Consider the following 71,312-nt stretch of genomic DNA (forward strand, 5'->3'; position numbering starts at 1 on the left):
GGTGTTGGGCGTGGATGTCACAGTCTGTGAGGAGGAGTCAAAGGAGAAAATGTGCTTTTCTCAATGCCAGCAGGAGATGAGCCTGGGAGGAAGCTGGTCCTGTGTATTTGCTAATGGAGAGAACTGGATCAGGTAGCACAAGCTGTTGAAACTAACTGTAGAAAAGTGTTTTCTAGGAGAACTTCCAAGTGCCATTGAAAACATCTTCCTGCTAAAGGACAGAAGGGAAGAGGAGGATCATCATAATATGTATGAGTATTCTATTTTACCTACTATATTACAGAATCTATACCAGATAAAACAAAGTTAGTGTATAAACCAGGGCCTCAGAAAGCCAAGTAACGAGCTCTGTTAACAGCTCTGGAGCTGCAGCAGTACTGAATGAATCCCTAGCTGCCTTCCAGCACTGGGAATATCCAAGAATACCTGCAGAAGGATGCAGTTATGACACCTGGTGTGTGTTCTCACGTGAATGTTGTGCCCACGCTGCTTTAGGAAAAAATGGCACGTGACTGATTTCCCAGTGGTGCTGGCAGTTCCCTCCTGGCTCTGGCAGATCATCACATGCAGCTGCTCAGAGCATTTTCTAGAGGTGAAATCTCCACGAAATATCAGCATCTAGAAATGAAATAATAAATTAGTTAAATTTATAAATGAATAAAATCTGGAAGTTAAATAGCTAATCATTGCAGGGCAGGGTTCTCTTTCTTCCTTTTTTAAAGGGGACTTTAATCCTGGTGTAAAAGTTAAATTTTCAGAAAGGAAACTATTGTCTTTTCATTAGCTGTAGTCCTGAGCCTTTGTCTAAGGAGCCTTCTCGTTCTAGACTCAGTTGAGTTAATTTCTTTCCAGAACTTGGGATGGCTTCAACTTGGCAGAAAACTCCAGGAATTCTACAACTGGAGAAAGTGGAGGTAGGTAGAGATGCTGTCTAAAATGGGAATTTCTGCATAAACAGCTTGCTCATGAAAACCAAACCTAGGAGGAATGCAATCCTTATAGTAGCCCACATTTTCTTCACTAGGCAGATTTCCACTTTTCCTTCTGCATGATCATGAACTTCCCTTAAGTCTTGAAACATATCCCAGGGACCCTCCCACTGGATCACAGCAAGGAATGAAAGGATGGGGGATTCCCCAGTGGGCTCTGTTGGGACCAGGAGCAATAAATGCTTGGTGTTGCCTGTTAAGCCTGGAATACTAAAGGAAGTGAATTTTTTTAAATGCATATTCATGTGTCATGGGAAAGCTTAGCTGAGCAAAGAGTTAATACTTTGGGGTTTAAACTCTTTGTGATGCTGGTAAAACCTATTATCAAATGAAATATTGACAGCAACCATCCTCAGGGCTTGAGATTTGACACTTTGCAGTGAGGAGACATCAGATCTTCAGTAGTTAGAGGCTCAATTTGGTCCTGTTGTATCTCTGGGTGTAAAGAAAAGCCACACAATGCCATGAAGGTAGAAGAGCAGGCCTGCATGGTGGCTTTGGCAGGAGGAGGACATGGGGCATAATGCTCAGACTGTAAACGTTTCAGGACTTGAATTTCACAAGAGAGTGTAAATTGGGATTCAGGACTTCTGATAAACTGTTAAATCCAGAAATGGAATATCAAAGAGCTCCTGACACAGCCCAAAGTAGCCATAGTAAAGAACTGAACGGTTTAGAAGGGATGGGGATTAACAGAGTTGTCCAGACTGGTGTGGCATTTATAAAAAAATGAGGGAGTTTGGCAGAGCAGTGATCACATGGGGAACAGGAAAGGAAAGCATGAATGGCACCTGGGACGTTTTTGCTGATATAACATATCCTGGGTGATAGAGCAGGATTAGGAGGAGGTGGCATGGCAGAAAATCTGTTGAGTTTCCCTTTGCTGTAGGACTGAAGAGCCATTCCAGCAGGGGTAAGTGTTTTGGCATTTCCCAGTGAATTCATGCTTTTTAAGAGAGTCTGCTGTCTGAGCAGGTATAAAAATGAAGGAGTGGAGAATTTCAGATGTCCTGAGGATTGTAAGGAAGTAACACCAGTGATTGAAACACTTACTATTTAGCTGTAAAGATTTACACCCCTGAAGAGCCACTGTTGCTTTGGCTGCTCGTGTGCCTCCCTGCACAGTGTCTGGGATCGCTCCTTTTGCCCAGGGAGGGCTCCAGCTCATCCCAGGAATGATCTGCCTTCCAGCACTGCAGTCCATACCCAAAAATTGTGCTAAAACCTTTGTGCTGAAGCCTTTTGGCTGAGTCACAGCAGAAGGACGGTGGTGCAGCTTTGCAAAGACACAGAGACACCAATTTTCTTTCTGCCACCGAGCGCGCTGAAGGGAAGTAATTAAACATAATTAAATATATCCACCCTGCAGTGTGTGGTGGTGCCAGCTGTGGCTGTGTGTTTTGCTTCCCAGGTCCAAGGACAGACCCGTGGCCACTGGTCTACTCCTCACTTCCACCTCTCTGTGGTGGCACTGGGGCCCTCCTACACGCAGCAGCAGAGGCGGCTGGAGCTGCGGGCTCTGCTGGTCGCCTACAACCTGGCCATGGTGGCATTATCCAGCTACATGTTCTTCGAGGTGAGGAGGCAGGATTGGCTCCTAGGTAAGCACCTGGGAAGGGTTTGAATTCCAGAGCCTCCAGATTCCAGGTTTGGAACAGCTTTTGCTGATGGACTCTGCTGAAGGGAGTGGGAGCTGGCTTGGACATGTCCCGTGTTTTGCCACAAGAGGAGCACTATTGCCCTGCTGTACTTTATTTCCTCCCATCTCTCAATCCTCCTGCCATTCATGAAATTAACACGGGATTTCATTCATCCTGAATGAATGAATTGCAAGCTGAGATCTCCCCATTAGGCACAGTGTGTGTGGAGGATGTGGAATGGCCTCATTTTCTTCGAGTCTGGCTGGTGATAGATCCATCTCTGAGGATGAGAACCACTGATCTAGTGGAAGGTGTCCCTCCCCAAGGCAGGGGGGTGGGACTAGATGATCCTTAAAGTCCCTTCCAACCCCTTAACATTCTATGATTTTCCAAAGCTGGCAGTTCTCTCCAGGAGTGCCAAGCACTCTCTGTCTTCCTGCTGCTGAGAGTGTAAAGAATGGCTTTTTCTGCTTGTTTTTATGCATAAGCCTTTCCACAAGCCTGCCCCCCTAGTTTATGTAGGCCACTGAAAACTCTTAGAGGGAACATGGCCAAATAGGTTTCAAAAACATTCTGGTGTCAACAAATATGCCATTTTAGTTTGTATCACAAGCATTACGTTAACATGGATTGCTTTTGGTTTGTTTGTTTGTTTGTTTGTTTTTGAACAAATGCTGCTCCATCTGAGGACAGGTGTGAAAATTGCTTTTCTGTGCTTGGTTGTTCAGTTATACTGGTTACTTGGTCCAGTTTTTGGCTTTCCAATGAACAGGCAAATGCAACCAGCCAAAACAGAACAGCCTCAGATGTTTGCAAAGGAGAACAGTGTCTTCTCAGAGAGACTTAGAAGCCAAGAATTCACTATTCCTGCTGAAGTAGTTTTAAGCCCTCCAGTGTTTACACAAAGAGTTACAAATCTTCCCAGGCCAAATTTGCCTTTTGAGATTCCAACCAGGATGTGAAGTACTTTGTTTTAAGTTTTTATTTTTTTTTCATGGATTTTCTGTCAGTGACTATTAAACTGAGACCCTGCTACCTCAGCATTAATGTGCCCATCTTTTTTGGAACAGATGGCATTGAACAGAAAATTGATTTCTATTTGCTTTTTGTTTGTTTCAGGTTCTGGTCATTCAGTCTTGGCCAGCTACAGGTACCTGTGCCAGGCAGTGGATTACAGGCGGAGTGAGCTGGGAATGAGGGTACAGTTCTGGAAAAAGCTTGCCTTAGGCCCTGCCCTCCCGTGCCTATGCAGATTCTTTTGCTCATAAATAGCAATTTGCATGGCTAAGAAGGCTTTGACTCCAGTTTGTTGTTGCCTGTAAATCTGTTCCACTAAAGTGTCTGCTTCAACAGTTGTTGCATTTTGCTTTAGTTCTCTAAAATTAGTCATCTCAGTCAACGCAGCCATCTAAGTTTGCTCTCTGATCACTGCAGAGAAGGTGATTTTACCAGCTGAAGTATCAATATTGCAAACTACCTCTGAAATAGATGTGATTCTTTGCATGCATTGTAAGGATTCTGATCGATTCCAACAAGAAAACCAATTTTTATATCCTCTGCTTTGCATGACAGAAATCTTCCTCAACACTTCTTTTAGCAGAGGAGTTTAGCTAAAACTATTCCTTGCTTATCACAGGGGGTTGAGTCCCACCAGCTTCAGCTTTCCAAAAATTCTGCATGAGTTTTTTCTGTTTGAATTTGGAGTTACAGTGTCTTGCTTTGAGCAGATGCAAGCATCATATTATCTTTTCAGTTTTTCAGACACTTGCCGTCTGGAAGGAAAAAACCAAAACAAAACAGAAAAACGAAAAGAACCCCTTAATTTCCCCCCCTTGCTGCAGACCCCGGGTGGGCAGGGATACAGCGTATGGTTGGAAATGTGCTGGTTTGGGGTAAAACCAGCGCCGTGCCCTGCGCTGCCCAGCAGATGGCAAGAGTGTGTTGGTGGTTCTCCTCCAAAGCCATCGAGCTGCTGGATGCGGTAAGGAGGGCGCAGCTCCTCAGCGGCACGGGGGCTGGAAACAGATATTTCCTTGTCAGAAAGGGGCAGCGTGCCGGAACTGATGTCCTGGGCTGATCCTGTATTGATTCGCTGCTTGTGTCCATGCCGGTGGCTACGCACACTCCGTCCCCAGCACCCTTCCTGAGGCTGGGTACAGTGCTAGGGGAGAGGCTTTAACCTGCCTGCTACCAGGTGGGCTCCCAAAATTGTAGCTGCTGGTGCCACACGGGTTCTGCCATTGCCTGGCTGGCTGATTAACAGTGGTCAGTGGGGCAGGAAAGGAGCTGCGAGGGGACAAGTCCTGGCATCTCTGCTGCCACAGTTATCCCGGAACTGTGCACTAAAGGTTTGTGTCCCGTGGGGAATTGAAAGCCCACCTCTTTAGAGCTTGTGTTCAGGTCTCCTCCTGCACTATAAATGAGCTAAATGACTGGACAAGGTCTCTGCTTGGCCAGCAGGAGAAAGCTGTGTCCTAGCCTAAAACTTCACCCTTTGAGGTGTAAGTTGACAACACACTGGAATGTGAATAAACATGTGGATCCTTCCTAGGCTGTTGCCAGTGGTTTGGCCAATCCCCTGTCTGTTTGCATCAGCAACAAAATCAGCTTTTTGCCAGTCCTGAGTGCCTGAAAAGCAGATTCACTTTTTGTTGTGTGTGTGTGAAATACACTGACCTGACGTATTCATCTGGCAAAACCATTCTCTTTGCTAATGCAAATTCCAGGAGGGTTTGGCCATTCAACAGGGGCTTTTCTGTGGGTGACTGTCTGGTAGCAGTAAACATAAAACCTATATGCTGAAAAGGACCAGACCCAAGCAGCTGCAAATTGTATGGAAGCTCAGTCAGAGTCTCAGATGTGTCCTCTTTGGACTTTGGGACCTCAATCCAGACATAAAAATATTTGGGGCTTTGCGGAAGAAATTCTGTCTTCCAGTTCCTCCTGTAAGTTCTGTTGCATCTGTTGAGTTTCACCAGTTTTTATCAACAGCAGAGGAAATGGGTTTGGGAGATTTGCACTCATCATTAGCTATTTTTATAACTTTTTACTGTGAAATTTTTGTATAAACACATCAACTCAAGGTTCTCCTCTGCCTGGCTTCTTTCAGGTTTTAATTCTGCGCAAGAAACAAGAGCAGGTGACTTTTCTGCACGTGTACCATCATGGCTCTATGCTCTTCAGCTGGTGGTCAGGGGTCAAATACGTACCTGGAGGACAAGGTATGCTTCTAAGAAATGCTGCTGAAAGAAAACCTTGTGTTTCAGGGCTTTTTTGGGCTGTGGAGGTAGCATTAACAGTGCAGATGGGCTGAGTGGCAGGTAGGAAGCTCACCTGCTTCCAGAGGTGTGAAAAACATGTGCATTTCAGCTGATCCATCTGCTCAGCTCTTGGGGCTGTTTAGGCTGCCATGTTCACTGCCTCACCCAGAATGAGAGTGCTCCAACAGAATGGGTCCAAACAGAAAAAAAATAACATCCCAGAGGAGGTCTGTGTATATCTCCTCCCAGAGCAGTGCTCCCTCACTCCCCAGGCAGAGGCCCTGGGGCAGCAGCCCAGGTCCTGGCTCCCTGTTTCCTGCTCTGGCTGTGCCCCTGTCTGGGCTGTATCCAGACCACTGCCCCCTTTTGCTCAACTGGAAGAGAAACATCTGAGTACTAAGCCACACTAGGTAGGCCCTATACAAGATGCTGGAGCATTCTTTTTTGGAAGTCATTTTGGCTACACGAGCCTGACACCAGAATGGTATGAAATGCTTAGGTCAGAAGATCAAAAAGTTTCTCCTCTGCCTTTGAAGCTCTTCTCTGTCTCTGAACACTTGGTATGGGACGGGTATATTGTGGATGCCCAACCCTGGCAGTGTTCAAGGCCAGATTGGATGGGGCTTTGGGCAATTCCAGCAGGACATAGGCCCTGGGGGCTGGAGCTAATGGCCTTTAAGATCCCTTCCAACCCAAACCCATATGCTGAAGGAAGGGAGAAGCTGACGTGCTTCCACGGCAGAGCCCAGATGGAATGTTCATGCACAGGGGTGGATGGGATGTGTTTTGGAAGCATCATCACAGTGGCTGTGAGCCCTTCACAGGGTTAGCCTGGAATGGGTCATGTGTCTTGTTCACCCTCACCCCTTCACTCCTCAGCCTTCTTTACTGGGATGCTGAACTCCTTTGTCCACATCTTCATGAACGACCACTGCGCCCTGGCCAGCCTTGGACTGTGGAAGCGCCAGCACACGTGGTGGAAGCATTACCTGACCATCCTGCAGCTGGTAATTAGCTCCAAGTGTTCATCCCTGCCCTCCCATGGGTCAGGTGTGATGGCCCCTGCTGTCTGTCCCCTCACTGGCTCAGTCTCTGCTTGCTGCCCACAGACAGCAGCACATCCCTAGGTGCCCTCATGTGCCACTGTCAGAGGTGAAGCCGCTGGTGACCTGCTCCAAATGTTGCTTTCACAAGACTTATCAAGAGGCCTTCAGTGACCATACCAAACCAATTATCCACAGCTTTGTTGTGGGAAGGGGAGAGAAAACTTAGCAATTGGATTCCTCCTTTCTGTGTTGTCTATGGAACACTGAAAACAGAGCTTGATGTTGAGAGGTGGGGGCAGTGATTCAGGGAAACTTTGGATTCTGAGTAGGGCAGCAGACCAGGGAGCCTTCCTTCAGTTCCTTCTGAAAGGAAGAATGTCTCTAACTGTAGGCAAACAGGTGAGTTGAAGAGAAATTTGTGAGTTTTACTCTTTCTCTAGAAAATCCCTTTGGATTTTCTTTCCCTCATCTCTGACGAAGTTACAGATCCTGAAAACCCTGTGATTTTTCAAAGATACAGCATAATGCAATGATCCAGACAAGGACAATGGGTGTAGGAGAGTTTTTTTCCACTCAAAGAGAGGCTTTGCAAACCAAAAGTATGCAGTTACAAGGGAAGAGGATATGTGTAAAGTAGTGGTGCAGTGAAGGCTGCTCCAGAATTCTCCCTTAGCCTGTGTGGCAAAGCAGAACAAGAAAGCATTGCATTGAATAAAAGGGTATTTGTAATGCAAATTATAGCACAGGAAAAAAAATTATTTAACAGCTTTTTGGTAGGTAGAACTCATTGCTTCGGTGATTTAGTAAAATACAAAAAAAAAAGGACTAATGTTTAATGTTTAAATGAATAAAGGTCGTATCTGTAGTTCCTTTCTGCAAGCTAAAATACAAATCAAATTAATTCTGGATATAATAACCTGATTACCACTGAGGAAGAGGAATCTCCCACCTTCAGTTTCCATATTCCAACATCTCAGTTACTGCACTGTGGCAGAGAAATGGGCGAAGGGCAGGAGAAGCTGGATTTGTTCAACCTCCAGGTTCGATGGGCATCTTTCCTGGTGGGAAAACACTGCTGGGCTTGAAAAGCAGGTTCTCAGGGATGTCAGGAGAGGCAAGCAGGTGATCCTCTGGATTGAGAACACTGCTAGGATGTTGTGAGAGTTGTGATGGTCTCAGTGGCCAGCTGAGGTGTATCTCATGTAGGTTCCCTAATCTGGCTGCTTCTTTTTTCCACCTCTTCCAGTGCCAGTTTGTGGCCATTGCTGCTCATTCTTCCTACAACCTCTTCACAGAGTGCCTGTACCCTGATGGCTTCAACACCACAGTTTTCCTCTACATCCTGGCTCTCTTCATACACTTCTACTATTGGACCTTTGTTAGGGGAAAGCAGGAAAAGCTGACTTAAAGGAAATCAAAGAGGACAGTGAGCACAGTCTGATGAACATGCACATTATCTGCTGCTTGTGGTGTGGTTTCAGGAAGAAAATGTATTTGGGGAGTGTGTGTGAGGATCATGTCTTGCCTTCAAATATGCCAGGTTAGGGAGAAGAAAGGAATGATGTAAACTCAGGGATTAAGGAACTGAGGAGCACAATTAAGTTGAGGCCAAGCTAAGCCAAATCATCACCAGCATAGGAGGCTTTGGGACATTTCCAAGATAAGGTCTTTTTCCCTTCCATCTTTAACTCAGTGTCCAAGGTCTAGCCACAACTCCTTGCCTAGTTTCTTAGGCTATTCAGGGTTTCTTTGCATCCATAATACTATCTCAGCTTGGTGTTGCAGATCAGGCAGGGTCGTGTGCCTCCAGCCTGGAAATCAATGTCCAGGTAGCAGCAGCAGCAGCCAGGAATCCACAGGGACTGCAGGATGCACTCACCTGTACACTGCATCCCACCCTGACCTGCTAAGGAAGCTCCTACTAGGACTGGGGTGGTCCTGATGGATTAACTTCATATCAGTATAAGCAGGAAGGAAATTGGGCTTTATGTTGTCTGGCTGGACAGGTGTCTTCACTGTTCTGAAGCTAAAGAAGGCATTATTATTTCATCCTAATAAGAAACTAGTGCAGTGAGAGTTACCATGTCCCATTTTCTGGAATGCTTGTTTGCCCTTGGTTGCTCTCATAACAATAGAGGATTTTAATGCATGAAGATACTTGGTATTGCTCCTTATAGATGCCACAATTGAACTAAAAAGAATAGATTAATGTTCCCTATTAATAACTTTTTTCCTCCAATTTGTTTTTATTTTTAATACTGCTATTTTAAAATTTTGCTTCTCGTCAAACATAAAGAATTTAACAACACCATAAGCAACTACCTCCACTTCCTAATCATATAAAAATCAATACAAAATTTATAAAATCAATTCATTGGCTAGTGCAAAGCTGCATAGCTCCATTGACTTTAACACATCACTAGTTGGCTTCTTTTATTGCTCCTAAATCAACTACAACAAGAACTTGGCACTTATATTCACCTGCAGATTGTTAAATACTGTTAAAGTTTTGATGTTGTAGTGCTTTGAAAATCCTAATTAAACTACAAAGTGATAATTATTGATTGAATTCTGCTCAGTTGATTAAAACACTACATCTGAATGTATTAGAGAGTAGTGGTATTTTGTGAAACACAAAGGTGTTGAAGGAGAATTAGTGACATGGTGCATTGCCAAACCAAATCCACCTCAAATGTAAAGAAGTCCAACTCCACTGGGAATGCCCAGAGGACTAGAGCTGGCCTGAACCTAGCAGATGGATGTACCCCAAAAAACCCTGTGTGCCCCACACCAATCTGGAGTTGAGCGGCTACAAAAAATAAATTCAACTTGTTCCTCACTGCTCTGTGTTCGTATCCCAGACCTTTTCCTCAGCCTCTCCACACACATATGGAAGATAAAACAATATTCTGCCATTCCTCGCCCTCCTCCTCTTCACACACATCCACAAAGGACTTGTTTACACTGTCACAAGGGCACATCATAAATGTCCTTCCTTCGATTCGAGCAGTCTCTCTTCTGATTGTCACTGGTGAGTATGAGAATCACTGCATCTGTGCTAGTTGGTTTTCTTCCTGTCAAGTATTTTCTGTGCTAATTAATAAATAAATAGTAACCCTTTTGCATATTGGAATTCTACATTTGTCAGAATTTTAACTAGCAAATCCCTGGATGAGTCCTTCATTCCTCCCTTAGTTTGGAAAGACAGAAAAACAGGATCTGCTGTGTGTCTAACATACTGTGTTCATGTGGAGGGTTTCCCCTGGGGCCTCTCCAGAGATGAAGACTCAGTGCATGTAAAGCTGTTTCATTACTCCTGTCCACTTAATGATTCATTTAGGGCCCTCTCCTGCTTAAACCATCAGTACATTTGGCCCTCTAGTTTCATGGTAGAGAATTTCCTGCAGCTGGCTAAATTATCTGTGCTCACAAAGCAATCTAATGCTCTTTTTCCTATACATGAGTAGGTTTCAACCTCAGTTTCTCCTCACTTTAATGTTTTCAGAATGTAGTTACTGAGTTCACTCATAATTTTATACCAGACTAAGCATCATGTATTTTGATTTTCCTTGATTCATGACTGCTTAAAAATTAGAAATGAGCACGAAATCTGAATGAGATTACTCAATGCTTTTCCACTCTTAAAATAGATGAATTTGTAAACACGCCATTTAGCTTTTTTTAAGGCAGCCTATGCAGCTTAATTCATGTCTGTGTGTGACAGAGCAATGGATTCTGGAGTGTCACTGGCCACACAGGTGGTAACAAAACCTGAAGGTACAAATCTGTCACCTGACAGCTTGAAGTGACTGATCACCTAAATCAGACACCGCTGTCACCATTTGTTCTATACACGAAACCTTTGATTTATTCTTGTCCCTCACAGCCTGAGTGAGTGGCCTGATCCTGAATGAGTAAGAGCTTTTTGTTGGTGAGACTTCAGTGGCATAGGATGAAGTATTTTCAGTTGGCTGATAAAGAGGGATTAAGTTTGCCCAGAAACACCACGCTTTCCACACAGGAACAACACTGGCATGGAGCACAGCTGTTACAGAAGCATTGATGCAAGCACAATTCACTTGTGAGGGTATTCACACTGGCAGTGAGGATAAAACTGCAGGGGTATAGCTCAGTGGCTCTGTAGGTTGCTCCTTCAGATTCCACGTGCTTATCTTCATTCTCCTGTTTTAAAATTGGGTTATCCCAGTTGGAACTGTCCACCTGGCCCACCCTATTGTGACAAAACCCTGAGAGCACAGGTACATGCTCCTGGAATTTAACAGAGAATAAAGGCACCGAATGGTATTTCCCCTCTAGAGATCAAGTCCCTGGAGTTAAAGATTACACCACAGCAAAGCACTGGAAGTGAGAATGGGGGGAAATTATAAATTGCAAGGTTGGATGGCTCATGCTGCCTGGTAGAGTCCAAAGCTTTGAGGATGACTTGAAAATATCCTGTGGCAGCTGGATTTGTGAAAAACCTCTGGGCAAATGCTGATTCCACCAATATCGGTGACAAAGGCTGCAGATTCCTCTGGAAGGAGGCTGCCACAGCTGTGTGGAAAACAACACGCTCGGCTCCACAGCCCTGTTTGCTGGGAGCAGGCTGGAGTGTTATTCAATCTTAACAGATGACCTTTAAGGGCACGGTGGTGTGTAAGTCCCCCCTTATAACATGTGGGTCATTAGACGTTCTCCGAGCAGTTTACATGAACAAGATGTAAAGCACAGTGTAAAGTAGGCTGTTGAAATGAATAAGCTTGATATCTGGTAGTGCTCAGCATCTTTCCTGCTGTTCCAGTCAATGTAAATTATGGATGTTCTGATCAAATTACTTTTGAATTAACCAGACCATTTACTCAGTGCTTACTTTCTCTCTGAAGATAAATGAGAGGGATTCTCATTTTAATCAAAACAAAATACAGAAAAGAAAATCAATTACTATTTAATGTTTTTTCCATCCCTGTGTGATGGAAAGTTTCCAGAGGAACTTGGGCTTAAAATTGCAAAGCAATATAAAATGCAGGGACATGGTTGGGTTTTAGCTATTGGATTTTTTTATATACTATCAGAAAATATGACTCTGTGTGTGTGTGTTTTTTTTTTTTAAAGGCAAAAGAATTACTCTAAACAATTAAACGAGCAAAAGTAGAATACAGTAGATTGCTTTACTCAAAAAATAAAAATCTGTTGATACAGATGTAAACTACCTATAAGCCAAACATTTAAAAAGATCAGCCAGCCCTTTATATAGAACAGTGTGAATGTGCTGAATTCATTAATGAATAGCTTCGTGGATTAGGGCTTGATAGATGGAGTGCTCACATCCAGATGTTTACTGTGATTTGTCAATGGCCTTGTACTTAATCCTCTTGGACAGGAAATACGAGTCTTTCCTCTGGGGTCTCCCCTGGGGACTGTGGCAGTCTCTCTCTCTGGCCTGAATCATCTCAACATGGGATCAGGCTGCTGAGGAATTAACCAAGTGGCTGAGGGATAGATTTGCCTTTAACCCCTTCGGTTTCCTCTCAGCTTCAGATTATTTCCTCATCATCTGCCACAACCTCGCTATTATTTAGTCAACACATGGAGAAGGAAAAAAAGGAGTCACCCGTGTCACCCTGGGGTTCCTGTACCCACAAAATGTGCTGAGGGAGACACATGGAGTCCCACCAGCACTGAGGAGGTGGGCTATGAGCAGCCTCAAGAGCTTGGTGTGCCTCTCTTCACCTCTCAGCACTGCGTTTTTATTTTTGGGATGCTGCAAGTCCCTGTCAGTGACAGGGATGGCCCCGGAGGGGAGTATTTGTGAGAAGACTGGATGTCCCCAGGGTGTCCTTGGTCAAGGTACCAGAGGGTGTAGTGTGTGCATGAGTGTGTTTGGGTGTGGGTAGGTGAATGCAGCCCCTGCAGACCATCCCCACGGCTCATTTCTCAACATGTGGGACCTCTCCATGGGATGGGTCTTTCATTTCGCTGTGGGACACTGAAGGACAGCTCCCAGCAGCCACACCTGGCTATGGAATGGCACACTGGGAGCTGGAGGGGCAGTGGGAGCAGCAGTGAAGGCTAGGTTTTGTTGTGGATGTGCTGGAGTGTAAGGGACTGATTTCCTGTGCTCAGGGTAGAAAATACTTCTGGCTAAATCACAAGTATGGGGACAAATGAATTCTTTGGTTAAAACATTAGTACTGCATCTCAGCACTATTCTTCCCTAGTCTGCATGTCATCCTTTCTCTCCAGTACCTTGGCTTTCTGCTGCTCTTCAAGAGAGTGTTCAGAGTCTTTACACTGAGCTGAAAAAACTGTCCTTCAAAATTCCCTGCTTGGAGTAGATGTTCCTTCCCCTTTCACATCATCCTCCCACTTTCTCTTGTCCCTTTTCTCAGCTCTTCTTTTGTATGCACGTATACAGACACCGTAATAGATTGTCAGACCTTTTCAAGCTGCAAAGAAAGTAGTTACAAGTTATTCAAATGCTGTACAAGCAGCTGCATTTTTCTGATCTATCAATTAATAATGTACATTTTCTTCATGGGGTTTTCTGCGAGGCTTTCATCCAGGTGAATTTGGGCAAGTCTTTCTTTTTCTTTATATTTTAGCATAATCCCATCTGTCTTCAAAATCAGGGTGTGAACACCACAACTTGATACTTAGAAAAGGCTAGAAACTTGAACTTAAATTCAGCATGGTTCCTCCCAGGCATTCCCTGTTACTGATGAAGGAATGGCAGAACGGGTACAGCCATCTGAGAGGCAGCAAGTTACTGCTCCTCTGTGCATTGTATTCTGCTCTGTGTGGTGCCCACCACCACAGATGTCTGAGGATGTTTTCTCCTGCAACAAATGCTTATTCTTGAGGCAAGGTTTCGAGGGAGAATGCCTTGAATTACAGGAGCTGACAGAGTTGGAAAACCAGAACAGTTTTCGAGCGTGCAATCCCTTCTCTGATTGTAATCCCTCATGTGCATTGGGAGCAGATCAGCCACTCCTTGTTGGGGTGCACAGGTGTGTGTGTGTGGTGTGTCTGTATTTATTGTGGGTTTTGCTAGTCCCAAAGGGTGTTATCCTACATTTTGCAGGTTTAATATGTTATTCCATTAAATAACTGTAAATCAAAGGGCTGTTATTTTCAAAGAAGAACTTATTTTCCAGATAATTTTGCTTCCACAAATTACTTGTGTGAGTAAAGTGGTCCTTTAGTTCACTGGCATGGTGGCAAAACAGGTTGGCACTTCTGTGCTCAGTTCTCGGAGATAAAAGGCAAGCCACCACTTACAGAAACGGCTTAATACAATTATGGTTTTCTATTTTGGCACTGCTTTTAATATCTTTGGGCATATTTCATACACAGAGGTAATGTTTTAAATTTAGGGAAACCCACTAGTCACAGTGAATGTAGATAAAGTGTTTGATGGAGCTATGAGTAGTAACATAAGGATTTAGGAAAAAATGTCACTGCAGCGATGCCAACTGGAAGGCAAAATGGTCACACTCAATTTTGTTAGAAAACCAGAAACTCCACGAGACTGGAGTGGTATATATAACTACAGGTTCTAATCCTACAGGATTTATATACATATTTAGTGTCTTCCTCTGCACACCTTGAATAGAATGGATGAGTTCATGGCTTGACTATAGGAAGTAAGATCTTAGCATCGATTGTATTACTGAACTGTAATTGAAGTAATTGTGTAAAGCTGCTTGCTTCTCTCTAATAAAACGTGCATGTACTGAAATGTTTCAGCCTTGGGTGTGGGTTTAAGAATGCATCAACGGGAAAGTGTTTGCAAATGCTAACATGAAAGTAGCATGGCAGAAATGTCGTTTGCTGGCTTGGGAAGCACCTTTGGAGCTAATTCAGCGAGAAACTCGAGGGAGCAGGAGTGGGGAGAGCAAACGCAACGGAAAAAAAAAAAACACAAAAAACCAAAACCAAAAACCAAACCAATCCATCCCTTCCTTTGTTCTTATTCCGCTGGGGAATGGGGAGGGGAAGACACACGCCAAGAGGCACCAGGAATCCCCGGGGCTTTCAGTTCTGATTTTCATTAGAGGTGAGCGGGGGTTTGCAGCCAGAGCGCTCGCTGCGCGCAATCCCTTTAGCGAGCAAATCCACGCGCGGGGGCCGCTCCGTAATCCCCCGGCGCGGCGGGGGCGCGGGCTGCGGAGCGGAGAGCGCTGTGCCCCGCGCCCCCCGGGCCGGAGGGCGGCCCCAGCCCCCTGCCCGGGCACAGGTACCGCCGGCGCCCGGCTTCCCGCACCTCCGGAGCGGTGCCCCCACCGCGCATCCCCCGCCGCGGCACCTGTGGGCATCCCCACGCCCGGGCCCGGCTGCCAGAGCGCGTCCGCGCCCCGACGCGCATCCCCCCGGCGGGGCGGGGCGGGGCGGGGCGCGGGGGGATGCGGCATCCCGGCTCTCCGGGGGATGCTGCCGCTGCCTGCGCGGGGGCGCGGAGCAGGAGGGATCCTCTTTTACGTCAAGCGACCATAATATAATGATCGCTCGTTCATATCCGGGTCCCCGGGCGGCTCCCCCGGGCCGCGCTCGGCCGCGCTCGGCGGCGCAGTGAGGGGAGGCGGGTCGGGCAGGGCAGGGCAGGGCAGGGCAGGGCAGGGCAGCGCGGCCGCCCGGAGGTGGCCGGCGGCGGCAGCGGGGCGGCGAGCGCAGCATGCCCGCCGCCTCAGACGCGCCTGCCTCCCGCCGCCGCCGCCGCCGCCGCTGCTGCTGCTGCCCATGGAGATCGCGCTGGTGACTCTGGAGAACGGCGGCACCACGGCCATCGCGGGCGGCGACGATGCCGCGGCCGCCGGCGGCCGGGCACGCTGGCGGGGCAACTTGCTGCACCTCGGCGGCTCGCCGCAGCTGAGCGACGGCAAGGAGAGCGCCCCGCCGGCCCCGCCGCCGCCGCCGCCGCCCGCGGGGGACGAGGAGCGGGAGCGGCCCCCGCCGGGTCCCCGCGGAGGAGGGAGCGGCGGCGCGGGCGGCCCCGAGGAGCGGCCGGCGGAACCCCGCGCAGCCCCCGCGCCGCCGCCGCGGCCGCCGCCCCGCGCCCCGCGCCCCGCCGCGGACATGGGGCCGCCGGAGGAAGGGGGACACCGCCGGGGCATGGCCATGGCGGCGGCGGGCGACGAGGAGGAGGAGGCGGCGGCGGCGGCCAACCCGGGCGCCATGCACCACCAGCGGGTGCTGATCAACATCTCGGGGCTGCGCTTCGAGACGCAGCTGGGCACCCTCAACCAGTTCCCCGACACGCTGCTGGGCGACCCCGACAAGCGCATTCGCTACTTCGACCCGCTCCGCAACGAGTACTTCTTCGACCGCAACCGGCCCAGCTTCGACGGCATCCTCTACTTCTACCAGTCCGGGGGCAAGCTCCGCCGGCCCGTCAATGTCTCCATCGACGTCTTCGCCGACGAGATCCGCTTCTACCAGCTGGGTGAGGAGGCAATGGAGCGCTTCCGGGAGGACGAGGGCTTCATCAAAGAGGAGGAGAAGCCTCTGCCCCGCAATGAGTTCCAGCGCCAGGTCTGGCTCATCTTTGAGTACCCCGAGAGCTCCAGCTCAGCCCGGGCCATCGCCATCGTCTCCGTGCTGGTCATCCTCATCTCCATCATCACCTTCTGCCTGGAGACCCTGCCCGAGTTCAGGGACGAGAGGGAGCTGCCCGTACCCCTGCCCCCACAAGGTGGAGGTTTGAATGGCACGCCCGGGGACTCCCCACCCATGCAGCCACCCAGTAGCCTGGCTGACCCCTTCTTCATCATCGAGACCACCTGTGTGATCTGGTTCACCTTCGAGCTCCTGGTGCGCTTCTTCGCCTGCCCCAGCAAGCCCGAGTTCTCCCGCAACATCATGAACATCATCGACATCGTGGCCATCATCCCCTACTTCATCACCCTGGGCACCGAGCTGGCTCAGCACCAGCAGCCCGGGGCCGGCAGTAGCAATGGGGGTGGGGGCCAGCAGCAAGCCATGTCCCTGGCCATCCTCAGAGTCATCCGCCTAGTCAGAGTCTTCAGGATCTTCAAGCTCTCCAGACACTCCAAGGGGCTGCAGATCTTGGGACAGACTTTGAAAGCCAGCATGAGGGAGCTGGGCCTCCTCATCTTCTTCCTCTTCATCGGGGTAATCCTCTTCTCCAGCGCTGTCTACTTTGCTGAGGCCGATGACCCCGAGTCTCATTTCTCCAGCATCCCTGATGCTTTCTGGTGGGCGGTGGTAACCATGACTACTGTGGGCTATGGGGACATGAGACCTGTCACCGTGGGGGGCAAGATTGTGGGCTCCTTGTGTGCCATCGCTGGTGTGCTCACCATTGCCCTCCCTGTCCCTGTCATCGTGTCCAACTTCAATTACTTCTACCACCGAGAGACTGACCACGAAGAGCAGGCTATCCTCAAAGATGAACACAGTAGTGCTCAGGGCAGCACTGCGGGGGGAGAAGTGAAGAGAAGACCCAGTAACAACTCTCTGAACAAATCTGTTGTGCACTTGGAAAACAGTGAGGAGTTCAACAGTGGCACCAGCTCCTTAGAGAAAGCCAATATCAAAGCAAAAAGTAACGTAGATCTCAGAAAATCCCTCTATGCTCTCTGTCTGGACACCAATAGGGAAACAGACCTGTGAGGAGAGGAGAGAGTTAGAGTTCAGAGGCGCAGAAGGATTCTCTGGTGTCAGAACCTTGATACTATAATTATTCTTTTAGTACCAATTAGTTTTTTAAGTCAGGCTGTATTTTATAAATTGATCACTGTCCTGAGCAGTCCTCCAGGAATACATGTTTTTATGTTCTTTTTCCATGACACAAAGGGTCACCTATTTTTAAAATAGACTAAGAATAAGCTACGCTCCATGATGCAGGAGCTGGTAAATTATGACAGTGAAAAATCTAATTTGTAGAAACTTATTTTAGCAAATGGTCATTGGTTTTAAATGGGTAATTTGTAACCAATTCAGTTGCTCCAAATTTAGTATAAAGAATTGGGGGGATGTGTGTGTGGAGAGTGAGTGGATTGGGGATGGGAGGGGGGAGGTTGAGGGGTTTTGTACTGTAGTTTCAAATTGAAATTATTCAAATATATTTTGTATCTGTATGACTGTATTTATGGTTGAAAGGAGATTTCTTATTCCTGTGAAATATGATATCATTAAAGCACTAGGAACATTAGCAGATCAGCACTTTCTGAGTTTTCCATTTGTGATCAGTACAGGTCCGGTTATCTTGTATGTGAAGTGAATTTGGTGCTTTGAACCCTAGAGCAGAAAACTTCTGTTGTCATTGATATGTTAGTTTCTTGTGAGCCTTAAATTATTAAATCTTGTAGATATACTTCTTTATAAATAATTTTATTAATTACCTTCCTGTTTCAGAATTTCTAAGTAATTCAGTCATGTGCTTACTGGCCCCACTCAAAAAAGTATGTGCAGCTTTTTTTCTTTTTTTTTTTTTTTTTTTTTTTTTTTTTGGTAGTTTTACGATTTTATACCTTTGTTATGTATCTGAGACCGAAAGGAAAAAATACACTGTCTGCTGTTACTGGTTTAAATCCAGTGCACAACAGATCAAAAGTGATCTGAACAGATTTTCAAGTGCACAACAGATCGAAAGCATGAGGGAGTGGACAGGCACAACAAGAAAGTAGAATATTGAGTGCAATATCTGCAAAACTGTTTTCAGTGTACACTCCAGGTTCCTTGGGCATGTGTATCAGTCACCTCTATGTATCCACACACCATTTGTGTACACAGCTCACTGGTTTTAGTTACCACAGACTGGGAGTGGATGGCACTTCAGGAGTCGAACGTGGCATGCCGTGCTGCTTAAGTAACCATTGCGTGGCTTTTCTCTTGGACACGGATGGAAAGCGCCATCTTTGCATCAAAACACACCCCTGGTTTCTTTTATTTCCAAACAAAACCTTCTCAGCGCTGTGGATTTTACAGTTGAGGGTGTTGTTGAGAGACGAGTGACACATTGTCTTCATCAAGATCACAGCGTACTCTGAAGACCAACACAAAGTTGCTCCTTTAGCTCAAAGAGCTGTGTTACCATTTCTCTTGCAAAGGACATGCCTGTTTCCCCCTCCAACTTCTGTTTCATTGCTGAAGGATGTTCCATGCCTTTCCCACATCCTGTGGCACAGCAAGAGTAGCAGAAAAGAGAAGGCTTGATTGCCAACATTGCTCAAGGTTTGTTTCTAACAAATTTTCTAACAAATTTCCTAATATAACTAAGTGCTCAGTTGGGATTATAATTTATTCCAGTACCTCATCTATGTCCTGAGATAAATTGAGATGAGCTTTGCCGAGCAGTGCTCTGACATTCTCTGCCCCACACACAAATGCTGCTTCCCTGTCCCTGACTGTGCTCTTTAATGATAATGCCCAAATGCATGGTGATTTTTTCCTTCCTAGTCAGTAAAGTAAGTGCCAAGCAAGTCATACTTTTCATGAACAGAGTTCTTAGCCTAAAACCCAGGCCTGAGGGGAAGGAGTTTGAATCTCGTAATAGAGAACAGCATCTTCCATATTAATTTTAGGATTTTAGCTGCTGGTTTCTTGGTTTGTTTGCTTGTTTATTTAAATGGGGAGTGAGGCTGTAATATGCTGAGGAGCTGTCTGAAACAAGACAGACAGGAAAAGCGCCCAGTGCAGCTGCACTCCAGACTCAGGGAGATCTCCAGTGAGCTTTGGTGGGAGTTGTTGCATCAGGGGGAAGTGCAGAATCAGCTCTTTGGTGAGGCTGAATCTCAGATGAAACAAAGAAGTGGTGTAACTCCGCTGCATGTACTGAGATCTAGGTCATTGATGGACTTGGAGTAAGGCTTTTTGGTCAGACAAGTGGTTTGATTTGCTCTCAGTGATCACATCCATCTGACTCAGCTGAATAAGCACCAAACAATCGCAGTGAGTCTTTCAGGATAAAGTTTTGGGGTGGTCTTTCTCTAACCACTACCCCCACCTTCCTGACCACCAGAGTTTGGTCTTCCAATTGTGTGTTACATCGACTGGGCTGTCGGCTCCTCAGAGCAGGGGCACTGTGTCCACACAGCCACTTGTTTAGAACCCTGTGTAAGGATTTTAGGGGTCTGGATTACAGCTCTGCAGTTGTTGCAGGAAGCTGATGTAGACAAAAGCAGATCAGGGCTATGGGGAGTGGGTGAAGTTGATCTTGGTGACACAAAGGGAAGGCCTGGTCTTCCTTCCGCCTTTTCAGTTTTCTTCTTCCCACCATGTGTCCTTTTGTTGCTTGCACTGAACTGGTTCTCTCCTTGTAGAAGTACAAGTGCAGGTGCTGCCTTCTTTTCCTGGAGCTGCCTGAGCTCACTCACCTGACAGGAAATTAAATGCAGCAACAACAAGGCAGATCTTTTGTGTCAAATTAGTGAGTTGGAAAGCAAGTGAGTGCCAGAGCTGGTGCAAGGAAGGGATGGAGAAGGTCAGTGGTGTGGGGAAGTGAGGAAGCAAGGAGTGAAATCCTCACTCCTCAGTGGCAGTGGACTGTGACATTATCTTGAACTGTGACATTATCATGAACTGTGACATTATCATGACTGCTTGTTGAACCCTACCTCATGTTTGCAGAGGTACCTCACAGGACTGAGTCCTGCAAGGTGCTGAGGGCCTTTAACTTCCCACAGGAGCCAGGCTGCAAAATTCAGCTCTGGATTCCAGTGTATAGAATCATGGAATGGTGTTGGATGGAAGGGACCTTAAAGAGCATCTCATTCCAACCCTCTGCCATGGGCAGGGACACCTTCCACTATCCCAGGTTCCAGGAAGCCACAGCTTCTCTGGGCAACCTGTGCCAGGACCTCACCACCCTCACAGGAAAAAATCTTTTCTAATGTCTAATATGTCCCTGCTACAACTGAGAGTAGGGTTTGTCCCAACCAAAACCAAGCCTAGTGAGAGCAAAATACCCTGACTGCTGCACAGGGTTCCATGCAAGCTTGTCAAGTAATTCTTCAACCTCTAGTTTGAATATGCTGTTTTTCCATAACAGAACAACAGAACTTTGAAATTAGAAAATAGAAAGAAAACAAATTATTCTCAAAATATGGTTAAAAATACTTGTTGGGCTTGGGCTTCTAAACAGTTGTTAAGCACAGTTCAGGCAAATTTGGCTTTGACACCTTTAAAAAAAATGCATAGCTTCTACTGGTTTATAGGGCAGTAAAGGATTTGCTTTCTAATGAGAAGTACTGCTGCCAAACACTGAGTAATGTGACCAGAAACATGGTCAGAGCCCAGTTCAGCAGAGCATTTACCATGGACATGTGCTTCAAGCAACACAGTTTACAGCAGGTGTTGTAGATGCACTGATCTTTATGATTCTGAGATTTGAGATCATGAATTGGACTTGGGTGTTCCGTGTGGGTCCCTTCCAGCTCGGGGTATTCTTTGATTCTCTGATGGTTATTTAAAGATGAGTTATAAACTGGGCTGAAACCTTGGAGCCATTGGTTCCCCTTGGATTTTGGGGCTAATATGTGGGTATGTGGTACAGTCACATAATGTGCTGATGCAAATTTGTGCTGCAAAAGAGTGTAAGAGAGAATTGAATCCCTCCAAGAAAGCTCCTGGAAATGTGAGACAGGAAGAGAGTTTTCTCTTCCAGGCCCAGCACAAGAAGGAAATATGTCCTGACCACTATTGATTTTATGTTAGCTGACCTGGAATGAACAGCAAGCGGAATCAAACCTCTTTGCCCTATCAAAAGCATCAAGATATCAGAGCTTAATGAATAGCAACTCATTGCAGACATAAAAAACGCCAAGCAAACCCAGCCAAACAACAAACCAACACTTCTTTGTAAACTCTTCTGGCTAGGAGCTGCAGCGGGGAAGCTCCCTCACCCCACATATGCTGTAGTTATTAATGGCTTGTGCTCTCACGTGGGGACACTGTGCACTAAAATGCATTCCTGGGGGTGCTGAGGTGAATGTTCATTTGGGTCACCAGTGATGTAAGTTTAGTTTGCTTGGCCTGGCCCCAAGGGGAGTCCACATTTCCCTTTTACTTTTCCATCATCCTAAAAAAACGATAAAACAGCAAGAAGCAGTTATATAACACCATTCATCTCCTGGAGCTCTGTGAACCATTGTTCCATGCTCTGTGTACAGGCAGGGTAAAGAAAAGGCTGTGGAAGGGAAGACCAAGCCTTTCAAAGGGGGAGAGGGCTTGGACACAAATAGGAGTGGGCTTGGCTGGACTAGGAGGTCTAAAACGTGGATCTGAGGGAAGAGAGAGTTTCCCTCTGTGGTCTCTTGCATGGGTGTGAGTGGCTCTGCAGGCAAGGACTGGGTGCCAGCAGCTGTGCACTGTGACCCATCTGGTGGGGTCACTGAACACAGAGGGGACTTAATGCTGCTCTGAGTGGTACAAACAAATCCCTCTTTTGTGTGCTCTTTTCATTTGGGCTCTGTAAGGAGAACGTGGCACTTCTGCTGGCTGTTCCCTGGCCTCTCCAGCTGCAGACACTGCTGGTCTGGTGGAGGTGGTGCTGGTGGGGCCGTCGAGCTGCAGTGCACTCACTGAGCCATTCTCCGGGCACTGCCCTTCACCTCCCATCAGGGAACAGAGCACATGTCAGAGCACTCTCCGTGGGAGATACATGTGTGCACAAAAGGTCTGGCTCTTCTCAAACCTGTCACAGAATCACTGAGGTTGGAAAAGACCTCCAAGGTCAGCAAGTCCAACCTGTGACTGATCCCTACCTTGTCCACTGAACCAGAGCACTGAGTGCCACGTCCAGTTGCTTCTTGAACACCTTCGGGGGTGGTGACTCCACCACCTCCCTGGGCAGCCCTTTCCAATGCCTGACAACCTTTTCTGTGATGGAATTCTCCTTCCTGATCAGTGCCAGTGAAGATGGTGGTGAGGTCAAATGAGGAGAGCGTTCAGTGGCATGTGACAGTGCCACTGAGCCGTGGTGAGGGACGAGCTGCCTCACTGACATCTGATCCAGACATTTAGCAAGATGCCGTGAACAGGAGTGAAATTTGGCAGGGGCCTCCAGGCTGGTTGCTGCCATATTTAGGGAATAATGGAAGGAGGGCTTTAAGCACCTCATCAAGGCTTTGGCCTTGCCACTTGGCCAGCGATGGGGTCGGAATGTTGTGTGGCAGGCAGCGTGTGGGGGAATAACAAGGTTGGTCCCATGCAGGACAGAGGGGCAGCAAGGAAACTGGGAGATGAAGCTCTAACAGCATCTGCCTGCCTTTGGTGCAGCTTCAGCCATGTCACTGTGTGACCACCAGCCTCACTCCATAGCTACAAATGTCCAAAAAATGAAACAGAAAAGGTCTTTATAATAATATAGCCTGTGACCAATTAAAATCATTGTTCCCAAATCATTCTGCCAACACTTATGCTATATAAAGCAGCACTAAATATTTTTTAGATTGTGCCATTTAGTCTTTTTGTAGTTTCTGAAATGTTTGGGTTTTGGTTGGTTTGGTTGTAGTTTGTTGGTGTTTTTTTTTTCTTTCTGTATGCATTAACTGGTCCCCAATTCTCCTTGTCAGCTTGTCAAAGTTCTGTTTCTCTGGCCTAAATTTGGGACCTCAGAGTGCTGATAATCTTCAGTGGACCTGGGTCATCCCATCTGACATCAGCATGTCAGCTCATAGGAGGAGTAAACACGGAAATTCTCCAGTAACTCTGTGGGCCCATTGACCAGAACATACCTAATATTTGTATGGTGAAATATTGTGAAAAATGTGGGTATAGTACCCATTGAAATAATATGAAATAAGAAGTTTTATGTTAATTGGAATGGGAAAAAAATAAGGCTGATAATGATATGACTAAAGAACTAATTGGAATTAGAAGTTGTGAAGAGAAATACCAACTTGTTTAAAGAAAAAGAAGGCTTCAAACTGACAGAGAGCAGGTTTAGATTGGATATTAGGCAGAAATTCTTCCCTGTGAGGGTGCTGAGGCCCTGGCACAGGTTGCCCAGAGAAGCTGTGGATGCCTCAGAAATTACCTGATCTAATAGTAAAATGAATACCCTTCCTAGATGGCAGCAAAGTGTTTTCATTAGAGCCTGGGCTTCCTAGCACACAGTCTTTGTGGTTACTGCAGAATTTATAATTTTCCAGAGAGAATTTAAAATTTACCAAAAGTCATCTGCAAGTTGTCTCCTGTATTAGTAATTCACAGTCATCAGGGGGATGTTACCAAATAAATCAGTGTAGGTTTTAACACTTGATTGACAGGAAGAAGAGAAAAAAGAAATATATATCTTATTTCTGTGCTTCAACTATGGTGTGCCATGGAGATTGTCATTTGCAATTTTGTGGAAAACAGGTGTGTTAAAATTGACATTGGAAAGAATGTTGCTGGAGAAGCCACCTTGGGTGGAAACAGGCAGTAATTTCCCTCTCAAGACAATGGTAATTCTGACCTTCTCTAGTTTTCTGACAAAGCCAGTTTGGAGATAAATGGTGAAATATATGGTCTCTTCTCTCAAATCCCATCTCCAACCCTGGCCAGGAGTGGTGGTTTCCTCATTCCTGTGGGCAAGGAGTGCAATGAAACCTTGCATGATCTGCTCATGATGATACAGTTGCATGATAAATACTCACGTCAGGGTTGATGTTTCTGGGAAGATGCTGGAGGAAAAGGTGTGATTTAAATTGACTGCATTGGTCTGAGGCTCTGGCGTGTACAAGGAGCAGGTAGAATTTCTTCCTTTGCATGATTTCACTCTAGTGATGGTGTCCTAGAACATAGTATTTCCCCCAAAAACTATCACAGATCCATACCAGGGCTTGCTTTGCTCTCCTCAGTTCGTAGAGATTAGTTACATTATACCTTATTTAATTCTCTCAAGCAAGTTCAACACATTTAAAACCTCTTCCTCTCCCTCTTCCCTGCTTAATTGTAGGTAGAAATGCCTGTGATTGGGGAGGTGAGAAATTATTTGAATTATTTAAGCAACATAGCCTTATAATTTTTTTCTCTGTCTTGTTTAAAATGATTTGAATATCTAATGGGGTGTGATTGAATGTGATTCATTTAACATGAATTTGCAGAGCAAATTGTATGAGTTTCTCAGTTCAGCAAACACTGTAATTTTCAAGGTAGTGCTGCACAAGGAGGTTGTTTAAAGGAAGGTTATTGTGCAAATACGTGGTGTTTTATTATGCAAGAGAATGATGCAAAGAAGCAGGGAGTCTGGAGGGTGACAAAGCTTGTTCTGGGAAGGAATGCCCTCTAGCTTAAGCTTAGCCACTGTGCTTTGAAGGAGACAGTGTCCCTTGAGCCAAATAGGGAGCAAAGCGAAGAGCAGGAGTCCACAGCTGAGATATCGGGGCATTTGGCTGAGAAAGGGATGGTGGCTCCCACAGTTGTTTGTGGATTCCAGCCACTGGGCAAAATACCTGCACAGTATCTCACAGGATCATGTTTTAAAAGTCTGCTCCGTGCATGGAAAGGATCCAGGTACCTGCCTTTAGGAGAATGTGCTAAAGTGTGGCTCTAAGGCAGGCATTGGCATCTTCCTGCGGGCCTGATGGAGTAAGGTCCAGTAACCAACAAAATTTTGGTCAGGTTCCTGTTTCTCACTTGTCTCCCAGAGTGTCTCCATCTCAGTGATACATACTGACAATGGAGCAGAGGCTGAGAAGTGCAGAATTCTGGAGCACGAGAAATCTCTCTGGAAGGCCTGGAAACGCTGGGCATTTCGAAATGAATTTGCACTGCTCCTTGCTAGTGGAAAATGGGGTAGCTCTGTTCTTAAAAAGGATATTCCACTGAGGGGGAGATACAAATTCTCATAGACATCCTGACTGCATCTATATTAGAAAATGAAATGTGCCCAGGACCATTCCCTGGCACTGAGGCCAGCTGGCAGGAGACAGGCTGTGCTCCTGCTGCCAGAGGCTCCCTCTGAAACAAGGTGTTCGGCACTCAGCCTACTGAGCTCCCTTCCTGGCCTCTGCTCATTCCCCCATCGTGCCTAGGAAGTACTTTGGGAGAGAGTACTTGAGTACAGACTTACCAGCGTGGCCAGGAGCCTTTGATTGTGATTAACTTCCTGGGAACAGTTCCCTCAAACTCTTGAGGTGGCAAGTGTAGATACAGCCCTGTTCTGATGCCTCTTGCCCTCAGGCAATTTTTGGGGTATCTTAAAAGCTTTACTCATTTCCCCCTGTTGGCGCATTCTTAAACAATAATCAGCCTCTATTCACTGAGCACAGTTATTCCTGCCAAAATCTGTTCTCATCTAATTCTGCTTCCACCTGCACTCATCTATATGCAACTCTACTAAAAATCACCACACTCTTCCAGCTGCACACAGAGGAGCACAAGTGGATCTGACAGTGAGAGGGGGATACTGTTGCTTTGGGTTTTGGCTGATTTTCCTGTTTGTCTGGCCCTAGTGTAGGCTGTGCCTTGCATTTCAGTCACTGCATCTTCTAACTCTGCTTAGAATTCCAGTTGAGGCCCTGGTGGCTGAGCACATCCCCTGGTCTTGCTATCCAGCAGGATGCACCATGAAATAACTTGAAATTGAAAGAAAAAAACTATGAAAAAATAAGGAAGGGGTGGGGACACACTGCATTCTAGTGCTGAAGAAACCACGGACCACCCAGCACAGGCAGGAAGTGGACCAGGACTAGAATTCTTCTGTGGCTTCAAGGTGAGCCTACATGCCAGGGGTCCCCAGGGACTGGAACACGAGCTAAATTCAGTCAGAGGGAGAAGAAAGGGTGCAAGTCTAGATGTAAACTTCCATTTAAAATCTCTCCTGTAATCCATGGGTCTTGACAGCTCTAACTACAGTAGTTTAAGATGTTGATGCTGTCAACCACTCCAGGAGGGGGGTGAGAATTAAGTCCCTCTGAAGGGACCACTAAGGACAGGTGAACCTATTGGTGGGATTTTTCCTTCAGCAGATGAGTGGGCACGTGGTTTAGTGTGGGTGTCATACAGAAAAGACCACCAGAACTGTGGAGTTTGGAATGCTGAGGTGCACCACCTGGGAAAAAGTGATGGAAATTTTTGTGTCAGGGTATCACTCCTTGAGGTCTGTTTCAATAAGTAAGGCTGAAAACTCTGCTTATTGTATTTATGACTTAATATTTAGAGGCAGGACACATAGTGAAAATGCACATGTAGAAAACATGAAGATTTGCAAGAAAGCAAAAGTGTAATTCAGGTGCCAAACACATCTTGGAGGTGAACAGATGCAATCATCATCAGAGCCAGTAAGGGGAGGAGGGCTTTCTAATTATTTCCCCGAGGGAGAGCAGTTGTAAAGTCATTTTTGCAGCATTCATGGAAATGTATATTTAAAATATTTCAGGAGCACGCCCTGCACTCTGTTCACTCTGTAGCTGCAGATTAGTCCTACTGAAGTCAACTGGATTCCATTCCAAGAATCCTGCTCAGATAGACTTGAGCTCTGCAGCCATATCCTTTGTTTTGCTTGACTCCTGGCAGCCCAAATTAAATGGAGATCTCTCTTAACAGTGAGGGAATGCTGACAGTATGTGCTGTGGGCATGGTGTGGAAACAACATCACTTCTTGCCTGGACTCAGCGTGGCCAAATGTCAGCACAGCACGTCTCGGCTGCACTCTTCTCTCAGGCAAGGCAGGTGATGCTGGGGAGGGGTGTGAAGGGCCCGAATTTGGAAGAGAAAATAATCAGAGGCTGATGACTGGAAAAAAATGCTCAAGCCAAAATGCTTTCTCCCCAGGGAAGCTCTCCCACAGTCAGATGCAGTGTTGTTTAGCTGTCTGGATTTCATTCCAGGACTGCACATAGCTCTTAAGGTCCTGCCTGGGACTTTTTTTTGTCTGCTGTTGGGTAGCAAACCCAAACAAACAGGAAATCAGGCCTGAACAGGAATCTCACGTATCATCCATGTCTCATCCCTGTAAAACCCATGCTCATTCCTTCGACTGATTTTCTAATTGAATTGTCATGGGTGTAAAATCACATTGTAAAATTTCCTCCTCTCGTTTGCAGAGAGCCCAGAGGCAGGAGCCAGTGTAACATACTTTGAATTTGTTTTCCTTTTTAGAAGGGGCTTGCATTTTGGACTTTTTTTTCCCCAGGCTAATGTACATCTGATGTCAGGCTCCCCAGATGAGAATGGTTAGACTGGTGTTGACATTTTTAGAAATATGTGCGAATGGAAAAATATCCTGGGAGTGCTGCCCATGGCTGATTTTGTAAAGTTTTACTCTCTGTTGTATAGGAAGCATGAGCCAGGTACCTGTACTGAGAAGAAGCCTTACTCATAAAGTGTCTTACTCAGGTGTGTGCCAGACATGCCTTCTCAATTTAGGGAGAGGGCAGGAGTGAATTTCAGCAGGCTGTCACTCAGCCAGGCAATATTCAATTCCCCTTTCTGATCAGATGACAAACAGCCATTTAGCATCTTTTCCAAAGGGAGGAACAGCGACAGGAAAAGTTCCTGGCAAAAAGTGGATTTTCCAAGGTTTAACTGTGAAGGTAGCAAAGTGGTGCAGACAAATCTGCCTGCCCTGTGGCTGTTCCTTCCAGTTTGGTGCTGACATGACTGGGACAAGACATAGCCTAGATCTGAGCCTGTTTGCAGTGAACCAAACCTGCAGCTTTCTAATTCCCGGCGAGGTGGTGGAATTTGGAGGATGTGTGCAGCTGATTCGTGGTGCTGTGAATGTCAGCAATTTTTATAGGATCTGTGGGGAGCTCGTGTTTGCTGCCTCGTCAGAGCAAATGCCTTGTTAGCAGATCGCAGGCTCACACTGAGCGAGCAGCGGGTGGCACAGGGGTTCAGCCGGCGCAGGACGTGCTCTGAGGGTGCAGCATGGCAACAGACCGGCTCTGTCTCTAGCCAGGGCTGCAGGCAACCCCCGCTGAGTTGCTGGCTCTGGATCTCGGTAGGAGCCTGGAGCTGGTGCTTTTCACTGAGGCCAGGCAGCGCTCAGGCAGTGGCAGGGTCCTGCAGCTCCAGCAGAGCTCCGTGCTGAGCCTGCCCTGCTGCCCGGGAGCCTCTTGGCATGGGGAAGATCAAAATGTGCTGAGCTGCCCCTGGCTCGGTGCTCCACAGAGCCAGCACAGCTCTCCTCCAGCTTTGGTGGGCACAACAGCCATCCCTGGACAGTGGCAGGGCACTTTTGTGCACACCATCCTCCTCCCATCCCTCTCTCTCTTCTGCAGGCTCAGCGGGCTCTGCCTCATCATCATCTCCCTCCCAACTTCTGTACTCCAGGCCGAGTGGATGTGGCTGTGCCCAGTGCTCCCTATTGAACAGGGCCAGTCCTCCTCAACGTATTTATCAACCACCTGGATGCAGGAGTTGGATGCACCTTCAGCAGGGTTGTTGGTGATGCCAGTACGTGCCCTGGAGCACAAGTTCTGGAGTCAGCAGGGCTCACAGGGTTGGCTCATGTTGGGGATGATTCCCCACACAGGGACACCGTGGCCTTAGCAGAAAGTTTAGGTACAGCTATTTCCACACGTGGTTGGCTCTGTGGAGCACCACAGAAACAGGTTTATATCAGCTCTGCAGGCAGCAGTGGACTGAGCTGGGTTCAGTCTGGAGAAGGGTTTGGTGGTTTTTTAGTCACTCTTTTGTTCATCAGTAATTTTTGAACTTGTTAGCCATTTCCAACCGAATTTGGCCAAAGGACACTGGCCTTGAAGAAGGTAACTTATTTTTACAGCTTTTGGAAAGGTAGCTGGCTGCTTGGGGGAAAGAAAGACTGGAATTAAAACTGCTTCTCTTAGGCAAAAGCTGTGGCATGAGCTGTCCTAAGCTGTTGCTCTATCAACACAGGAGAGACCGTGGTATGTTCCAGACTTCTCTGAAGTGCTGCAGATGCTGATTAGATGGGATTTACAGGATAACAGCAAGAAGCAGAGTTGTGCTTAGAAATAAGGCAAACAGTGCCTTGTATCTTGAGGCAGATTTCCTTCCTTCCTTCCTTCCTTCCTTCCTTCCTTCCTTCCTTCCTTCCTTCCTTCCTTCCTTCCTTCCTTCCTTCCTTCCTTCCTTCCTTCCTTCCTTCCTTCCTTCCTTCCTTCCTTCCTTCCTTCCTTCCTTCCTTCCTGCCTTCCTTCCTGCCTTCCTTCCTGCCTTCCTTCCTGCCTTCCTTCCTGCCTTCCTTCCTGCCTTCCTTCCTGCCTTCCTGCCTTCCTGCCTTCCTGCCTTCCTGCCTGCCTGCCTTCCTGCCTTCCTGCCTTCCTGCCTTCCTGCCTTCCTGCCTTCCTGCCTGCCTTCCTTCCTGCCTTCCTGCCTTCCTGCCTTCCTTCCTGCCTTCCTGCCTTCCTGCCTTCCTGCCTTCCTGCCTTCCTGCCTTCCTTCCTGCCTTCCTTCCTGCCTTCCTTCCTGCCTTCCTGCCTTCCTGCCTTCCTGCCTTCCTTCCTGCCTTCCTGCCTTCCTGCCTTCCTGCCTTCCTTCCTGCCTTCCTTCCTGCCTTCCTTCCTGCCTTCCTGCCTTCCTGCCTTCCTGCCTTCCTGCCTTCCTGCCTTCCTTCCTGCCTTCCTGCCTTCCTGCCTTCCTGCCTTCCTGCCTTCCTGCCTTCCTTCCTGCCTTCCTTCCTTCCTGCCTTCCTGCCTTCCTGCCTTCCTTCCTGCCTTCCTGCCTTCCTGCCTTCCTGCCTTCCTGCCTGCCTGCCTTCCTGCCTGCCTTCCTGCCTTCCTGCCTTCCTTCCTGCCTGCCTTCCTGCCTTCCTGCCTGCCTTCCTGCCTTCCTGCCTGCCTTCCTGCCTGCCTTCCTGCCTGCCTTCCTGCCTTCCTGCCTGCCTTCCTGCCTTCCTGCCTTCCTGCCTTCCTGCCTTCCTGCCTTCCTTCCTGCCTTCCTTCCTGCCTGCCTTCCTGCCTTCCTGCCTGCCTTCCTGCCTTCCTGCCTGCCTTCCTGCCTGCCTTCCTGCCTGCCTTCCTGCCTTCCTGCCTGCCTTCCTGCCTTCCTGCCTTCCTGCCTTCCTTCCTGCCTTCCTTCCTTCCTTCCTTCCTTCCTTCCTTCCTTCCTGCCTTCCTTCCTTTTTTCCTTCCTTCCTGCCTTCCTTCCTTCCTGCCTGCCTGCCTTCCTGCCTTCCTTCCTTCCTGCCTTCCTTCCTGCCTTCCTTCCTTCCTTCCTTCCTTCCTTCTTTTCCTTCCTTCCTTCCTGCCTTCCTTCCTTCCTGCCTGCCTGCCTTCCTGCCTTCCTTCCTGCCTTCCTGCCTTCCTTCCTGCCTTCCTTCCTTCCTTCCTGCCTTCCTGCCTTGCTTCCTGCCTTCCTTCCTGCCTGCCTGCCTTCCTGCCTTCCTGCCTTCCTGCCTTCCTTCCTGCCTTCCTTCCTGCCTGCCTTCCTGCCTTCGTCCCTCCCTCCCTCATTGAGGAGAGAAAACCTTGAGTTTAAAGCTCCTATCCTTTTCTGCTGCACTGCACTGGTGATGTTGGAGAGGCAGGAGGATGAGAGGGAAGGCTTTAGAAGGGAAGAGTTTACAAGAAGAATGGATCTTTACTATTGGACTTTAAATAGACTGGGTTTAAGTCCTCCTTTAGGAAACCTGCGCAGGATCAGTACTGTCTGCAGCTCTTTTACTTCCTGGAGCTGAGAAATACCTAATTTTATTTGCTTTTCAAGGCATGAGACACTGCAAAAGAGTTGGTTGATTCTTCCCTACCCAATTTCCATACACATTATGCCCACTGGTGGCTTTTGCTGTAGGACTTCTGGACTGAATTGAGAATGGACAGGAAGGAAAACAAAGCATTATCACTATGCCATGTTAAGACTGGAACTGAAAAGCAGGAGTGAGCTCTAGATAACTTTCCCAGATCCCACAGTGCTGGGCTGCAGAAGAGTAGGGCCCATGTTCTGATGGGGAGGCCAATACCTTAACCTTAAGGACCATGTGGCCACACTTTATGCCCACATATTTCATAGACATAAGCTAACATGAAACTTCAAAGTTGTTTACCATCATGTTTATCACTCTGGTTGCCAGACTTTACCCTTCTGGTCTAGCCAATGCCATCAGTTTTGTTTACATTCTTAGACTGTGCTCATCACTGGTTCTCTGGATGAGGCCCTTTCAATGATGCCATCTAAAATGTGGCTCATAGCCCACGTGGATTGGCTCTCTGTGAGCTGCAAGGCAGCTGGAGGTTTGAAAAAGAAAATATAGGTACATATCTATTAGCAATGTGTGATTTCTGAGAAGAAAGTACATTTCAGATCTGCCCTTTGTCCTCAAAACTTTGGCCCTGTCAAGAAAGAAGTGTTACTTCCTGGTCCATTATGGTGGGAGAGTTTGCTGTGCTTGAGGAAAAAGTTCCACTTGCTGTAACTATCAACCTGGGGCTCTGAGCTGATGGTTTTTTATACCTTGGGCCTTGTTTCTTCAGGGTTCAAATCTAGGGCCAGTCCTGCTCAATTATTTATCAACAAGCTGGATGCAGGAGTCGAACACGCCATGAGAAATTTGCTGGTGACACCAAACTGGGAGGTGCTGTTGACTCTCTTCAGGGCCAAGAGGCCTTGGTAGGTTGGAGCATTGGGCTGTGAGCCATGGGGTGAAATTTAACAACAACAAATGCTGGATTCTGCACCTGGAACAGAGGAATGCTGGGCACAATATACACTGGGAGAGGAGTGCTCAGAGAGTTGGGCCTTTCCAACTGAAAATACTTTATTTTTCTGTTCTATTTTCTAAAGTTACGCATCACCCTGGAGAGAGGGCAGTCCTGCTTGATTGGTTCACACAGAGGCAGATCTGGGTGAGGATCAGAAGGCATTTGATGTGCTGCCATTGTTAAGAAAGGCTGCAGAATTTTGTCATCGATGCAGTGATGGATTTTTGTTGAAATGTGTTCAAAACCAGTGATGAAATGCTTGCCAGACCAGCCACTTAAAACACTTCTAACTTTATACCATGCAGAGCACACAGTATCTCTACTAAACCAGTGGTGAGCAGGAAGAACCTCCTGTTTGAAATCTGATTTTTACATTAACCTTATGATGCTGTGAAGTCTGACTTATGGTTGTTGAACACTCAGCCTGTGCTGCTCTCTCTAAAAGCAACCTTATTTTGAAAGGTAAGAAATGCTGCAGAAGAGGGGCAGAGGCCCAGACATCCTCACCTTGAAGCCTGTCATGGCTTCCAGGGTCTAGAACAATCTTCAGTGAAAGTCTTGTAGGTGCTTTATTTTCCCTTTATGTTCTTTTACCACGGTAAAATAAATGTAGCAGCCTGCTGCAAAACAAATGGGACGTAATCTGCCATTTTTTCTCTTGACCATTTTGAAATAGTCTGTTCAAATGGCCAAAGAACAGTGTGCAGGCAGTTTGTGAAATCATTTTGCATGAAGGGATTTCAAAAAGCTTCCCCAAAAGCTACCTACAAGTTATTAACTCACATTTGGGGACCATCTGCCCAGTGGCTTTTCAAAATAATGCTATAAGCACACAGGCTAAAAGCAAGAAATATCTTACAAAAGCATATTTTCCAGAAAGGGAAAAAAAAAAAGAAAAGAGAAAAAAGAAAAGGAAAATTCCCCAATAATTGAGCCTTACCTTTTGTTGTACCCTAGGTGATAAATCAAAAGGTATTTGGGAACAGAAGTGTATCTGGGGCATTGCCACAACACATGTATGTTCTGAGAATCATCTTGCAGTTTCTGTTGCAGAATTTTGGCCTATTTTGCTCCTGCTACATTTGTTTGGGGAAAAGGCAGTGCATGTAACAGGGACAGTACTGTGGCTCTTCAGATTTTACAGTCAAGAATTTACAGCAAGTTTTCTTCTGTAGAGAATGCCCAGAGATTGGAAAGAGGTTTTTTCCTAAAGCTTCATGGCTTCACCTATGTGGGAACACTTGGGAAGTGTAATCGGAATGGATATTAGAAAAAATTAGTTCTTGATTACGATGACTCAAAATGTTGCACACTCCTTTGTGGATAATCACATTTGGAATAAAGGTAGGCCTGACTTATGTGTAACTGAGTCTACTTGGGAATACTAAAACAAATTTCATCTTTATTATTTGAAAGGAGAATGGCTGTGCAGGGACTACCCAGGACAAACATGGCTTTTTCCTAGGTAGACAATCCCCATTGTTAAAAGTCATCTCAGAAGTCAGGGGGGACGCTGAAGTTACTGCAAACAGAGATGCCATCTCCATAATTTGCTGTACACAAAGGGAACACTTCAACAAGGTGCTGAGCAGCATCTTTTTGATGTGCTGCATTCCTTTTATCCTGTGTGGGTGTTGAGGGCCATCAGTATCACCCATGGTGAAGTACAGGTGGCATGGAGGGTGACCTGTGCTGCTCAGTACCAGTTATGTCATAGCTGCTACCAAATTTCGTAGGCATTGAATGAGTAACTTAATCCTATAAGGGATACAAAACCTGTACCATTCTTAGCTGCAGTGCACTGACCCCTGGGATCAATCCAGGGTGGGGATGATAAAGAGCCTTTTTAGGCTGAGGGAATTGGGATTGTTGTGCCTGGAGAAAAGAAGGCTTTGGGGTGACCTCAGTGTGGCCTTGCAGTGCCTGAAGGGAGCCCACAGGAAAGATGGAGAGAGACTCTTGACAAGGGCCTGGAGTGACAGGACAAGGGGCAATGGCTTCACACTGACAGAGAGCAGGTTTAGATTGGATATGAGGAAGAAATTGTTCCCTGAGAGGGTGCTGAGGCCCTGGCACAGATTGTCCAGAGCAGCTGTGGCTGCCCCATCCCTGGCAGCGTTCCAGGCCAGGTTGGATGGGGCTCAGAGCAAGCTGGGATAGTGGAAGGTGTCCCTGCCCATGGCAGGGGGTTGGGACTGGATGATCTTGAAGGTCCCTTCCAACCCAAACCATTCCATGATTCTAAGACTGGAATTTGGACCAGAGAGATGCCCACTCCACCCTTACCTGATTCAAATTATATTTGGACTCTGAAGACCTGTTGTGCTGTAGAATTGAATGGATATTTTGCAACTGGCTTCAGCAGACAGAGAGAGCATGAAATAGCACTGCTGCTGTTTTTGGTAAACTTTCCCACTGCTAGTTGGATGGAGTAAGGGTCGGTCCCAGCTGTGTTTTGAACTAGTGGCAAGAATCACTTTGGAAAAGGAGCAGGATGAGGCAATTATTCCTCACTGTCAGCTTGGAGCCTAAATTACAAATCAGTCTGTTTCTGTGGTCTCTTATATAAGGCTGGGTGTCACTGTCAGTCCATAATGCTTAAGCTGGAAAAAAATGGAGCTGGAGAAGGCAGGAACAATTCAAGGCAAATGGGACTTTTGGACTCCCCCTAAGAAAACTTAACTGAGGGGTTGCAAGTGCTGAACTGATGTGTAAAGACCTTGTGTAGAATCACAGCGGGCCAAATTAGTACTTACTATTTGAAAAAGATGGAATAGCAATCTATTCCATGATTTTATCTTCTGTAGTTTAGAATCTGGATATTCCCTTCAGTGTCCTGGCCCTTTGGAATCCAGTTAAGTTTTTGGCTTCTCTGATTACCTGTGTCACTCAGTTCCATAGCCTAATTACATCTTGTGTTTAAAAATAATTCCTTTCCCCTGCTTTTAAATTTTCTGCTGTGGATCATTCACACATCTCCTGTAAGGCTTCCTATTCAGTTTTAAACATCCTAAAATGGGATGATCCACAGATTACTGTAAAGATGATATTTTCACTTTCACTCTCTTTTTCTCATGCACCCTGTCACCATTACAGCTTTGATTACACCCTGTGTAGTGAACACAAGCCTTCACTTTGCAGGTAGTGAAACTTCACTGCTGGTCTCTCACAGGTAGAATTTAGAGCACTGACCCAAAGTGGTGGCAGCCAGGTCTCTTGAATTTTCACTGTTGGTTAAGTGTCAGGCTGATTCAGATTTAATCTGGGCTGGCTTCTTGTTAACCAGCATCACTACAAATACCCAGAACATGTTTTTTCAGAAGACAAATGTTTAGATCTCTGTGATACATGTGAGGATTTTTTCTTACACGTTATGCAGCTACAAGTTTTATTGGCCATTTTGCTGTGTGTTCACCCAGCTTTTTCCTCTTTCTCTGAAGGATCTCAACATTCTTTTTGTCCCAGCTACTCTAAATGAATTAAGCATTTGCAGGCTACTTTGTCTCATTTCTATTTTTCCAAAGAAAATGTAGATACTCAGTTGAACACAACTGCCAGGGAGCCTTGCCTGGTCTTCTCCCATGATTGCACCAAGTGTGTCACTCACTGAGAGGGGACATTCAGCCTTTCTTGAAGCAGGTGCAGGCTTCACAGGAAGAAATCCCTTTGGGTACCTGAAGGGATAAAGGTGCAGAGGAATTTTTTACAAATGGAGTGACAGGACAAGGGGTAATGGCTTCACACTGACACAGAGCAGGTTTAGATTGGATATTAGGAAGAAATTCTTCCCTCTGAGGGTGGTGAGGCCCTGGCACAGTTGCCCAGAGGAGTTGTGGCTGCCCCCATGCCCTCTCCTGAAACATCTTTTGCTCCTTTTCAGTTTGTGAATGGCCTAGTTCTTCATATAATCACCAGAGTCATTAGCAAGACTGCCTCACCAAGCTGCCCTGTTAGCTCTGACAGCCTCCATGAGTCACAGCAACACCTCCCACAAGCTCGAGCAACACCTGTGGAAGTCACACACTGTCAGACTCAACACTGCCTTGTGCCAGCCTCAATTTGCCTTTGTCATAGGCAAACCTGACCTGATGCTGCATTTTATAAAGGGAGTTGCTGTTGTTTCAGTAAAGCCTGTGTTTTTCTGATGGGAAGTTGCTCCTGGGCTACATTCCCAGTTCACAGAGAAAAAGTCTGTGCCCACAGAGCCTGTGTAGGAGCAGGAACAGAGGAAAGGCAGTGCCACAGAAAGATTGCTCTCATACTGCTAAACGTATCGAGGCTGATCGAATTAAGCTGGAGATGAAAGAGTTAATCCAGGCCTTGCCATGGCAGCCCAAAGGGTGCACTTTGGGTAATTGCCAGTGTCTGGCTTAAAAACAGTTAAGTCACAGTCCTGATGCAGTGGAAGACACTTGGTGTGGTGCCACTGACTTCGCGGGGGTCAGAACTGAGCTCAGGGCTCAGTTTAGACATTTTGGACAGCACGGTTCAAGTAGAGGATACTGATCTCTGCCAAGAACTTAAAACTGAATCCAGCCCCCACAGAATCGGGTGGTCCCTTAGGAAAGTTGGTTAGACTTGTCAGTATTGGCACTGGATTTCTGATGTATGTTTGCTGAATTACTCTTTTGATAAAACCCCTTATTAAGCAAGTCTGCTCTCCACCTGGTGCTGATCTGACTGAAAATACAGCGAGATTGGCAACTCATTAATTCATGGACAGGATAAGTATAAAATTTGCATAAATCAGTTAATACTAGAAAGTACAAGAGTTGTAGTTTCTTAAAAAAGCAAACTGTGAACCTTTCCTCTTAGGACAGAAACTCTTTGTGAGATGGAGAAATATCTCACACGTTTCTTGTGCTGAAAGATCAAGTAGTGATGTTTGGGTTTTTCAGATTCCTTTCCCATTAATTCTTGTTCCAAATATAGAACTTTATTTGTCTTGAAACTGGTGACACTTCACGTTCAAGGCAAAATTCCTGCTCTTTAATGATGTGGTTTTATTTTTAAGGCTTTAATCTTACATCAATGATTTTAAGTGCTTTTCAGTGATGCTCTGAGCAAGGAACTACCATCCTTCTTTGCTGTTTTCAGTGCCAGATGACATTTTTATCCAATGGTAGGCATCCATTTGCCATGAAGACTGAGTTCCAGGGAATGCAGTGTACAGACATGAGGCAATTTGGATCATTGCTCTCTGGAAATTACAGTGGTTATATACATTTCAGTATTTAGTTTGCCTTCTGGATTGCATCTCTGTCTTCTGAGTCACTAGAAGAAAATCACACTAGGTGTTGGGGTTTTTTTTCTGGAATATTTAAAATCTTGAGTAAAATGAACCACCCTGCTCCAGCTTGTAGGAAGGCCTCCTCTTCAGCCTCTCCTGGAAGTTACTGTCTGTGAGAGGTGGCAAAGAGCTCATCTCCCATATGATTGAGGAAACCTTTGCCAGAGAACTCTGGATTGAATCAGGAACATCTCCATGAAAAATATATCTTCCAAGCACCTAACATCCTCCAGAAAAAAAAACAGTTCATGGACAAAGTCCCTCGCTTTGCTCTATCCAATGTTCCAGTTGACTACAAAAGTGTCCCTGCATCTTCCTTTCCTTGTGTTTGGAGGAGGGGAGTGGGAGGAAGTGCAGAGATCAACTCCATGTGAAAGGAAAGCTGCTCTTTGCAAGTCATTTCCTGACTGTTCTGAGTGATTGCTTTCACTGAGTCCTTAGGGCTGGAAGGGGCCTCTGGAGATCATCCATTCCAACCCCCCTGCCCAGGCATGGTCACCTGGAGCAGGTGGCACAGGAACACCCACCTGGATGGTGGGTTTGGAATGTTTCCAGGTAGGTTTAGAATGTCTCCAGAGGGAGACTCCATGCCCTCCCTGGGCAGCTGTTCCAGTGCTCTGCCACGCTCAGTGGAAAGAAGTTCTTTGTCATGTTGAGGGGAAACTTCTTGTGTTTAGTTTACGACCATTGCTCCTCGTTCTGTCGCTGGGCACCACTGGAGAGGGCCTGGCACCACCCTCTTGGCGCCCTCTTTGAGATATTTTTATGTCCTTTCCTGACCTTTTGTGCACCTCAGGTGATAAGACAGAGTTGAAAGGTAAGACATGGAAAGGGTTCCTCTTGATTCTTAGAGTCCACTTAGAACAGCTGCAGGCAAAGACAGGTTCAGAACAGGAGATTGCAGCTCAGGACAAACCTTACTCTAAAGGACTGCTGACAGGTGTTTGACAGCAAAAACTTGTTTAACTCAGTAGTACCAAGAGCCTCTCTGTTAAACAGAAAGCTCACAGCAGGACACTGCTGCATTAACAAGATTTTCTCTGGCTGCTCCAATTCCCTTTAGGTTTTTTTATTTTTCTTTTTTTTTCAGTAATCGTCTTTCAAACTGCAGCAGCATTTGTTGTCCTGAGGTGCTGACTCCAGTGGAATAGATTTTAGTGGAAGCTTCTCCTGCAGTGTGCACAGGCTTCGTTTCAGGTCAGCAATCACATCCTCCTCAGCCTCTCCTGGGGCTCTTGCATTGATCATCCTCCAGCTGCAGGAATTGTCTGAGAGGAAGCGCATGACTGTTGAGTTGAAATCACATTTCTAGACTGAGGGTGGACTGAGGGAAGCTTCTGCCCTTTGGATTCAGGGGAGACCTGACATTTGGATGTGGTGTGGATGTGCAAGCCATCAGCCTTCCTGCTCCATCATGCACATCTGCCCCCCTCCAGGCAGCCAGTTATGTTGGGAAGGCAAAAGAGGAGAGGGCAGAGCATGTGACGGGTGGCTTGAGCTGGTGCTTGGGTTCTGAGCGACAAAGTCTCTGCTGGATGAGGTTGTTTCACCAACAAAGGGCTCATTGACTGCTCTGAGTCATCAGCAGCAGTCCATGTGAAGGACTTGAGTTGATGTGACCCGAGTAGGAAGTTTGACCCAGGACAAATCTGGAGAACAAAACATCCACAAAAATAAAACATGCTTTATGTTTTCCAGTGTTACCTGGAGAGCCAGATGGGAGCAAAAAGAAAAAGCAGGAGGCCAGAGGATCTAAAAGGTTGTGAGAAAGGGCTATTTGACATCCTTTGCTATGTTTGCCTGTAAAAGCTGGAATAACACAAATGATCCTTCTGCTAAACTGACTCCAGAAACAAGCTGACTCCTACCTGCCTTCTCAGCAAAAAAGGGGATTACTATGGCTAGATACACTCTGAGGTTCTGGAGAGCTCATTGCTTCACTACCTACATGAGGGGAATCTTGCTACTGAGTGGAATTGTCATACCTGAGTTAGGATATTTTTCCCCCTTCCCGAGATAAACACCTTTTTTTGGCAAGATGTAAATATTATGTGGACAAAGCTTCTCTGACACCTTTCAGTGAAGTTCATTTTTGAAAGTGGCAGGGCAAAAAAGAAGGAAACATCTTCTAAAATGAGATTTAGAGGTCATTTTCTGGTACAATATATTTTTTTGAAGGGTGATATGGTGTCCAATTGCTGCCTAAAGTACTCCCTCTAGCCCAGGGAATATTTGCTTGTTCATATAAAGAGTGAATCTTCTGTGCTTTTGGCTTCTGACTGGTTAGAAAATGCCCTCAGGAAGATGGAGATGGAAGTTCAGATACAGGGAAGGGAGAGGATTATGATTCTTGAGCAGGGGCTCTTACCACTCAACGGGAAGGTAAGAGAAAATATTTATGCTTCCTCTGATCAGCCTCATTTCTGGGAGGAGGTAGAATTTAAGTTCCTAACTAGCAAACTCCATGCTCCTTCTGGATGTAAAGAGAAGGCAGAGTTCAGGCACTTGGGGAACTGAATCCACTGGGAAGTGTGAGTGGAGGGTTCTACAGCAGCAGACTGTACTGGGGTTCATTATGTTCTGCCTTTGGGATCATGGTAGCTATATGTGCAATTAGTAAGGATTTAAACATCTAATTCCTCCTGTGACCTTCCCATCCCACTTCAGGGAACTGTGGTTTGGCCTCAGGAAGTATTGATCCTGGATGGTCTGCCTAGTGTGGCATCAAGGACCATATTCCTGAGGTGATAACCAAGAAATGTGTAGGGAACAGCTCTTTTTCTCATCTTGAATTACATTCACCTGTCTCTCACAAGCCCTTTATCACCTCACAGGTTGAGCCCTGTATTTTTACTAAATATTTTTATATTTTATATAGATTTATTTTACTAAATAAATTTTTACTAAAGGCTGGTGCAGTGCCAGCTTTCCATGAGATTGTCTGGAACTTGGACTTGTATCCAGTGGCTTCACTAAGGCTGTCAAAACAAGGAAGAACTGCAACCCTCACAAGTGCTGAAGACAGTTTGCTAAAGGGATTCAACAGCCAGTGCAGGTGCATGATAAATCAGTAAATTCTGCTGCCTCTCTGTGTTTTCCAGAGCGACCTAGAGCTCAAGCAGGAGCGGTGTTCTCCAGATGGCTCTCCACGTCTTCCCTAACACACCAGTGAGCCAGGAGACCGAGGCAGAAATTCCAGTGTGGGGAGGGTGTGAGTCATGAGATGGTGAGTGAAGGAAACAGCAGGATAAAAATAACAGAGCCCAGTATGATGCAGAATATTAATCTCTTACCCTGTGTTATCCTCGCTTGTATTACAGGCACTACTCTGCTCTAGCGTAGATGCTCTGCTGCTCAAAAAGATTATGGCTCAGGATGCCAGATTGCAGGGACTCCTAATACTTGTGCCTTTAAGTTGGCTGAAAATTCTTAATCAAGAAGTTCCTGCTGTAGAAAATATGTAATCAAAGAGTGTCAAAATGCTACATTCGTATTTTTCAGGTTTACATAAAAACGTCGATTTCAGTTAATTTGACTTCAACTAAAAAATTCATTTATGCAAAATTTAAATGAGTAAAGTCCCTTTCATTTTCCAACCTTCTTTTTTTTCTCCTCTCTCCTTCTTCCTTCCTTCCAAAGGAGAAAAGAAAGGAGAAGACTATGAAAATACTATGAAAAACCCACATAAAATTCAACTTTGATTCTAGCTAACATAAATCAGTAGGAAAAAAAAAGGAAAAGTGAAATTGGCAAAATAAAATTAAAAATAAAAAAAGCCAAGTATTTTATTTTGAGAAAATGGATCTCTCTTTTTCTACTCAAATCGGCCATCAGATTTTCTGAGCTTTGTTCTGAGATCACTCACAACAAAATCAGGAGCCCTTTTAGGGAGCATTTCCAGCTCAGCCAGTGTGAGGTTTCTAACCCAGTCCCCTTGACATCTCCTCTAATCACTGGGCAGTGATCTTCAAAGAGCTCTTGGGAGCTTAGGAAGCCTCTTGCTCTGTTATTTTTCAATTCAGTCAGGAATCTGGGCACCATAAAGACAGAAGGAGCTTTTCCTTTAACTTCAAAGAGTGCCAGCTCTGGCACTGAGGCTTCACTGCAGATTAACACATGGGGAGCTCTTCTGACAGAAACTGCCCTTGTTATTTTGGGGTGGGGAGAACTGTTTATTTCATTTCACACAGATTCAGTTCAAAACCTTTCCAAAGGATTTCACTTTGCTGCTTTTTTGTCGTTGGTTTGTTTTTTTCTTTTCCATGTAAGTCACCTTTGGGCTTAAGTTCACTTTCAAGACTGTGGAAAACTGTCAAAACTGGGGAACAGCCCTCTGAGGCAGGCAGGCAGGGAGGTGGCTGTGTGGTCCCCACTCTGCAGCACTCACAGTGTGAATGACTAATATTTGTAGGGCTCTCTCTCCTCTTTGCCCTTTCAGGGCTGCTTTATGAAGTGGAGCATTAGCACACACACTGAAAGAAGGCCCCATTCAATTGTGATGGATTTAAGCGGTGTGTGTGTAAAATCATGTGGTTCAGGTGTGCAGTTATGGTCAGAGTACTCCTTGCTCCCTTTCAGACCCCATTCAAACCAACTTCTTTGATCCCACTAAGCAGAAAAATCCCTCTTTTTCTGCTTCTTTCTTTTCTATTTTGTCTTACAGAGGCTGCCTGGGAAGCTACTTGGGAATAACTTTTCTGGTTTTAAATACTCTTCTTAAGCAATCTCCAGTTATTTTTTACTTCTATATTCCCATCTATTTAACTTATTCCCGTATACCAAGGCTTTTTATTTTCCAATGCATAAAGAAAGAAAGACTTATTTTGGAAGTTCTACAAAAATGGGAGTCATTGTAATCATGATTTGATGTCCTTGGAATGCACTTTATTTACTATTTGTTTTTATTAGGACATTGTTTGAACGTAACTTTAAGCCCAGTAAGGTTCCAGGACTAATCTTCTGGGAGAGGATATTTATGGTCCATATTTTCAGAGAGGGAGATTGAAAGTAGAAAAGGGCTTAAGTATTTAGGCCTTGCTTCAGCTCTGAAGTCAGGGGAAATCTGCAAGTAGTCTCTTGACCAGTCGAAGTAGTCGGTGGCATGTGCAGATGCCCAGCTCCAAGGGGCACTTGCATTCCATGTGTGCTCATTCCAAGCAGAAACGTGGGCCTCAGATTGTGTGCATTACTGCAGGGGAATTGACCTATTTTTCTGAAGAGGAAAAATCTACCATAAAAATCTAATTTGAAAGGATTGTGGGAGTGGAAACAGGGCTGGTTTTTTCTCTAGGATATTTGGTTATGCAAACAAATTGATGAAGGAGAAACTTCCAGCAGGAAAACTGCTAAATGGTGCTCAGTGCCACTCAATTAATTGTAACACTCTTGAAAGGAAAGTGAAATAACAGCGGAACTTTCAGAGAATCAGAGAATCATAGAATGGCCCGGGTTGGAAGGGACCTTAAAGATCCTCTAGTTCCAACCCCCTGCCTTGGGAAAGGACACCTTCCACTTTGTTCTAAGCTATACTTTTGTAACAAGTGTGGAGCCTAATGATTTTTGCTCGTTACTTACTGCAGCTTTTTGCATGACAGTCTCCCAATTGCTTTCCTCCTGCAGACACTGACCATTAGGAAGACACTGCTGCAGAGTCTGAAACCAAACCAGCCTATTCCTTGTTCTCAAGTCATCTTGGGTTGGAAGCTGCCGAAACTCTTCCTTCTGGATAAATAACTGTGATGTCCCCATCATCCCCAGAATTGGATTTCTTCACTGAGATTGCTGAAACACTGGTCTGCTCCAAGATTTCTCTCATAAAGGAATTGTTCACCTCCACAACAGGAGTGAGAAAAGTTTAAATGCTTTGGGCTCACTCCCAGGCACAGGACTTATTATTTGAGCTTTTGTTTGGAAATAAATTGAGTTCTTGTCATAGATTTGGCATCTTCTCCCGTGGTTCTTACATATCAAACTTTCTCATCATTCTGGAAGAAGATTCAAGTGTTTGTTCTCTTTCTTTTACTGGCACTCTTCTTTGTTTATTTATTTTGTATTCTTGAGATGTGCTGCATCTCTGGAGTTTGTATTTCTACCTTTAGCGTAAAAACGCTGTACATACAAGTCTAGAATGAATCTGAAGATTAGTCTAATTTTTCATGTGACTTTGACTTGAACATTTTTCTGTTTATGTTTATATTGCTATTTCAAATATGTGCATTGCCTGTATTCTTTATGCCTTTTCCCCATCTATAACTCAATAAAATAATGTCCCCATTCTGCAGAACCGTATCACAAGTGTGTGACAGTGACAACAGTTTCTGAATAATAATGAATGATAATTTTAAATGTGTTAATCTATATTTATATCTATTTCTGTATCTATATCTGTCTGTCACAGCCTGAAATTCTTCTGATGTGGGATTTAAGATGGTGAAAAAATTACCAGCGAGTGGTAAGCTCGGCTCGGGGATAATTCTTCATAAACCTGTTTGGACTTGAAAGGTAGATTTTCCTGCTCCATAAAGGTTTATGTTCTTTATTTCAGTTCTCATCCATGGCTAAATTTAGAACTGATATTACATGAATCAGTGGAGTGTCACCCATTTCACCAGAGAAGTTTGTGTGAGGACAGTACTTCCCTGTGCTACTCTTGGAACTGGATGCTGTAGGACCTGGCCCTGCCTTGTTGGAGTGCTTAAGGCAGATTCTCAGCTGGCATGAACCAGCCTAATTTCCTTGACATTAGTGGAGCTCTTCTGTTTTTTGCTCACTGAACACCTCAGAGTTTATCTGCATTTAAATGAAACTTGTTTCTGTGAAGCACAAACTTTTTAAAGGAATTTGTTGGGTTGTTTTTAACCCTCTCTACTAAGGAACAGAGTACCATGACCTGGGAGATCTGTGGGCTGATGCAAGCCTTAGGCCTTTAACTGAAGGGCTTCATCCTTGTCACATGGATCTTCCAGTTCCTTCCAAGTGCCTTGATTTTCTTTTGCTGGATAGATCCAGTGAGGTGCTCAGCTCTGTGCTGAGGCATAGTCCTGACTGATGTGAACAGATGCACAAGTGGATTCAGGACTGAGGCTTTAATGAGGAGGTTTCTGAGTCTCTGGAAACAGGCTTTGATCTTAGAGTGAACTTATCAAAATTCTGAGCGCTCTGAGCATTCGTGGACATTAAAGTCCCTCAGAGCAAGGACATGAAACCATTCAGTGTCTCTCTTGCTTTGGGGAGATTCAGCTTTTTTTTTGGCATATTTGTTAAAAGGCATTCACTGCCAGGAGAAACTTGAGGCCATTGTACAATGCTGGCTTTTTACTGCTGTAATATTCCTTTGGGTCTCAAAGGTTTAGTGAAGTCAGTGGGAAATTTTCTATCACTTTCAGTGTGTTGGGAACATGTCCTTGCTGCAAGTAAGACCCCATCAAAAAGCTATTTACAAAGCAAAGAGGGAAGGACATTTCTCGTCCTTGTCTATTTAATGCTGTATGCCAAGCCTCTGTTCAGGATTTTAAATCGTGCAAATTGCAAAGTGTCCCATCCAAATAGAATGAAGGCTGAACTCACTCAAGCTGTGGGATATTTACCACAGGGAATGGGCAGTAGGACCTCCAAGGGGAAGCCTGAGGATTGTGAGTGGTGACAGTGGTGATGGGGACAGGTGACTTGTCTGACTTACCTACACCTCCATCACTGAACTGAGTGGAGCTTTATTTTCCCATGTACCCCAAAATGACAGCTCCTGATTCCTCTTACATCTTGGAGGCATAGTATACACAACTAGACATCTCCAATCAGAAACAAGATATGTTCCTGTAAACAAACATCTGGGGCTGGTTTATAATTAGGGTTTCTATTTATAGGACATCTTCTTTCACTTAGGTGCACTACTGCTGCTGTTTTGCCAAAAGCATGCTCATTAATTTCTTTCCAGCTTCTCCTTGTCATTATTAGAGGATAGGAAGCAAGTTCATGGTTTAATAAGCTTGAGTTTCAGACTAGGCTAATCAAATCATTTTGATCATTTTATTAGTTTTTAATTTGCAATAAGAGATTCAATTCAGATGAAAATATCTTCAACCTGAAAAGGGGAGTTTGCTTAGAAGTTGACTGTCCTTAACCAGCTGCCAGCTCTGTGCTTGGGCTTTGTGCCTGTAGTTACAGGAAAGAAGGTCCAAGGTAGTCAGGAAACACAACAGAAGCCTCCTAATGATGAAAAAGGTGATGGACTGAAATCCACCGAGGTGAACGTGGTGCAAAGACCTGTCTAGGACAGGACTCTTAATCCCAGGATCCAGTCCCATAGCCTTGTGAGCGTGTTTGCAGCAGAGGAACCTTGCAGCGCATGTGCCTGCCATCAGCCTGAATCGGCTGCCAACACTCTGCTGAGCACTGAGTTCATTCATTTTTATTGCTGGGTTTTCAGGAGGCAAGATGAGCAAAATCAACATCAATCTCCAACAGATGGGACTAGAGGAGGGCAGCTGCAGGCATACGGTGCACTACATACGGCAGGCGAGCGCACGTGGAATCCTCTGCCCCCGGAGCTCCGGCATTTCCGCTACACAGGCAGCAGGAAAATACAATTATCTGAATTAACTGCCCGCAAATCCCCGTGCCTTGTTCTGCCCAGTCGGGAATTCAGGCAGGACTCGGGGAACACTGAGCACAGAGGTGCAATTCCTCACGTGGCAGCGGTGAAAAAGCACATTCCTGCCTACGTGAGATGAACAAGGGCATTCCTGCGAGCCTCCTGCCTTTTCTTTTTTGTTCTTGGTAGCTCATTCTATTTTGTTTTTACCTTTCAGGCTGGCAAATGAGATTACAGCACAGGCATGCAGAAAATAAAATGCAGCAGAAACATGTGTAAACAAGATTACTAGGGCAAAAGAGTGCCTCTCAGCACATTAGCTGCACTGGGGGATGTGAGGCTGGGGCAGGGCTGGGAGCATTTTTTGCCTGGGTACAGCAGATGCAGGCAGAAGATATTAATGATGTGCTCTGAGAGAGCTGCTCATTGAGTGCAGACAAACTGCGGGTGGGAAAGAAGCACAAAGAGTTTGATTTGTTTGGGGTATTTTTATTATCCTTCCCCCCCCCAAAAATATTGCCTTGGAATCATGTTGGATTTTCACAACTTTCAAGGATCTCAGCTGTCATTTTGCTGTCTCTCATGTGCGGACCCACACACACTTGGCTCTGTGGGACACAAGGATGGGACAGGGGAGCTGCTGTAGGATGAGAAATCTGATAATGACCAAAAACGTTTTGTTGGTGATAGGGAGGGGATACTTTTGGTTGGGTTCTTTGCTGTTGGTTTAAGATGCTTGAGGGTTGTTGATACAAGCCCTGTCTGCCCAGTCTGTCTGAAGAGCTGTGATCTCTTACCTTTGAGAGCTCTGCATGAGGAAGGGGCCACAGGAGAAATAAAATTAGCTTGTGTTTTTAAAAAAACAACATAACCACATCACGACAAATCCTCCACCTTTCTGCTTGGTGGCAGAATCTCTGCTCCCTCCCACACAGCCCCAGCTGGAGAGCCTTTACTTGCAGCAAAACTGCTCTGGTGGTGACAGTCCCTTTCCATTCACTGCTCCCTTTTCCTTCCCTCCTAGGTAGCAGCAGCTGCCACCACAGCCCCTCTTTTCTGCCTCTGAGGGGCTCCCCACTTATGTAATTTGCAGAAGGAAAAGGAAGAAAATACTGAATTGATGATAGACAGGGCCAGGGTGATCTTTCTAGCCACAGAGATTAACAGGTCTGGTGCTGCAGTGAGCATGCTGCCTCACTTTCAGGTGGAGTAAAGCCTTTCACCCAGGCCCTCAACCTGCCTCACCCACAAAGCCAAGGCAGAGGAGCTCTGTGCTCATGTGCTTCTGGGTTTAAAAGTGCCTTTCAGGCCAGAGTTGAACCTGCTGTTTTGAGCCAGGCTAAGTTAATGTGTTGGGGGGAATGTGGCTGCGTGGGAGCTTTTTTGCACCTCACTGGCCAAAATCTGGTCTCTTTGGCAGTGCCAAGATCAGTGGTGCTGCTGAGGGGTCCTCTAGGGAGAGTGTCCCCTTATTCCCCTCTTTGTCGACCAGGGGAAGGAGGGAACAAGTATCTTGAGCAACCTGGTGTGGTTGAAGGTGTCCCTTCCCTGGCCAGGAGGTTGGAACGTGATGGTCTTTAAGGTCCCTTCCAGCCCAAAGTATTCTGTGATTCTGTGACCTTATTGAACCATGCTGAGTCCTGGCTGAGTCAAGGGCCCTTGATTTCTGTCCTTAAAGAGTAAAGCTCAAAGCAGCTTTTGGGAAGAAGAGGGGGTAGGCGGCAGGAATTAATTTTCCTCTGCTCACTCTGAGGTCTGCCCCCATCGGTGAGATGGATGGCAGTGTGGAAGCTGGGAACAGATGTGTGCTCCAGCAGCTAATGAAGTGTGAGTGATTGCTTCCCTTCTTGCTTAGGAAGCACAGCAGAGTGCTCCTTTCTCTGCCACAGGCCGTCCTCCAGGACATCGGAACAGGGCTTCTAACGCTCCAGTAGGGAGAAGCGTCAAAGAGTGGGGAATGAGCGGAGCAGCCTTTGGGGACTGAAGGGGTGGCTGCAGCCTCAGTGCAATTTATATGTTGGCTAAGGACTGTAAATGGATAAATGATAAATGGAGCACAGCTATCACCCCTCAGCTGCGTGGAGGTTGCCAACCTCTGTGGAGGATAACCAATCATTTGGATTCATTTAAACAGGACAACTCACTGCAACAGTGTGGAGCCAACGTATCCGTGTAAGCACCTCAGCGGAGAGTCAAAAACAAGACTGAGGGAAAAAAATATCCCATCTGTCAGTGCAGAATTCTCACAAAACCACCTGGTTGCTAGAATTCCTTACCCTGATGTTCCATGGGTTTCACAGAATCATGGAATGGCTTGGGTTGGAGGGGACCTTAAAGCCCATCCAGTCCCACCCCCTGCCATGGGCAGGGACACCTTCCACTATCCCAGGTTGCTCAGAGCCCCATCCAACCTGGCCTTGGACACTGCCAGGGATGGGGCAGTCTCAGCTTTCGCTGGACAAGTTTATTTCAACTTTTTCTCTCACAGACAGCAGAGCTCAGGCTGACAGACAAAGAGGATGTAAGAGCAAACCCTTTCCTACCTGGTTACAGAAACTATTGCCTTTTCTCAGTGTTACACTATGAGAATTATGCACTAGAGAACAAAATTCTCCATTTAGAGCCTTCCCAATGCCATTTTCAATCCTCTGTCCAGCATCCCTGGGCCCCGCTGGCACTGCCTGGTCGTGCAGGTGGAGAATTCCTACGCTCAGCACCACACCCAGGGGAGTTTCTGGGTTGCTTTGGCTTTGCTTGATTTTTCCATTCTTTTGTGCTTCATTAGTGTAAAAAAAACCAGGCTGCTCCCAGCATGTATTTGTTAGGCACACATAGAGGGAAGAGTAAAGATCTTTAAATGCTGAGGGACATATTTTTCTCAGTAGATTTTCCAGCCTGTTTTGCCAAACTGGAACTCCCTGCTCAGCTTCATTTGGAAATTGCCACAAATAAAGCCCATACTGAAAACCTTCAAAGTACAAATAACTATGAAGAGAAAGAGTTCAAGAGTTCATAGCTGTCCCAACTTTTCCCAACTTAAATTGGGGTTTTGCTAGTCAAGGTTTGAGGTTCTGGAAAAAAAAAAAAAATCTCTAATATAAAATAATTTCTTTTTCTTTTTCTTTTTTTTTTTTTTTTTTAATAAGGTCTATTTAAAGCACTTTGATACACTAGAATGCACTGCACAAAAGGCAGCTTTTGTCACTTGCCTTTGATCATCTAACAGGTTTTCTGTGAGGAATATGAGCAAGAGCTGATGGGAAAAAAAGGGACAGGCAATAGTTAATGGTGGTTTTTAAAACTGGCCATCCAGGCTAGTGCAGCTGAGTAAATGTGACAGCTAAAACTCTGACTTCCCAGGCCCTGTCCATATGAATTGCTGGTAAAACTTCCCTTCTCCTGAGATGAACACTTAAGGACTCCATGGCGAGCTTTGCCATTCTCTCTGTTTGCACTGGTATGGATCAGAATAAAAACTTCTCCTCACAACTTACTTTATTCACGATATAAGAAGGTTCTAAGAATAAAATCTAGCTAAGTATCTCCTGACCCACTCTCCAAAAAAATGAAACTCAGGCCTAGAAGGGTCTGGTGTAAAAATTGTTCATTTTTTTATGGTGCCCATAGTTTGAGGATAGGCATGAGGGAAAGCCATCCTCTGAAGAGATACAGTCCAAGGAAAAGCAGAAACACTGTAGGAGAATGGATGGGATATGGGATAATAATAAATGCTTTTGCCATGGCTCAAGGCCAGGAAGATGGGATCGCTGATAAGCAGGTGAATCAGCTGAAAGTGAGGTAAGAATATTCTCTTGTTCTCCCCTTGGGCACAGCGAGTCCACTCTGAGCAAGGTGCTTTGATTAAGTGGAAGTTGATTCCAGGCTACACAACCCCCCTTTCTCTGTGTAGGGGTGCGTCCCAAAGATCCATCTTAGCAAATAAATGTACCAAATTTCTGAAGGAATAGGATGGCCTTATAACAAAGGCATGAAAGGCTTGGGGAAAGAAGGTTGTACAGTGGCGAAGAAAGTAATAGGGAATGACTGAAAAAAACCCCGAACCCTGAAGCTCCAAAACTTCCATGTAATGAACCTCCCAAAGACAGTACTCAAATCCAGCCAGTGAAAACACTCCTTGGTGACCAGCTTGAACCTCTCAAGGTATAAGGATGGGGTGAAGTGAAAATCACCCCCCTTTTCTACTTCTTCATTGTTATCCTGTCTGCTTTGTGCTGGAAATGTGTCTCTGCTAGTCACAGAACAGCAAGCAAAGGAAGGGGAAAGAAGGAACATTTGCACCAACTGGGATCCCATGGCCAGTTGATTCCATGGCCACTGATCCCAGTGAATTTTAACAGGCTGATGGCAGCACAGTGCTATCTTTCTTTCATGGGGTGAATCGATTTCATCAGCCTTTTCCTTTCAGTAAAAGTGAAGGTAATATTGCTAAACGGGATTCTGATGGTAGTATCTCGAGTGAAAAAGCTGCAGGATGTGTACAGGAAATTTCCATCAATCTTTTGTGTCAGGTAGCCTTGGCATTGAGAGCAGTTTTCATGACATTTCTGAAAGAAATGTCAATAAATCAGCCTCACTCAAGGGCCACATTACCAGTGTAACCACTTTTTAAAGGAGGCTAGAAATAGTGTAAAGACCTCAGCTCTGTTCCAACATGAGTTTATGATTGTGAGGCACACCACAGTGTGTGAGACTTAAAACACAAACTGTTTTCAGAAAGACTTTTGGCTTTCTCCTGATGTAGTTTGATGCATAATAGCAATTTATAGATGGTCACTTGTGCCAACACTTTAAAAAATTGAGAAGTAGTAATTTCTACTTTTTGTATTTCTCTTTTTTCTATTTTCCCCCTTATATTTTGTCCAAAATTTAGAACAGAAATAAAAATACTTCATGAAAATAATTGGAAATTTCGAAAGCTCAAACTGGAGTGTTTTATAAGTCAGCAATTTTTGTCCTAGCTGAAATGACACAGAATGCCATGAATAAAATATATATGAAATTATGGCTACACCTGAATAATATTATTTGGTGTAATTGTCATAGAAACAAGATAAGAAGGTGAAACAGAGCTTTACTGCTCTGGATGAGAGGTCCCCAGTCACCTAAACCATGTTATCCAGAAGAATATTGTTCTAATTTTTTCCACTAGCTCCATTTTGACTCAACATCCATTAGATACTTTCCCATTTTCCAGGGAGTTAAAGTCTGAGAAAGCCACACTGGTGATCAAGACAGAAACTGAGAGTAAATAAAGTGTGGATATATTCTAGTGTGGAAGATTATGTGGTCTGATGTGTGTGGTCAGCTTTCCGTGGCTCCCATCCAGGATCCCCATCAGCCTGCTTGTGAGCTTTTCTCTGTCCTTGTACTCCCAAAACACCTCCAGCAATCCATTGGAAGCTGTGGAAAAACAGGTCCTGCAATGAACACAACCCTGTGCAGGAAGAGTGGTGTGGAAATATGAAGAATAATCTGTGAGGAGAGTAGGTTTATATTTCTGATCCTCGTTCTGGGAATGAAATCATTCCTTTCCAGATATACCCGAAATTAGAGCCCATATTGCTGGAACCCAGAGTGCAGGGAATGTTTCTCTGCCTGTCCTGAGGGGCCCATCCTCCCAGGGAAACACTGTTTTTATCCTTTGTCCATGGAGAGGGCTGCCAAGGCTTTGGGATGAATCTACAAGGGTGTGAGTTAGGTGGTAGTATAATACATAGCTTGTTACAGAGTGAAAAATTTAGAGTTTTAGGTTTATTAGTATGGTAAGTAGATGAAGACAAGATGGAGGATCCCTGTGGTTTTTCAGGTCTCTTCCTTCTTCTTCACCTACTCCATTTCCTGCAGTGTTGGTAGCACAGAATGATTGGTTAGGAAATGCTGCAGTACAGGGCTACGTGAATGGATAGTTCATTAAGCACTGATGGAAAAGTATAAATAATGTACATTCTTGGTGACAACTGGGTGATTTACCTTTAAAAGGGCCTTGAATTTCCTGTATCGTGTCTTTTGGTACTTGCCCTGCTTCATGCTATGTTGGCAGCATGTAAATTGCTGATAAGATATAATAAACAATCTGAAGACCGAGAAGATCCAATAGTCCCGTTCGTCTCTTACTCCTGGCAAGGACTTTCTCCCCCATCCGGGAAGCACACATGGGGGTCGAGAACCTGCACACATATCTCAAAGTGTGTTTGTCAATTCACTCATACAAGGAAGAAAAGTATGGAACAGCTGATACTTGTGGGAGAGTTAAGAAGAACGAATAGGATTTTAAAAATACCAGCCCTACTGAGGTAACGGCTCCGTTGTGCATCAGCCTGGTGCTACGGGCCTCGTGTTTGTTTCTCTGTTGCCAGAAAAGCTTAATGGAGGTTAAGGTTTCTATCAGTACTTGAAATTTTATTTTGATATCTCAGATACCACAGAACATAACACAGGGAAATAATAACATTTTTGTTTCAGTAGCATTGATCTAGTTTGGACCTCATGTTATTTGGAGCTTTAACAGGTCAGAAGAGTTACCGTGATCACAAAATGTGGCACAGAAATGCCTTTACTATACATAAATTAAGATAAAATGGTATGGTTGCAACGCATTCCCTTAGGTAGTTTAAGGTTAAAACAGCCTGGCACCAGGGCAGAGCTCTTAGAGGGAAAATTTTTTATGCAGGCACTCCCATCTTCCAAAGCTCCAGCTTTCCCAAAAACCTAGTCTTTGAGCTTTGGTAAATTTGGTAAGATGTTCTGCCCTCATCCTTCTTAATGTCCTTAAATTTTTTTTTCTTTTGGTTGTAATTACTTATCCTTTCTTCTTAAAATACATATATATATATATATATATATATATATATATATATATATATATATATATATAAAATTAAATCTGATTGCGTAGCTTTCCAGATTATTGCATTCCATGAAGTTTCCCTGTGTCTGTGGATTGTTCTTTATTTACTCAGATGTTTAGGAAAATAATCTTTCCACCTCTGGCTGTGAAACTTAGATCGAATGATCATGGTTCCCTACTAATATCTGGTGATTAAGGTGGCCCAACAATTCTTTTTTTCTTTTTTTTCACACAGGATTTATATTTTAAATAGACTGTTCTCCACTCTAACACTTATCTGATGATATGCAAATGAAAGATGAGCTGAGAGACCACAGAGCTGCACTTAATCGAAGTACAAATAAATGCACAAAGTAATGACTTTTCTCTTTATTTGTCACACTTAGAGAAGTTTAAGTGCTGGCCTTCAGATAACTCCATTCAGTTCACATCAGGTGAGTGGGAGAAGATTCCAGGCCAAAGAGATTGAACTGCTCACCACATGAAGAAAACTTGACCTGACAACCCCAAAATCTGCCCTCTCATCAGCTGTGGGATCAGTGACCTCAGTGGCTCTTTCCCCTTTCTCTCCAGTGATTCTCTTCATGCTCCATGAAATGTGCATTGCTTTGACAGTCAGCAGAGCACTGGAAGATGGAAAACAAATACTGCAAATGTAAAGTTCTTGGCTCACTGAGCTGATCTCCCAAAGTAGATGTATTTTGCCCTGCATGGGGTCTTCAAACTCAAAAACCATGGAATGACTTCTGGAAGAATTTGTGACCAAAAAAAAAAGTTATTATTAGATCCCAAATTAGCCCCCTAATTTCTGATTCCTTTCTCTCTTGTCCATTGTCCTTTGCTCCCACAACACTCTTTAGCAGAAATCAGGTGTTTGAAAGTACTCAAAGCAGTCAGTGCTTGCAGTAGAAATTTTGCTTCTGGTCACATGCAGTCCATACTGTTTGCTCCTTGTCTTGTTTGAAGATAAGATTTTCCTAAAAGCAGCTGCCTCACTAAGAACAGAACAGGGAAAGCTGAAATTCCAGGGATTAAATTGGATTTTCCCATGCAAGAGCATGTATACAGTGAGATACATGCCAGCCTGTTTACCCCTCTGTAGAGTCCAGTGAAGACAGCTTCAAAAGCTCACAGATAGCTCACATACCAGAAGAAGTTACTTCTCAGTGATGAATTCATACTAAATTTATCCCAATTCCAGAGCAGCAGTTTGTATTGCTATAGTTTATAGCAGTTTATGTTTTAAAAAAGAACCTCCTTTCCTCGCCTTCTGAGACTTGAGTTTCACTTGGGAAACTTCTCTCAACAGTTCTGATTTTTTTTCTTTCCCTTCTCTTTCAAGTAAAATCACGAGCTGCTGAAAGGTCCCAATTTAAGTTCTGTGGGACAGCAGGGCCCTCCAAATGGTCTCTGCAGAAGTGGCTCTTGGCAAAGGCAACACGCCGGCTTTTTTATTTGGTTTCCTCTGTGAGGGTGAAATTCCCACCACGAGGGCAGCCATGGGCTGGAGAAAGAAGGTACTGTATGATCCTGGGAGATAAATAATCAAAATATTAATAATCGGAAAGTAGGAGGAGGGATAACAGACCCCAAAGGGCACAGGAGATAAACAGGTAAGGGTGCAAACTGTGGGGATCCAATGAGAAAGGCAGACAAAAAGAAGAGGATGAGGGATATTGTCCTCTGCTCTGTGAGAGTCCAGGGATGCCATTAAAAGGAAGATCTGCATGGGTACAGGATATAAAAAATAATTAGGAAGAGGCATCATAGTCAGATAACATAATTATAGGAAATCTTCGGGAATGACTGACCTGTAGCATTTTCATTCCTCGGTGAAAGAGGTGTAAAACACATGGGAGAGTCATAATCATAAAGGTTTCTCATCATTCTCAGAGTGTCCAGCTGAGTGTGGAGAAAGGAACCTGCAATCAGGCTGAGCATACAACTGAGCATACAACAATATCTCTGATATGATGGTTTTGGGGTGTTTTTGTGGTGTTTTTTTTTTTATTTTAAATAGTTGCCAAACTCACTTTGTAAAATGGGTACCCAGTAGCAATAGCTGGAATGTAATATAGCTCTGCCTGTTTTGCTCTGAGACTTCAGCCTGGAATTAGGTCACTATAAGTGGACCTTTTTGGCCCACGTGGTCTCATATTGTTCCTTCTTCCTCCAAGTCCACTGATTTGGATGGATTTTGAAGCAGATGCCAAAAATATGTCACATGTAGGCCAAAGGTATCCTTTCCAGATTTGCAATGTTTCAACAGTGTAGAACAATTTTGGTGGCTCTAGGATAGCTATGGAGAAGAAGGGAAACATTATTTTCTGGACTGAAGCAGTGAATTCCAGATAGTGATACCATAAATTTCAATGGACCTCGGATACATGGGTTCAATCATAAACTTTAGGCATTGAGCACCTTCAAATCCTCAGCTGCAGAAATCAGTCTATGAGAGGGACAGCTCCAGCTTCTGCTTGCCTATGTTTAAAAGCCTTCCCTGTCTTTAGAAAACACATTGGCCATAAAAATGGAACAATCCAAGAAGGCAAAACCCCATTATTTCCTCTAGATGGAATTAAGTAGTGGGAGAGTTGGGAACATCAAGTTTCAAGAAGCAGGCTTGCTCCTGAGTTTGTGTTAATTAACTATTCTAACAGTGCCAATCCCATGAAAAGGAAAGAGCTTGTCATCTAGAACCATATAAAATAGCATTAATAGTATGTACCAGACACACATTTGCTTCCAACAGGACTTTTCCAGTGGTTCCCACGTGTCTGTTCAAAATGTGTCTCAATACCTGGAGTCACCCAGGTATTCCAGGAGGAAAACAAAACAAAAACCTGGTTGAAACAAAATCCTGCTGACCATGTGCCTGAGGTTGCCTGTTAAAGCCAGCAAAGAGATAAGATTGAAATAATGTGAGATAATGATTGAGGATGCAACTTCCCTCCCTCATTTTAAAGGGAAATAATGACCTGTTAGCTTCCTGCCTGCTTGCATTTAAATAGCAAATGCTTACAGTCTCAAGATGTTAAGGGCTGCAATCTTCTGCACAGAGGAAACCATCTTCAGTTTAGTGATGAAAGGAAACAGATGGTCTCTCCTTTATGCACTAATCTTCCTATATGTTTCAGAAAATTAAGGTTTGGGGAGCAGAGTTGAGGCAGGGTGAATTCTTCTCCTGGGAAAGGAGATTCAACAAAAAATCACTTCAAGTAGATTCACTGAAAATTGTTTGTCTTTTTATGGATCAGTAGCTTGCAGGCAGATTGCCTATTGCTTTTCCAGAATATTAACAGCTTGTTTCAACAGTTCTCTGTTGTGCAACCTCTTTGTAGCCATTGCCTCTCGTGCTGTTCCCAATTTCATCTGGGCTGCACTGTGACAAAGCAATGCTGTCTCTGCTGCAAGTTCTACTGTGGCCCAGTACCTAAGTGTTCTTCTCTCTAGGGTGAGGAAGGCAGATTTTCATCGGGGATTTACTCTCATTCTGCTTCTTTTGTGCACTTGACAGGAAAGACTTTTGGAATTAAAGGTGTACCTGAAGAAATTTTGCAGAAAGTGTGTGTCTGAAGAAATCAGGCAATTATGGATTAACTTCTGTCCAATATATATTCATGTAATATTTGATCTAATCATAGATTAGTAGAGTTTCAGACTTCCAGTGACCCTACAGGGAGACTATTCTGAGTGACACTTTTCTATCTTTCCTCAGTTTTGGGTTGGTGGTGGGGTTTTGGGTTGGTTATTTGGTGGTTGTTGGTTTGGTTTGGCATTTTGGTGTGAGGCTTCTTTAAAGAACTGTCCTTAAGGTGCCCTCCAGAGAACCACAGAATCACGGAATCATTAAGGTTGGAAAAGACCTCCAAGATATCAAGTCTAGCCTCTGACCTTGTCAACTAAACCTGAGCACTGAGTGCCACATCCAGTCATTTCATGAATACCTCTGGGGATGGGGACTCCATCACCCCTTTGGGCAGCCCATTCCAGGCTTGACAACCTTTCAAAATCCACTCAGAGTACACTCAAATTTGCATCAAAAAAACTGGCCAGAAATTAGGGAACCTCAAGGTTGTACTTGCCTTGTGAACAGCAAGCAGTCTGTACTTGCTAAGGAAGCACCAAAGGAGAAACTCTACCTCCCAAATTTCTTCTATTCTCTGTTCAGAATTAGTGAGCAGGGTAGGTAGGAGACACTGAGCCTGTGGCAGTGGATCTGAGAGGACACATGAGCCTTTCTCAGTCATGTATTTGTCCTAAGAATTCTTTAGGGAGAGGCAGCACAAAGTACCACAGGTCCTTTCATGGTTTTGTGCCATGGGGGATCAAGTGACAGACAGTTTGGAGGCCAACAGGTAACTCAGCGATATTTCAAATATGGGACAGGTTAGTGGTGACCTTTCTGCTTCTGAAAGGCTCGACATGTTGGGCTTTTGGTCACTACCAGCAGTGTCATTATCAGGTGTAAATTTATTTTGAGATTCACAGCCTGGATCCATGGGCCCAGGCCAATGGTCTGAGGGTCCACAAGGCCAAGGGCCCAGTCCTGCCTTGGGTCACACCAACCCCCTGCAGCTCCAGGCTGGGGCAGAGGGGCTGGAAAGCTGGGAAAGGCCCTGGGGGTGCTGGGGACAGCGGCTGGACATGAGCCCAGGTGTGCCCAGGGGGCCAAGAGGCCAATGGCCCCTGGGCTGTGCCAGCCATGGGGTGGCAGCAGGGCCGGGGCAGTGACTGTCCCCTGTGCTGGGCACTGCTGGGGCCACACCTCAGATCCTGGGGCAGCTCTGGGCCCCTCAGGACAAGAAAGGCATTGAGGGGCTGGAGCGTGTCCAGAGAAGGGAACTGAGCTGGGGAAGGGGCTGGAGCAGCAGGAGGGGCTGAGGGAGCTGGGAAAGGGGCTCAGCCTGGAGAAAAGGAGGCTCAGGGGGCACCTTCTGGCTCTGCACAACTCCCTGACAGGAGGGGGAGCCAGGGGGGGTCGGGCTCTGCTCCCAGGGAACAAGGGATAGGACAAGAGGAAATGGCCTCAAGCTGCACCAGGGGAAGTTCAGGTTGGACATGAGGAAGAAGAGGAGTGTGCAGGTCATTTTGCTGATAAATATGCCATATTCAATATTGTAGAAATGATCCCAGCCTCTTTCATGAGTAGTAACTGTCCACCATCCATTAAAAGAAGAAGCATGAAATCCCACATATATCTGGAACTCCCTTGAATGAAGGGAAAAAAAACCCCCATACTTGAAACTTGCCAAAGCTGGAGGTAAAAATCTGAAAAGGGGGAAAGTGACAAATTTCCCTCAGCAAATTTAGAAACAGAAGGGGAAGTTAAAAATCCTTGCAAACTGTCAGTACTTGCTTGTCTAACCCCTTAATGGAAATATGAAAGCTACTCTGAGGAAAACCAGAGCAAATTTTCTGCTATATTTTGACAGCCTTTTTATTCTGAGGACATTTCTGACTTTTCACTATGTGTTCAGGAATAGTGAGAGTGTTCAGGTCTCTGTGATCACAGGAGCCAGTTTATGTTACCTTGATTTACCAAAATATGAATATCGATCTAATATCGATATCCAACTGAGACGGACAAAAACTCTCTAACAGTTTAGAGTTAGAAAGTGTATGCTTTATTTGGCACCAGGCTCTGTGTGGGATAGCTCCCTAAGACACAGGCCCTGATACAAGCAAACATGATACCTTTTATTTCCAAATATTATGAATATCCAAAATGCAAATGTATATTCATAATGTTAACACCTCCCAGTCTCCGCTTCGTATGGAAATGAGCTTACATGTCATTAAGCATGTGTAGTGTGTGCTCTGAATTGAGTGGTGGTCTTGAATTGGGTCAGTGGTCCCAAAAAAGATGAAGTAACTCATCTTCCTCATTTTAACCTTTTTGCTTCTCTGAACTTTAACAATCCTAATTACTTTAGTGACCTCTAAGTTTCTTCTTGCATGACTTTTGGATGGGTTCCCACAAAGGGAGGAAATTGGTGATTGTCCTTGTTCCCTACACCAACTTATCAATGTTTCTACTCCTCGTTCTAAGCACAGCTAAGCAAACATGCAAATGACAGATCATCAGTTATTTGGTAACCAGTTGCTAACATCTAAAACCCTATTTCAGGCCCAGCTGTCCTAACTATTTTAATTAACTCTCACTGGGCCCAAATTCTTTCCTATTCCACCCATTCCAACACAGCTAGCCTATAACTAAAATCTTTATGTTTCTTCTAAATCTATGTTTCAACCTTACATGTGGACTGAAACATGATCATGAGAACTTCAGGTAACTTTTGCTTATTATCTTAGAGAAACACTTCCCACATTTCCAGCCTCCCGATTTTAATACAGACAGGTGACAGAAGGAATTGGTTAGTTCAGTGGTAGTGCCATGCTGCAGCACAAGCTGATCATGTTTCTCCAATATTTGATATGATGAGGCATTGCGATGCCTTCAAAGAAGGGCTCTAACATGCAGATGCACACACCATCACTTGGGAGCTAGTGTTGAGATGGCAAAGGCCAGTTTCAAGGGCCTTTGCAATTAAGTTGACCAAGACTTGCTTTTCTTAAATCCAGCTGTTGTGCTTCACTTTAGTCACCTTTGTTGCTGACTCTAATGAAAAACATTTGCAATGATACGTGATACAGCCTGCTAATGTTCTGCAGAGGCGAAAGGCAAAGGCAGGTGTGGGGTTTCACTTAAGTGATTTCATAAATTAACTTTATTGTGACCTGTAGTTCCTTTGCCAAATAATAGGTTAGCAAATGAATTTGAATATGTATTATCTGAAAGATGAAAGCTAATGTTAGCACCTGAATGGGACCTGGAAACCTGACAGTTTTTTATTGAGTGCCAGTCTTATTATTTCTAGTGAATAATTCATCTCCTGAAGGTGGCTGTGGCAGAAAGACTGCATCACGAGACATGAGACAAAACCGGGCATTTATCCCATCCCATTCACACTTTAAGGTGTGCATTCAGATAAGAACAAGACTCAAACCCTTAATTCTCCTAGGGGCTCACCAATTCATGATGCAGCCTGGTGTGGAGCAGGCCCAAGAGAAGACAAGGGGGCTATGAGGCCAAAATGCCAGTGTTTGAAGGTCAGGAGGGTGTAGTTTCCTACATGGACAGCACTCCCCTGCACAGGGAGTTTCTCATGAGCCCACTGATAAGGGTGTGCTGGGAGATTTGCTTCATGCACTTGACATGGCCTTTCAGTGTGATGTGATCTGTTGCAAATAATCTCCTGCTTCCTTGGTATCATTTAGTGGAGAATTATTGAATTATTTTCTGAATGATATCAGGAAAAGAAAATGCTGTTAAAACACAGAAATTATGGATTCTGTTGCTTGAAAGCACTCACTGAAACTGATGCTGAGACTGAGACCAGCAAGTAAAATGTCAAATTAAACACAGCTCTATTGATACACCAAGAAAAGGGTTATTGGTATAATGCCAACATCAATAATTATAAAGGGGAGACAGCAGGCTAAAAGGCATGGCTGGCAGCACTTTTAAAATATTTGTCCTTGGTGGGACCAGAGACTGATTTAGTTTAAATTTAGATTCCAAAGAAAAATAACATCTCAAAGGGCATATCATAAAACTTAACTGGTTTATTTGTTGCAAACCAGATCAAACAAAATGCAGTAGAATAAATTTTTATTGGTTTTAAAATAGTGGAACAGTGCTGCAGTCAGATGAGTGAGTTGATTCAGTTCACATTAGGTGAGGATTTAGCAGGTGGAGGGAGGGGATTCTGTCCCTCTGCCCTGCTCTGCTGAGACCCCCCTGCAGGGCTGCATCCAGCCCTCGAACCAGCACAGGAAGGACAGGGAGCTGCTGGAGCCAGTCCAGAGCAGGGACACCAAGGGGAGCAGAGGGATGGAGCAGCTCTGCTGGGAGGAAAGGCTGAGGGAATTGGGATTGTTCAGCCTGGAGAAGAGAAGGCTTTGGGGTGACCTCATTGTGGCCTTGCAGTGCCTGAAGGGAGCCCAGAGGAAAGATGGAGAGAGACTCTTGACAAGGGCCTGGAGTGACAGGACAAGGGGGAATGGCTTCACACTGACAGAGAGCAGGTTTAGATTGGATAGGAGGAAGAAATTGCTCCCTGTGAGGGTGTTGAGGCCCTGGCACAGGTTGCCCAGAGAAGCTGTGGCTGCCCCATCCCTGGAAGTGTCCAAGGCCAGGCTGGATGTGGCTCTGAGCAACCTGAGATAGTGGAAGGTGTCCCTACCCATGGCAGGAGGTTGGGACAAGATGATCTTGAAGGTGCTTCCAAGCCAGGCCAATAGTATCTCTCAATCTTTCTGGGTTTCAAATCTCTGTCTATCAGTGTCTCTGAGCTTGTGGTGTGTTGTAGACAGTTCCTCATGATGAAGAAATTCAAATGGACAGATTCTGTCCCAGTTATGGCTCATCGCTTTATGATTTATCTCCAAATGGAAGCAGGTCCTGTGTGTGGAGGGCAGACAAAAGGTCTCCAAGCAAATATTAGCTATTAAAGTCTATCGAGTGGAAATCTGCCTTTAGTTTATGGAGTGGTCATGCACTTGGACAGTTAAGGCAGAGCTTATTGCCCGTGGGTGATCTAAACATTTTCTGGCAGATCCTGAGAGAAATCACTGTGACTGAGGTTTGTGAAAGAAGAAAAGACTTGTTAGTTCATTCACCACTCTCCAACCAGTTGTGCATGAGCCCGTGGTGGTGCAGAGCACAAATATGGGTTTAGCTACACTGAACATTCACAAGTGACACAAGTGAATGTTTGGTGACAAATACCTGGTGCAAGGCAACTTGTCCAGATAAGAGAAGTAATGTTTATTGTGGCTCCCTGCTGCTCTGGCTCTGCAGCCTGTTGTTTGCAGTTGCCTTGGGGTGACTTTATGATGTGTATCCCCTATCGCTGCTCTATGCCCAGAAATTAATTTTGTGCCTTTCTGTGCCTTTAAACTGAGCCTGAGAGGGGGGAGAGGAAAAAAAAACCAGAGCAAACTTTTCAAGTAGTTGTTTCAAGGACACAGATACACACATTCCTCTGCTTCTGCAGCAGCAAGAGCGGAGGAAGCACCCTGCTTGCTTTCCAGCCAGCTTTCAGCTCCTTTTCTCCAGAGGGAGACTGAGAGTTGAACTTTGTTTTCCTGGGACTTCGGTTTTTCCCTTCTTATCTTCTGGACTGTTTCAACATCAGAATGCATCGGGAGAATTTTCCACCGAGGCCCTGGAGGTGGGCCCAAAACGACCCAGCTCTGAGGAGGAGGAGAGAGGCTACACCTATGGAAGGACTGAAATTTTCCCAGGTTTCTCTCCACAGCGAGAGGTTTTATTATTTAGCATTATTATCCTTTTCCTGTGTGTTTGTTAAATAAACAGTTTTTAACTCTTTCACTTTCCTCTGAGGAAAATTTCTTTTTTCCCGAACCTGGGATGGTTGTAACCTGCCTTCTCTCAGAGGATATTTTCCTCCAAATTTGTCCAAACTGGCACAGCAGTGAAGAGAACACATTGCACAGGCAGGGAGCTCATCTCTGGGACAGAGAGAATAATGTCTCTGGACATGATGGAGATAACTCAGGCCTTTGGGACCAAGCCCAACAGGACTGCAGTGGATGATCTTTCCTAATCATTATTTGGTAGATCCACACTCTCAAAGTCATACCCCTCCAAGGAATAAATCATCATTATCCTTTCAGAGCCAGTGCAAGACTCTTCCATGCAGAATGCTTTTCTAAATGTATTTTGTCATACTTCTGCTAGGAAAGAAATTTCTACTACTCCCCTTAGAAAGACAGTTTTCAAGGGTGGTTTCTCAGCACTCCCTTATAAAACAGTTCTCTTAAAACTGATGTACCTCTATTTTGGGGGAGAAAGCTGCTTCTGAGAGTGCTGCAGCAATGTTTTTAGTTTTCACCATTACTTCATTATTATGTGTACTGGCTACAAATGATCTCTCATTCCTTGATACTTCTCAGGCAACTTACGAAATACTAAGTGAAGAGAAAGGTTCTGCACCAAGCCAATGCCTGCTCTAATGTGCTGGCAAATGCTATTTTGGGAATACTACATCTCTCTCACAGATGTCTCATTGCAATACATGGGTATAATAACCCACAGAATCCCCTCCCTCCCCTGCTGGACTCAGATCAGTCCTGAATTTTAACCTCTTTTTCAACTGGCAATCACCTGATCCCACATATTGTACCTGGTCTGATCATTAAAAGAACAGTCTGATCCACTGTCTGAAGCTCTAATGATAGCAGAAAGGATATTTTTTTTCAAGATCACATGCTCAAGAATTATTTTCAAGTCTTAATTTTCATTCAAAGTAGGAAAAAATGATGTCAAAGCACAAAGATATTACCGCACCAAATATTACTGCAGGCCTGGTTCCTAGGGTATATCACCGTGTCCCACAGCCATAGGGAGGAGGAGGAGAGAAGATCCAGCAGGCAGGAATTGTGCAGCAAGATTGATCTATTTAATTATTTTACAAACTCTTTTATAGACTTTTTTCTTCATAGTCTAATTGGACAAAGGACCAGCCACCCCTTGGGGTGATTGACTAAAATCCTAAAACATCCATTGTCAAAATATTTTTCTACTATACCATAAACAAGACTTCTCAAGGTTGCAGGTGGCTTGGATGTTTACATAACTCTGCTACCTCTTCTGTGAGAGAGAAAAGTCTTTCACAGACTTAGAAAATAGCAAGAAAATCCTTGCTAGCAGGATTTTTGTATCTACACAAAGATTTTACACTCCCATTTGAAATGAGAGCTCTAAAATTCCGAGTGTGACTGTCTAAATAGTAAAAAAAAAAAACCAAAGTATAATGTCTTTCCAGTGGTTAAATTTGAATTTGTAATACGTTTTTCTAGTAATGGTGTCTTTATATTTACCAAAAATAAGACACTGCCTACTTACTCCAAGAGCTGTATAGTCCCAGTGGAGATACCACATGTTGGATAAGAACTTTTTCCTGTGCAGCTACAGTGTTATTATTCACCTTCCATGCTGTGAAGTTACTCCGCAAGCGCATAAATTTTAAGGAATTATTTACGATTGTCATTTGTTTGTGTCCTTTTCCAACCCCGTGTGAAAATTTGTTTCCTGCTACCTACCACTAGAACTGGAATTTCCCTTGAAAAATTTTAAATATCCATAGCATCGTGCCAGGTCACATCAAGTCATTCAGGCTTTCAAGACATAACATCAGCCTACACAATGTGACATGGTTGCTGCAGCGTGTCACAAATCTTCAGGGGTATTATCGTTTTTTAATAAACGATTGTGGAAGTTACCATGGCTACAAACCCTCTTTATTCTGTTCAGGTTTGAAACATTTCTTTAAATATTGAGTAAACCACTCTTTCCTTCCCAGCAACATCACAAGTGTTTCAAATGTGCTTATTGTCAAGTTTCGAAGATGAGGAAACTCCCAGCATATTTCCATGTGGGTTTTGTTGTTTTATTGTTTGTTTTTTTTTAATCAGTTGTGATTTCTTTCCTTGGCATAAATGTAAAATGTGAAGAAAGGGATTTTGTTGCTATTTAAATAGCACCTAAGAGGACTTAGCTTCTGTAGATCAGGATGACTCCAGTAGACTCATGAAGGTCAAGGTGTTTGTGGGTTAGAAAGGGGCGGTGCCTGGAGTAGGAGGCAGTGCCCTGTGAATGCCACTTGTCATTCCTGCTCAGTAATTCTTATCTTTTTCCTTGGAGCTAACCAGAGGCATTAAGCTGGAACAGCTTGGCAGGACACCCTCTGGAACAGCATGACCAAGAGGCTTCATTTCCCACCCTAATACTGGTGGGGATCTGGAGGTTTTATCAGTGGAAGTGTTTTACCTCATCCTGCAGGTTCTAATGATGCTGCACTGCAGTTGCTACAATGAACAGGAAAGGGGAAAATAATGCAAAGTGAGCCTATTTCCCCTCCTGCCTGTGTGTCAGGGACTTGGCTGAGTGCAGGATTCAGCACACTTGTTCGCACGTGACCTTCCTCTAGTCCAGACTTCTGTCTCTGGCAGTCTCAGGGAAATGAAAACACTTTGAGGGAGAAGGATGTGGATTGTGATTCCCCAGATGTGTTCTCCTGACACCTCCCTGTCAGGCTGGCACTGAGCAGAGATGTTAAGGCAGGTGGTTTAATAAAATTGGAGGGAATCTCTTTTTATTTCTCTTACTATGCTGCTGTTTTTCCCTCTTTCTTCCTCCTCATTTCCCTTTTTCTTTCTCTTTTCTGGCCACAGAGGGTTTTATTTCGTGGATTCTGGTGTCCTCCCTTAGCCAGTCCCAAAGTCTGGCAGTCTTTCCAAGAAAGTTTATGTCATTCTCTTCTGAATTTGCAGCCAGATGTTGGGAGTTTCAGAGTCTGTGGAGGAGTACAGCCTGGGAAAATCACCTCTGCAGAGAGAAGGTAATTATCTCTTGAGTTTTGCTGATCACAAAAGCAAAGACACATCTGGGTTCATCTTCCTCTTGTGTAGTTCTGGAACAAACACCCCATGGCTGGTCTTACTGGGCTGAAAGGAAAAAAAATATATGTATCTGTTGCCTTTTTTATATGCTTTTAATCATTTAGATGACATGATTTTAATTTCTGGATGCTATTGAAAAGTTGATCTTAGTTTTAGCTAAAATGCATCACTTTATGCCAGGTTTCTTTGCTTGATGTCTTAGCTGTGATTTTTAACGTTTCCCAAAGAAATGAATGGGAATCTTGTTGGAATTTGACAAGATGCTTTAACACTCTTTGTCATAATTATCTAACATCCATCTTATGAAATGTGAAATCTAGGAACTGAAAAACAAGGAAAGGAATTCTATCATCCTTTCCCTCTGGGGATTTTGCATATAATATTTTTATATACATTATATTATTGGTGTATATTTATTATACACAATAATTACTATAATATAATGTTTATAAGTATTTTAAGTACATATACTTTTGTATGTACACATTTTGAAGTGATTTCCTTTACTGCTAGGAAAATCATTCGGACTAATGGCTAGAAAAGCAGCAGTTGGCAGCATGGAAGATCTTGAGGGGCAAGTTTTAATAGAAAAACATCTATATTAGGAACCTTTCCTCTGTTCTTCCTCATTTTAATCATAAAAACAGAACAAATGTCAGTGATGAAAATTGTTTAAAAATAAATCTTCCTTTCTCAAATGTGCATGCAAATGTTAATGGTCTCAGGGGAGTTAAGGCTCCCATGTGGCCAGCAGCAACTCCATCAGACTTGCATGGTTTTGTACACCCAGAGTCAGTGTGCAATGTAGTTTTCCTTTGCATTTTATTGGGTTGTTCCTTCCTGTGGTTATTTCCTGCGAATTCTCATGACTGACCTGTTTCTGAGGTGGCTCTTTTTGCAGCCAAACCTCATTCCCTGAATGAATGCGACTTTGTGAATCAGTGGGGGCGATGGCACCTGAAAAGAAAGTCAATGAAAGTGATGCAAGCAGCCATTTTAAAATGTCTGTTTTTTTTTCCCTTGGCAGTCTTCTCACAGTGGGTTTGAAAGGACCATTTTCAGCTGGTTTATGATCTGTGCCAATGCCTCTCTTTATAATCCATCACCTGGGCTCTTTTAGCTTCTGTAATTTTTGCTATCCATTTCAGAGGGAAACTGAGATGGGCCAAATTTAATGAAGGCTTTCCTGGAATTGAGTCCTTTCATTTCTAATACCCACTCTATCTGGGTATGAAGGAATTTAAGATTGTGTAATTGAAGTATCTGGGAATTGCAGAAAAAAGAGAAATGTTATCCTCCAATAAGTAGTTCTTTGGTTTGTGAGCAAAACAGAATTCTGAAAAGAGCGAGCAGAGAGAATGAGTTTTATCGTTAGGCTGTGATTCTCCTTGTGGGGCAGCAGGAGAACCTCTCCCCCACAGGAGTTCAGTTACTCCTCCAGGACTCCTGTTTCCCATAAAACAGGATCCTGGCTCCTACCCTCACACTCACCTGGTTGACATTATTGTGTGCAGCGTCGTGGAAATGTGTTGATGATGTGTGCAGCTCTGTGTGTGTCTGTGTGAACAGGTGGATGTCAGAATCAGGGACAGGGTGACAAAACCCCTGGCAAACTACCTTTGCTTGGTACTTCCAGAATTCCAGAAATTATTTATTTTTCTGCCCTATGTTAGGCAGCAGCAAGGGCGAGGCAGATGGGAGTAGCACTGTCATTGAGTGCACAGTCCCACAGATTCAAACTACATCAGAGAGGTCCTGGGATGATAACCAAGCTTCTTGGACCAGGCAAGAATCCAGTGATTTTGAGCACTGGTGAACAACCAGCTGAACATGAGCCCAGCTGTGCCCAGGGGGCCAAGAGGCCAATGGCCCCTGGGCTGTGCCAGCCATGGGGTGGCAGCAGGGCCGGGGCAGTGACTGTCCCCTGTGCTGGGCACTGCTGGGGCCACACCTCAGATCCTGGGGCAGCTCTGGGCCCCTCAGGACAAGAAAGGCATTGAGGGGCTGGAGCGTGTCCAGAGAAGGGAACGGAGCTGGGGAAGGGGCTGGAGCAGCAGGAGGGGCTGAGGGAGCTGGGAAAGGGGCTCAGCCTGGAGAAAAGGAGGCTCAGGGGGCACCTTCTGGCTCTGCACAACTCCCTGACAGGAGGGGGGAGCTGGGGGGGAGAGGGGAGCATCAGGCTCTGCTCCCAGGGAGCAAAGGACAGGACAAGAGGAAACGGCCTCAAGTTGCACCAGGGGAGGTTCTGAGTCGGGGAAACAAGGGTTAAGTGAATTACTAAAGGGGCTGCTTGCTAAAACAATGCATATAGCTTGCATTACATTTGTCAAGTAGGAAAAGGGAGGATACAAGACTATTGATAAGGAGAAGCAGGCATGACCAAAAGATCCTGCTTTGGACCCAGGAACCAGCTCAAACCAGCCTTGGGGTTTCAACATGGGCCAGGGACTCAGGGAGCATGTGCAAGGAAGCAAGGTGAAAAGTTCAAATTGATGAAGACTCCTTACTTCATCTGAGGAAGACTCCCTACTTCATCCCAGAGACCCCTGCATGAGGCACTGCACAAGCACAAGCCAAATGGAGATGACTTTGGGCTCATTATAACAGGAAGCGGGGCTGGGTGGGGCTAGGCAATGAATATGTATAGGCGTATTTGGAAACTTAATGAATATGTAGCTTGTAACTCGATATATACCAAGCCAAATGGTATTGCTGGTGCAAATGCATTTGGTGGGGCAATTCACATCCCCATGCGCCCCAGTGCTGGAATAACCATACGTACTGTGAAAAACAAGCTTCACTCTCCTGTGAGAATTTAAAGGGTTTAATATAAAGACAATAAGGGACATATAAAATAAAGCAAAGGGGTAACGACCGGGTGCCTTGGCGCTCTGCCAAGAGCACACCTGATGCTGAGGTGAGTCCTTTTTATACCATTTTTACTGTCTGTTCTCTGTGTATATTCAAACTTTTCCCGGAGCTGTTCTGCATGGCCACTCCTTGGTTCCACTTTTTTAGAGCATGCATATTCTTCTGCCTTGTGGTTTTATTTCTTTTGATTCTTGGGGTTGGGCTCGCTAGGTAAGAGTCGATGGTAGGGTGGATCTCTTAATTCTCCAGACAGTCAGGGCTGATTGCAGCTTTGGGCCTCTTTGCCTCCCCCCGGGCAGAGCGGTGATAGCGGCTCTCGGACTCTCCTGGCCGCCCGTTCTCCGGGCAGAGCAGCCTTTGGGCCCTTTTGTTCCCTGGACAAAGTGTTGATTAGCAGCTCCTTGGGCCTCATCCTCTGTTCCCTTGGAGGTTATCTTACTTGCTCACACTTGCTAACATTCTTGCTAAAAAGAGAGAAAACAACATCCACACAGCAAAAAGCATTTCTAGCATTATATAATATCTACCTTTATACTTGTGAGAAGCCAGTATTATATGTTTATAACACTACTCTACTACTTATTTCAGTAGTGCAGTCTTTTCCACCTATCAGTTCAGGCTGGACATCAGCCAGAATTTCTTCACTGAAATGGCTGTCAGGCATTGGAAGGGGCTGTCCAGGGAGGAGGTGGATTCTCCATCCCTGGAGGTGTTTAAGAGATGACTGGACATGGCATGCAGTGCTCTGGGCTGGGTGACACGGTGGTGTTTGGTCACAGGTTGGACTCATTCATCCTTGACGTATTTTCTGACATCAGTGAACCTGTGACCCCAGCAGGTTTGTAGCACCAAGGCAGGGCTGAGATCAAGGCAGCAGGTGCAAGCAGTGACTGAGGACTAGGGGGGACACGAGGCAGAGCAGAGGCACAGCCACCACGCAGCTGCCCCCAGGTGAACCCCAGCAGCAGGGTGATGCTCCTGGGCTCTGGCACTTGTTTGCAGTGTATTTTGCTTACAGCAGAAGTGCCACCCACCCAGGAAGCTTTGCTGCCGCACACAGGACAGCAAGTCAGGCTGGCTGATACTCACAGGACCTACCCCTGGGGCCCTCACTGTGGTGGTTGGTTACTGTGGCCCTAAGCACCACATAGGCCTTCACTGCCCTGACCTGCAGCCTCCCCACGTGCACCTTCTGCTCGTTGCCCCAGGACCACTGTGAGCCCAAGCCTGAGCACCCACCTGTGGCTTTGGCTGTGTTATAGTTGTTCCAGCACCCAGCCCCCTCCTGCTGAGTGGATTTTCAGGGCTGACCTTGGTATTGATTTGTTTGCACCATCAAATGAGCACACTGCTGTCACCCATCTCTGCTTGCTCTGCTCAGGCCCTGGGGGATGGTGCTCTGGCCAGATGGGTGCTGCAACTGCCCCTTTTGTGGTCACCCTTGGTTTCTTTTTGTCCTTCACAGTGCAGCTCTGTTCCTGTTGCTCCCTGGTGAGGGTCTGGTGCCTTTAGACCCCTCTTGAGTCACTGCTGGGAGAGACAGGCACATGCAGGGGCACTTCTGTTCTCAGGGGGTTTGAATGGTGTTTTTGGGGTGCCTTTATTCCCCCTGCAGATGACACCTGGGAAGGCTGGGCCCCCAAACTAGGTGGTGTGAATAGTATCAACACAGAGGGAGCAGAGTACACTGGTAGCAAAAATCCCGTGTTATGATAAATGTGCTGCTTCTCAGAGGGTGAAAGGAAATCTAAGAGGAAGGGATAAGGAGAAAAAAATGGTAAAATAATCTAGAAAGGAAAGGTGTTGAATGGAGCTGAAAACATTGCTAAGAGAATCCACCACAAGAGCTGGAAACTGCCAACCAGCACAGGATTGAGGAAGTCCAACCACAGACATGATAAATGAGAAAGTTTTCTGTTTCTAACTTTGTGCGTGAGCACAGTGTCCCTAAGGCTGAGTCCTCTTTCTGCAAATTTCATCTCAAGCCAAACAGCACATGTTTTACCCTCAGGCCAGAGGAGTCACCACTCGTGTCCTCTTTGCTCTCAGGAAGCCTTCCTTGCTTAATTCTGGGTTTTGAATAAAAAATAACCCTGGTGGGAACTCCCATCCAGTGATAATGTGACTGCTTCTGCATCTCCTTCTGCCACATCAACCCTGTGTTCTGAATTCCTAGTTGTGAGAAAGATATTCCTGCCCTCTGTGCTTGTTTGGCTTTTTACTGGGAGAGAAAGTCATCCTCTGCAGCAGTCAGTGTAAGGTTCAGTTTGGTCACAGCAAGGTTACACAAGTTGTTTAACATAAAAAATAAGTAGCCCTGGCAGTGTTTTTCAAAGCCTTGGCAATAGCAAGTGGGAGGGATTTCATTACTCTACAGAGTGGTTCTTCTTACGAGCAAAATGCAAACAGAACTAAAACTTCCCATTTCTCAACAGGCACCTAATGGTTAAAGGGTCTGGTTTTTTAACACTGCACTGAATGATGACTGTACATTTCTAAATGACAGCTGTTTTGAAGGCCCTGCACTCATTAAAAGGTGCTCCAAGAATAATATCAGTGTTATGGATTGGATACTGGCAGCCCTTTGCCTCTAACCCCTTAGTTAGCCAAAGATGAAGAGAGGGGATAACTTCTGAGAGTCACAGTTTGAATTTTGACTGGAGACTTCCTGGGTCATTGTGAAAAATGGGGTCTG

At 45.2% G+C, this 71,312-nt stretch overlaps 1 protein-coding gene, 1 long non-coding RNA gene and 1 pseudogene across 2 annotated transcripts; all 3 read left to right on the top strand.

Moving 5' to 3' along the window:
* The first annotated feature begins 860 nt into the window (after nt 1-860).
* On the top strand, nt 861-8,637 carry LOC138104482 (very long chain fatty acid elongase 4-like; annotated as a pseudogene).
* Nucleotides 8,638-15,587: 6,950 nt separating this feature from the next.
* KCNA5 (potassium voltage-gated channel subfamily A member 5) lies at nt 15,588-17,703 on the top strand. Its single transcript, XM_069003968.1, has one exon. The coding sequence runs from the start codon at nt 15,672-15,674 to the stop codon at nt 17,562-17,564; it is 1,893 nt and encodes a 630-aa protein (XP_068860069.1). The 5' UTR covers nt 15,588-15,671; the 3' UTR covers nt 17,565-17,703.
* Nucleotides 17,704-18,085: 382 nt separating this feature from the next.
* LOC138104761 (uncharacterized) lies at nt 18,086-44,023 on the top strand. Its single transcript, XR_011148270.1, has 3 exons — nt 18,086-19,127; nt 40,898-41,022; nt 43,416-44,023. It is a non-coding gene; the product is annotated as an uncharacterized lncRNA (long non-coding RNA).
* The last annotated feature ends 27,289 nt before the right edge of the window (nt 44,024-71,312 follow it).

This window comes from Aphelocoma coerulescens, chromosome 1A (assembly GCF_041296385.1).
Source record: "Aphelocoma coerulescens isolate FSJ_1873_10779 chromosome 1A, UR_Acoe_1.0, whole genome shotgun sequence".
Taxonomy (NCBI): domain Eukaryota; kingdom Metazoa; phylum Chordata; class Aves; order Passeriformes; family Corvidae; genus Aphelocoma; species Aphelocoma coerulescens.

Bases quoted from the DNA above. Each gene is read 5' to 3' on its own strand.
- KCNA5 (XM_069003968.1), top strand. From the start codon at position 15,672: ATGGAGATCGCGCTGGTGACTCTGGAGAACGGCGGCACCACGGCCATC.